This window comes from Prosopis cineraria, unplaced genomic scaffold, assembly GCF_029017545.1.
Source record: "Prosopis cineraria cultivar Desert tree isolate PC_DT_omini unplaced genomic scaffold, ASM2901754v1 PC12, whole genome shotgun sequence".
Lineage (NCBI taxonomy): Eukaryota > Viridiplantae > Streptophyta > Magnoliopsida > Fabales > Fabaceae > Prosopis > Prosopis cineraria.
Window position 1 is genome coordinate 29,462,085 of NW_026555343.1, and position 72,089 is coordinate 29,534,173.

Here is a 72,089-nt window from a genome sequence, read left to right on the forward strand (position 1 = left end):
ATATTTACATAAATATCTACATTAATAAATATAAGAAATACAATGAAATTTTTTACATATATTAAATTATTTATATTTTTAATTAAAATTAGTAAAAGAAATTTTTTTTTTTTTTTGGATATAGATGGCAAGCTAGGCTCGAAAAAGAAAAATAAGCATAAAGAACCTAAAGATGGTTCTTATCTTCAAGATGCATGAATAAACAATCAGTAGGTATATGAGGTTTCAAAGCCGTGGTAGAGGGGCCACTGTAACCTTAATTGTCTTGCCATAAAGTCCGCACGCCCTATGATGTCTCTATGAGAATGGTGTAGTTTCACATCATGCATGACAAACAAATGGTCCTTGATGCATGGTTGATCTAAGGTGTTGTCTCGTCTTAATGTGTTAGTGGCTTCAATGGAATTAGAATGAATGGAAATTTTGCCAAGATTGAGATGTTGACAGACTTCGGTCCCAACTTTGATGGCCAATATCTCCATATCAATAACTGAGCAAGCTTGAGTTCTTATGAAAGCTCATCAGCCAATTGCCCTTGGTGTCCCTAATGACTCCTCCACAAGCAACTAGCATGTCGCCAATTTCAAATTCAGTGCACCTGCTGCCTAATCACAAAAAAGTAAAGAGTATGAAAATCGTTCAATTATAATTAGAATTACTAATATCATTTTAATCGAATTTTAAAAAATTTTATTACAGGCTAAAGCATTAAAGTGAAGTAAATTCTTTTGCTTGAATGACCAAAATATCCTTCAATTATAATTAAAATTACTGATATGATAAATTAACTTACAATTTTATAAGTAATATTAGCAGAATAATAAATCAAGTTACAGGTTTTACAAGTGATCTTAATAGAATAAAAGTAACTTCTTATTATTCTTGTAATAGTATTTGTAAAAATCAAACTTGTCTTCTTATTTTAATAATATTACTTGTAAAAAAATCATAACTTGACTTATTTTTATAGAATGTTACTTATAAAATTATAACTTACTTTGTTATTTTGCTAATATTACTTGTAAAAATCATCACTTAATTTATTATTATAAAAATGTTACTTATAAAAACTATAATTTGAATTGTTATTCTAATAATATTATTTATAAATAATGACTATTATTTTAATAATTTTAATTATAATTGAATGGCATTTTGGTTATTTAAATAATATAATTTATTTTATTTCAATGCTCCAGGCCAACAGTGAAATTTTAAATTTTTTTCAGGATTCAACTGAAATCATGTCACATCTAAAAAACCTTAAAAAAATTCTTCCTTCATCTTTTTTTTAGATATCATTTAGTCAATATTTTACACAGAAAAAACATGCTACATGTGTGTCTTGATGTAAATTTTATGTTATTTTAAATATTTTCTTTTCTTTAAAAATAATAAGTCTAACTAAACTTTGACTAAATCTTAATTTAAGTTACATATGCTTTAACAGTGCTGAAAACAAAATACACTTTAGTACTACAGGTTAAATTTTAGCTGTGATTAGGATATACAATGAGTCAAAATCTACGTCAAATTATAACGTGCTGTGCGTGTATTGGGCTAGCATAAGTTTATAGATATTTGAATAAAAGGGCAAAAAATATTCAAAAAAATAGTCAGGCATTCAGTATTTTAAAGTAAAAAAATAATAAAAATATTCATAACGTTACATGAATGGGTGCAAAAGTAATCAAACTATTAATTTTAACCTAACGTCATTAACTTTAACTATTAAATGCTAACTGTACATGTCATGTGTCAGCCGTTACTAATGTTGATTAATAAAGAGGCACAAATACTCATAAAATGTCGGCTAGAAGCAAAAATACCTATGAAGTCGTAGGTCATAAGCAAAAATATTCATAACGTTGTCAGAGTTAGTGTAAAAGTGATCAATTCATTCAATCTTTCAAATGTTGACCGTTTAGTTAACACTTTAAGTAAAAATTAATTATTTTTTTCACTGATGTAAACAAAAAATATTCCTGGATGAATTTTTTTTTAAAAAAAAAGACAACTTATTTTGAAAGTGACAATCTACAAGAAAATAATAATATGAACAATTAATTGTTCAGATTACAAGCATGTAAATTATACAGTATTTTTTTAAGCTAACATGTAACTTTTTGTTACAAGGTCATTGGTTTAGTATACAAGATATAAGTTTTGTGTACAAGATAATATACTAAAGATGCAAGGTTATACAAGGTGATACACCTGAGGTGCAAAGTTATAGGTTTGAGATGTAAAGTAATAAATTTAGGGTTCATTTGGTTTTCTTCCGTTTTACATTCAGAAAGCAAAATTTCACTTTCAAAAAGTTAAAAGTTGTTTGGGTAGTAGAATTTTACAAAAAAGCACATCCTGAAAATACATTTAAATAGTAGTTGAAAGTGAATTTTTGAAATATAACTATTTGAAGCTTTTGAAAAGTGAATTTGAAAAGTAAGATGTTATTTGACCATACTATCTTAAGTTTAATCTCTTATTTTTTTTATTTAAAAAATAGTTAATTCATTAAAAATATAATTATTATTTTTAATAATAATAATTAGGTATCAATTTTTTAGTATTATAAATTGAGTAATTAATCATGTTAATTTTTAGCATTAATGTATAATAAAAATTACAAATCTTTATTACATCTTTTAAAATTACAAATTAAAAAATATAATAATTAGAGATCAAATTTTTAGCATTATAGATCAAAATTTATGTTATTTATAATCTTTATTACATTTTTTAAATATTTTGAATATATTACTGTATAATAAAAATTATAAATCATTATAAATTAATATTTTTTTGATAATTGTACATTTAAAAGCACATTTCACTATCACAAATCAAATAATTTTTAATATATCAAACTGACTTTTAAAAAAATATATCTAAACACAATTTCGTTACAACAACTGACTTTCATTAAACTGATTTTTATCAAATAAACTTTCACCAAATAAATTTTTAACAAACTGAAAATCAAACACACACTTAACGTGCAAAGTAATAAGTCTGGTATGCAAAATATTGAAGAGAGGTTTGTCTGCAAGTACTGAATTATTTTTTACACGAACGAACATATACAATCCGATCAATGACAATTTAGTAGAAAAAAAAAAAAAGGAAATGAAGAGAAGCAAAGCCTATGATTTGTAGAAGAAAAGGTGTGATTAGTTGATTGGGTGATTGTGTGCCGGAGATGGTGAGCCAGGAAAAAGGTGAGAGAGAAGGGAGATAGGAGCCTAGAGAAATCCTAGGGACTGAGTAATTATTAATTTATTATGAATAATTCCAAGAACCAGAAGCAGTCTCCCACACGTGCTGTCAAATCACATCAAATAAAAAGCAAAACAATTGTACAGGCGTGCGACTGTGGGTTCATCCCTCTTTATTGGTTCCTCGCTTTCAAAAGTCGGAAATAACTTATGTTTTGTCATTTTTCCAATAATTACAGCTGATAGGTTAGCTGTCGTCTGTCTCGCAGCAGTTTGCTTGACCTTTGGGAAAATTTTGAAGATGTTACTGATTATTTTATGAACGGCTATAATTTATAAATAATATTAATAAATTAATAAAAAAATTAATAATTAACGACTCTACATAATAAATATTTATTCAAATCAAACCTGGAACTTAGTACACAAAAGCACAACGTGATACCGCTAGACCCAGGGGATTTTGGTGCAGAAAAAAACATGCTGTATGTGTCTTGATAAAAATTTTTGTTACTTTAAATATTTTCTTTTCTTTAAAAATTAATAGGTCTAACTAAACTTTGATTAAATCACCATCTTATATTGTAAAGCGCATCATCTGTGATTGTAGATTTACAATTTGTTAAACAGTATATTTCCTGTGTTACCCTTGAATATCATTCCAAAAATAAAAACCAAAACTAAAACGAAATTCCCTCCTCTGCCAGAAACTAAGAGAAAATAAATGAAGAAGCAAAAAAACAAAGGAATTTAGGTTAAAAAAAACAGATAAGAAGATCAAATTTGAATTGAATTTAAAGAAAAAAAAAATATAGATAATGACTAAGTGCCTGTTTGGATTTGTACGAAAATCGATTATATAAACCAAAACCATGATTTTAGCAAAAAGCACCCAAACATTCCCATTTTGATATAATCAATTATTTGTACTATAACCACGTTTTGCTATAAGCTGAGAAGGATGACTTGTCAAAATCGATTTCAACATTAGCTCCCTTCATCAGTTGTCAGAAATTTTACCCCCCGGCATGCCCCTCCAGCAAATTTCAAATATACAATGAGCTTTACCTCCATTACAGCTGCATGGCCTTTGTTGTCTTTTATTTTTAAATTTTTGTTTTTTGCCAACAACAAAAATATACTCATTTTGATGAGTGTTGTGGGAGTGGGTGTTACTGTCGCATCTCTGGATGGTAAAGGTTTCGTGTCTCCCTCTTTAGCTTTAATATTATTATTGATTATTGATGGGGCCAAACTACTTTTGAATTTGCACATATTGTTTATTCAATACATTCACAAAATTTATTTTATTATTATTGAAATTAACATTAACATATTTTATTTTTTTAAATAGAATTCAACAAATTTAAAAATCTTATATACAATTTTATCAATATTTACATTTTAAAAAATAATATCTTTAATAGTAATTTGTACATTTAAAATTAATTTTCACTAAATCATCTAAACATCTTCAATTTCATCAAAATCAATTTTAAAAACACTATCCAAATATCATCACGTTCTAATATAATTAATTATAATTAAAATTTATTATATTAATTAATTTTTTTCATAATTAATTGTACCTAACTAAAATTCAAACAGACCCTAAATATAACTATTAATTCATCATTAGGAATCAAAACCAAAACAAAAAAATTAACATCAAATAATTAGGATTGAAAATAAAAAATAAAAATGGATTAACATATTCCAAATAAAATCAAAAACTAAATAATACCACAAAATATTCTTATAATTGTAAAAAGCATCGGTAAAGTAACAGAGAAAAGAAAGAAGATAAAAAAAAGTAAAAAGTAAAAAGAATGCTAAATACTAATCTCCAAACTCCAGTTCTAATTGGATGGAGTTCAATAAGTAGATCTAAAGCAATAATAGAAGTTTAACAGTAGATCTGATGCTATGGCAAGGTAATGTATAACATCTTAAGTTTTAAATCTTAAAATTTCAAGTGTTTAGAAGGATAAGTTAGTAAAATTAAGTGATTTATAAATTTATGATATTTTTGGATAACAAATGTGGTCATTAGACAGTCTTAGAAAAGAACTACATCAAAGTTCGAGTGGATCGGGGCCCAAAAAGGGGGGTCTAAAATTGTGTTGGGCCAATTTATACCATCCGCCATGGCGGACACATCATGCACTGTTGCAGATGGATAAAATCTGCATTTATTAGACTTGTGATTTGGGTAGAAAAATAGAAGAGAGAAAGAGAAAAAAGTGAGAGGGACAATGGTCAAACTTGGGATTGCTAGGGCTTGACCTTGAGAGCTATTTGAAAGCATATGGAACAAGATTCATCATTGAGTAAGCTTCTTATACTTCTCCCTCTCCCTTTATTTGAATTTTTGGTACTTTTGGGTGTGTTGTGGTTTAATTTTTTCTCTCCTTAAATTGTAACCGAACCCATTACCTTAATTAAGGTCTTAAGAAGTTAAGTCAAGTTTCAAAACCTAGGTTTATGGCTTGTGTAGTGATTTGCAGTTTTTGACTAAAGTTTAGGCGAACCCTAAGTGAAATTTTAAGAGTTTGAAAGCAATGTGTGTAGGAGATTGGTGTTATTAGTGTATTTGGGTGCTAAATGGGATTAATGAAGTGTGTTGGGAGAGTTGGTGGTGTTAATTTAAGGTTTTAGATATAGAGGGTATCCAAAATTAGACTAAAACGGGGTTAATTAGAGTGTGAATTAATAATTTAGTGTTTAATTTTGTAGATTAAATATTGATTAAGTATTAAAATGCTAGTAGACACTTGTGGAGTTAAGTTTTAACCATGGCAACTTTTTTAGTGACAAAAAGGTTAAAGTAATCGAATTACGTAAACTCTCTATTTGCATGTTTGGATAATAGCATGTTTGAATAGTTGTGTGTGTAATTGCGACAGCTAGTATTATAGACTTGGATTAGTATATTATCAATATGAATGATTATGATTTGGAAAGTTTATGTGAAGTAAAATGGATAAGTATGTTTTGTATAATTGTGGTTTTTGAAAGTTTATGTTAAATCTTATGTTCATATATAAGTACCTGCGACATGTGTAATTAGTAATGAAATGACTATTTACATGCAAATTACAAGTTTATGGCTATGTGTGAAAGGATTGAACAAATGTTTGGCATAATCATTGTAAAAAGGTGGGAGTTCACCCTATAATTGTGTTGAAGACATTGTTTGAAAATTCATATGATACATTGGCACTGTGAAAGCCCCAGTGCATAGTTCTATATTTGTTTAAAAGTTTTAGTACTATGTGAAATAAATTAGACATCAACACCTTGAGTATTTATGAAAAAGGAAAATTTGTGATCCATAGTAGGTGAAAGCATCCTTGGCCGGGGTTGCTTCTCATGATTGTAAATGTTTGTAGAGTCATCACTTTAGCACCATTCAAGCTTCTTAAGAAGCTTTAAGAATTAGTATTTAAGAGGTAAAATCTTTAACTTTTTAAAAATTTGAGATAATCACAGAAAAGAAATATTATGTAGATGGAGCTTCAAAATGTAAATGGAGTTTGAAAAAGTTATAGTTATTTGAATAAAATTTTTTAAAACCATAATTTTTGACCCAAAATTGATTCTGGACATGTATCCGAGTAGGATTGTCGGCTCACAAGGTCAAGTGACCTTAATTAACTCAATAAACATGAGCCACTTAGATTCTACTATAAAACAAGGTTGGCTTGAGTGGAAAAGAGATACAAGGCTCGTAATTTCCCTCACTTTTTAAAAGAAGATTAACACAAGCACATGTTTAACCGCAAAAAAATTAATACTATGTTAATCTGAGACTTGCATATGTGGTTGAATTAATGTAAACAATGAAGATGGGTTGCTTGTTTTACTTTTTCATGAATCTGCAAAAATGACAAGTATGGGGCCACATCTAGAGGGTGCAAGCCCGTAAAAGTCTTTATTTGCAATTCTGAATAATTGAACTGTTTTTACATCATGATTAAAGAAAAAAAACAAGAAGTTAATTACTTTATATACATTTATTTTCACTCTTTCAATGGTTAGTCTCAGATAAGCAATTGTTAAAAAACTACGATATAGTCTCATGTTTCATAAAAAATTATTAATTTTTTAAATAAATTGAAACAGGCTCCAAAAAAAAAAAACTCTAACAATTTAAGGTTCTTGGCCTGCCTGAATAAGCTAAAAAATAGAGATATCAAGACTTGACTATATAATTTGTTTTTTTATTTTCTCGGGTATTTTAAAACCTGGTTCACCCTGCATGGGCTCTATTGAAAATGATACCTCATCAATATCTCACTTGAAGGAACTGTGACTATTTTGCAGAAATTAAGGAAGTCAGCATTGTTAAAGACGATGGAGGGGCCAAAGTTAAACTATTGGTTTCGGAGCTCATTATAATAATGAGAACCATAATATGAATTATTACGGTGTTGGGACCTAAATCATTTAAATCAAATTTTAGTAGTTTAAATTTAAAGTTTTAAAATTGACGATGTTTAGATGAAAAATGAGAGATTATTTTGTTTTACATTCTATATCCATTAAAATTTTAAATTATTAAACATATAAAATTTATATAAAAATTAAATTTTATTAAATATGGATCATCAAATTTTAATCGAGATGATCCCAGTCCTAGCCAAGCAGCAGCAGTGTAGCAGGCTAGCAGCCCGCTCGTTGTCCCTCCTGTTATGTTCACCTTACATATCACTTCTGGTATATTTCATTAAAATTAAAAAAAAATAACTTTATTAATTATTTTTAATAATTTTTTAATAACATGTTTTATGCATATTTTACAAGCCTTGTCCTCATTAAACATGCATATTTTAATAACAATTTTATGCTACTAATATCCAATGAGATAAAAGAAAAGGTTGTGATAAAACTTCTATCACATAATTGGGGGGCGGGGCGGTTTCTCTCTCTGATTTATAAATAAGACCCAAGCGTAATTATAGATATAATGGATATTGATATTTACTTTTCCCGCCATCTTTCCTGTCTGTGAAATTTTTTTTTTTTGAACGAAAACCTGTCCGTGAAATTTTGAGGCACGGCATTTCATGGGTTTTATACACATTTTTCCCCCTTTAATAGAGTCTGAACGCTAACTAAAACACAGCTGCAAGCAAAATAAAGGCTTAAACTATTCTTCTTTCATCAAACCATATCTCTATTATAACAGATGGTTTTTGATCAAGGAAGCAAAAGCCTCTATGAGAATTAAGGGGCCACTTAACTAAAAATATATTATATTTTTTGAAGAATTGAATATTAAAAAATGCAAAGCATTTTTAGTGTTTCAAAATGAAATCATTGTGTTTCTTATTCAAAAATTGTCCTCAATAAATAAATCACTTTATATTTATTTTAAATAAAATACGTTATAAAATAAGGCTAAATATGAAAAGATGGTATTTTCAAAGACAATTAACTAATTTATTGACGGTGAGATTTAATTAAAAATACCTTATATTTTTCAATAGAGAGAGCATAAGATACTCCCTTGATCCTATTTATAAGATAAAAAAAGTATCTGTTGTGGTTCTATTTATAGAACATATCAATTATTTTTTAGTTCATTTTTACTCGTTTGCCCATATTAAATGACGAAAAAGTCTACTTATAAAAAGAGTTATAAATGCTAAAATATCTTATTTTTAAAATAAAAAATTCTAAACTTGTTGAATTTTTAAATAAAGTTTTCAATTATTGCATAGTTTCAACAAATGAGAGAGAGAGAGCACAAAATAGCATAGTTTTGGGTTATTGCATTTTTTTTTATAAAAGAAAAAAAGAAAAGAAAAACCAGTTTTGGTCGAATTTGACAAATTCTCCAGCAAGAACTGATTCACTTTCTAGCTGATTTTCTAGGATTTCAGGTTATGGTCAATTTTAAAATGTCTTGAGGGTTATCCCTAAGTTATAACAGGTTTGGATTAGGGGACTTGTCTTCTCTCCTTCCTGGAAAGGGTTCGCTGTGTCTCATCTATAGGAAGAAAAATTTAAATCATTCAGATTCAATATTTTTATTTTTATTTTATATTTATTAAAATAAAAATTATGTAAGTTATAAAAAAATTGATAAATTTGTTCATCTCTGAATAATTTAGATTTAATATATATAATTCAAATTTAATATTAAAAATTCAAAATTTTTAATAAATTGACTATCCGGGTATATTATAGACGATGCAAATTTAATATTAAAATTTTTTTAATATTAAATTTAGACCATATGTATTAAGTCTGAACTATCCAAATTGAATAAATGATTTATTCAAATTTTTATAATTTTTTATTTTAATAAATATAAAATAAAAATATTGAATCTGAGCCATTAGTAATTGAAGTTGTGAATATGAGGTTATTTTTTTTTTTGGTTAGGAATTCTTTTTGTTATGTAATAAAGTAATGGCATCTCAACTAATACCAATAAAAAATATAAAATGTGATATTCAATTACAATAAAATTGAATTAAACTACTAGTTAATTAGGGGTTAATTTTTGAGATGTCACAAGAATGGGTTTAACAAGGACAAATGCATTCTAAGGCATTTTAACTATATCACGCTTGAACTAGCTAGCTTTTGTGAGAATGGACAAGAAGCATAGTGAAATGTTTTCTAAGACATTTTCTAAATTGAAGTCATGATATATGAGCCTATGACTTGTTTCAATTGGCATTCTTCCATGTATATACAAACGCAAGCTATCATAAATGCTTGTTAACATTGAACTAAGAGAAAACATAAAGAATAAACCTATATGATCTTAGTCTTCTCTTATTCTCTTGATCCTTTGCTCTCTTTAAGGTTTTGTTGTTAATCTGATTTTATATTCTGCAAAATGACAAACATCTTTTTCTCGAGTTTTTTTAACATTAGAACAAAGTGCATTCAACATATATAAAGGTGATAAATTACTTTAACAGGGTTAATTAGGATCATTACTAAACAGATATTTTGATTGCCGGATTATCATAAAACTGAGTTTTTAAGACAATTAAAGTGGTAAAGAGAGGGTAATGAAGCAACTAGGGGATTAAAACTCTGGGATGCTCTTCAACTTGTTTTCTTAAGTTCTTTTGTTGTTTGAGTTCTTAATTGTTAGTTTACAAATTAAATTTTATTTTGAATTTGATGTTTCTACTTCAAAATTTTACTCACTCAACTAGAATGAATATGGTTTATTATTTGCTTAGAAATTCTTTGTGATAACTCCTTGTGGGATGACCTTAACTAGGCAAATATATTACTCTTAACCCATGCACTTGTGGTTGCTAATTTCCAGGCGCATCAGGCAACATTGCACCCTTCTTAATACTTGAGAGATGACAGTGTGTGAAATTTAACTTTACAATGATCAATGCACCTAAAAAAAAAATTAGGAGTAAAAATCCACCTTATTATCACTTGATTTAATTATGATTAGTTTTTCTATGTCTTTATTGATTAACCATGAACCAATTAATGACTTGTTTAATTCAAGAACTTGGCCGATATTTAATTTTCCTAACATTTGGTATAATTAATTAAAAATCTTAAAATAATGGTGGCAAAATATCACAACCCAACACAGACACAATTGCAATTTTCATAACAGGAATTAAGGATCCTGACATATATGCCGACATTCACTACCATGTAACTCTATAGAAATAATGCTAGACATTATTGTAAAGAAACATTACCACTCCCTCTGACCATCACTAAGGCTAGGTTTGGATGAAAAGAAAAGTGGAAAGAAAATAAGGGGGGAGAGAAAACTAGGAAAAGAAATTTTCAAAAATAGTACATTTCTTTAATATTTTTCAAAATTTTCTTTCCTAGTTTTTGTCCTTCCTATATTTTCTTTTCATCCAAACAAAGGGTGAAACACGAAATGAGATCTAAGCTTTGATGGGAATGGCCTTAAGAGGAATGGCCTTGTGTAAACTAATTCCATACATCTCACTCATATCCATGTCTTCGGCCTTAAACCCATTAGGATTCTTCCAATCATAATGATACAATAGAGAAGCCAGTACAATGTGTACAGTCCTATTAGCCAAAGGCAATCCAGGGCAAATTCTTCTACCAGCTCCAAAAGGAATGAGCTCAAAATCATGCCCTTTAAAATCAATTTCATTGTCCATAAACCTTTCAGGCTTGAATTGGTTTGGGTCATCATAAACATTTGGATCTCTTCCTATAGCCCATGCATTGATCAAGACGTGTGCATTTTTGGGAACCACAAAGCAGCCACATAACTCTGCTTCATCTTCTGTTTTATGGGGTACCAAAAGTGGCAGTGATGGATGCAAACGCATAGTTTCTTTCACAATTGCTCTCAAAAACGGAAGTCTTGAGATATGAAATTCTTCAAGTTGTTCATCTTCTCTAAGGATCTGTCTAAGTTCATCTTTAGCTATTTTCATTTTTTCTGGGTTGCGTAGTAGCTCTGCCATTGCCCATTCTATTGTGCTTGACGTTGTGTCTATTCCAGCAACAAATAAATCCTATAATACAATTTATCGTTAATTTGCCAAAGTGCTAACAAATAAAGCTGACAGACTGACATAAGATATCAATTATCATTTAGATTTAAATATGTACATATCGTTTGATCACGAAAATTTGATCAAATAATAGCTCAATCAACACAATATAATCTCATTCAATTACAAGCTTTAGCAAACATCTCTCTATCGTTTAAAATATGCATCGGGCAAAAGCTAGGCAAAAAATTCCAATGGCTCCACCTGCTCTCTAATACCAAATTAAAGCACAATTGTGAAGGGGTTTAATTTATCAATTTTAATATTACGAAAATCTTTTAATTTTTTTAATTTTCCAATAATTACAGCTGGTAGTTTTCTATCTGTCTCGCAATAATTTATATTAATCCCTTTTCAGATATCCTTCGTTCAATATTTTATGCAGAAAAAAGCCATACACGCTAAGTGTGTTTTTATGTAAATCTTATGTTATTTCAAACATTTTCTTTTCATTAAAAAAATAATAAGTCTAAATAATTAAACTTTGACTTAAACCATATCTAAGCTACACGTGCTTTAACTGTGCTTAAAACAAAATGTACTTAGATCAATTAGTACTAGACAGTTATACTTTAGGCGTGGTTAGGATATAAAATGAGTCAAAATCTATATCTAAGTATATAACAAGAGTTGCAAAAAATATAAATATTTTTTAACAACAATATCAGTGGAAAAAATTTATATTTATTCAAAACTCTCCAACACCGTGTAGCGTGACAAAAAATAATTTACTGAGAAAAGCCATTAGAACACTCACCAAAAACAAGTGCAACACTTGAGGTCGGCTAACTTGTGGGTTCTCATTCATCATGAGCTGCATCAAAGAATCTAACACATCATTGAATCTCTTGAATTCCATTTCTAGACCTACAAATCGCAACCTCTCTTCTATGAGACCATCAAAAAACGCAAATAACTTGCCAAAGTGACTCATCATCCTTGAACGTGCACGTTGTGGATCAAGCACTCGAAGAACTGGGAAAAAGTCCACAACATTAGGCCTTCCAGCTTCCTCCATGATACCCCATATAATATCCTTAAACTCTTGAGACTTATCAGAAGTATAACGAGCCAAATCCATTGAGAAAAAAGTGTTCGATATAGAATTCAACACTGTGGTAAAAACAGCATCGCTAATATCCAAAGCTTCTCCATTTCTGCAGAATTCATCCACATAGTTTAGCAGATCTTGCAGCTTTCTCTGACGACGAGTCTGTGTAGAGTCCAATCGATGAGCAGAGAACACTTCAGTGACACAAATTCTCTTGAGGACTCTCCATTGAGAAGATGGAGGCATCCATACAACTGAAATTTGATCATGGTCGTGTGCCCTAATGGTATCTGGGATTGTTCTGAAAGAGAAAGCATGGTCTTTTTTCTGCAGAACTTCTTTGGCCGCTTGTGGAGAAGAAATAACTACGGTGGTTGTTCTTCCTAACTTGAGAGTCATAACAGGTCCGTAAGTTCTTGAGAGATTAGTGAGTGATTGATGAGGTAGAGTGCCAAGTTCTAAGATGTTTCCAATGATAGGAAGAGGACGTGGGCCGGGTGGATTCTTAGCTGCAGACTGGGAGCTTCTGGTTTGAAAGATGAAGAAAAGGATAAAAAAGATGAAGGATATGAAAAGCAGAAGTGTAAGGTGATCCATTGCAATGTCTGGCTTATTCTCATTTATTTGTATGCGCCTCTGCGGATATATAGAAAGGGGGGGTGGGGATCGGGTGCATAAGGTGCATTTTTTCCGTCCAATACCCTCTCAAGCAGGATAACTTCGAATAATTGGCGTCTTATTTATGACGTCAGACAGTTCAAGTGGAAGAATGCGTGTGGAAGACTATTTCTGTTTCTTTTGTAAATTTTTAAATAGAGATAAAATAAATTGAATATACTTCCCTTATTAATTTTTTAATCGTTGAAAAAGAATTTTGCTTAGATATGTTGTTGACAAAATAAAACTCTAAGGTTCCTATAATTTAAGTATGTTTTGTTTTTAATTCTTGTAATTTATTTTTATACATTCGTTATCCTTCTATTTTAATCAATCTATAATGTGCTAGTCCTTTTGTTTTAAAAACTAAGCATAAGAATCATGAACCAGCTCAAATGGTGTTTATTTTATTAACATGGACTTAATATGATTTATAGTTCACAATCACAAGCATGCTTCTTTCAAAGTATCACACAATTTAACATTGTTAAGTCAATGCTAGTAAAATAAACATTGTTTGGGCCAGCTCATGGCCCGTTTGGTACAAGGCACGAAATAAATTAAATTATACATTATTTTTTAAACTTGAATGATAAATATAATTTTTTTAATTTTTGAAATTTTATAATAAATTTTCATCAATTCTTATATTTATGTAAATAATTTTATATGATTAATTTTATGTATTAATTATTTACATATAACTTAAATTTTAAAAAAGTTATTTATATATAAATTAAAATTTGAGAGTTTAAATGCATATAAAAATAAAGTCTAAGGAGTATATAATTAATAATTAAAAGTTATTTGTATAAACTTAAAAATTTAAAAAAATTTATTATTAAATTTTAAATGTTAAAAAAATTATTTGTATATGATTTAAAATTTAAAGAAATTGTGTGTAATGTAGCTTAAATTTTAAAGATTGGGAATGTAAAATTAAGAGTGAGAATAAATTTTATAAAAGATGTTTGGTATGCTATGGAATTAAAAAGAAAAGTAAAACTCTAATCTAACCCCAAAAAATAAGCCAAAAAGACACTATTGTCCCTCACCTTCATCGTCATTTCTCTCTTACCAAATGAATTGGAAACCAGATTTAGTTTTGCTACATCTCCACGAAGCTAATCATCATCATCTCTCTCTATCTCTTGCCTGAATGAAGAGAGACGAACAAGGAAACCATATTTGATTGCTATTTGCTAACCATATTTGAAGACAAACGAACATTGAAATGGATTAAGATGAAGGCGTCGGTTTCCAGATCTAAACCTGCGATGAGGGCATCGGCTTCCAGATCTGGAGATGATCTGCGATGCAGATGTCGACTTCCACTTCATTTTCGCTGCTCCTATCTCCACCGCCATCGAGCTCACAAGATCTCGACCAAGGAGGAAAAAAGGCCGCCGTTGACCTCACCAAGGAGGGAGAACGGCCATTGTGTTGAACTTAAAAAGGAGATGTAAGACAAGGTAGTGAAAGAAGACGACGATCTGAACAGACACGTACACGGTGAGGCAGGTGCGTAGCAGCGTTGGCGAGATTGATGATGGAAAGCTTCAACGCACAAGAGGTAGGGTGTTTTGAGCTTAACAAAAATCAATCCCAGATTGATTTTTGCAATACCATCAGCAGTGGTGGTATCGGGTAAATGAGAATGGGAGTAGATTCACCAACAACGCATTCCAAACATGATTAGTTGGAATTGCTCAATTCCAATTTCAATTTCCCAATACTAGATTCCAACCAAACGAGGCAAAAGGACTAACGTACAAACAGATCAAATAAAATGATGAAAAATAATAAAAAATAAATTACATAAACTAAAAACAAAGAGAGACCTGGGGTGATAGTTTTCTAATAATGGTCATCAAGAATAATATGCCTTATTAATTAAAGAGAATGACAGTTAAGCCTTAAAAGATTGAATTAATAACAGTTAGGTTCTCAATAATTTTTTAAAAAAAAATAAATTATAAATATCAATTCAAATTATTATAAACAAAATTTTTATTACAATTTAATAATTATATTTAATATTTAAATATTTATTTATAATTGAAATTTTTAGATTTATAATTATCTTAATCGATATTTTTAACTTATCTTTCCAAAAAACAAAATTGTGGTGAACTTGATTGTCATGAATTCAATGTTCTAAGATCTAACTAATATTCTCCTATATTAATTATCTTCCTATTAATATTTTATTTTTAAAATTTATACAAGCTTGTATTTCAAAATTTATGCAACTGTCCCTTAAAAAAGATAAATCTACAAAGACTACTTTAATTTTGTTAAAATTAAGAAGAATTTTTAATATTTAAAATATACACAACCCTATACAGAATCAGGGTTGACAGTATAGGATCGGATACTGTGGAGCTTGATAGGATAATGTCTGATAAATTCTTATCGGATGATTGGGTTGACATTGGGTAAGATTCTGCATTATTTAAGATAATACTATTCTATATTCGGTAATTTATTATATAATAATGAACAAGATGCACATGAATTCTTTTGACCAAAATATATCCTTAAAAAATATTTTTACTCAAAAATTAACATATTTGTTTAAATTTATCATAATATATTAATTTTCATAAAAAATAATTCATTATTATTAGGATAATTATTTTTTATTTATTTCTAATTTATAAAGAATTATGAAATTTTAAAAGAAAATAATAATATATTCTTCGTCAACTTTTACACCTATGGCTGTACTCTTTCATCTGTAGCCATATGCCAGGAAGTGCAATTGTGGAAGAAAAACGAAAAAAAGAAAAAAAATCAAAGAAGATTATCGTCAGCAGATCATGGGTGAGGCAAGCAAAACATATTAAAATGGTTCACTCTACTTCCTTCATTCAATGAATGAATCACTCCAAAATCAACTTCTAGACAAGTCTCTTTTTTTTTAAAAAAATAAACTTGTGCGCAAATTAAATATATAGAATTAAATGGTAAATTTATTAGTAAACTAGACTCTGAATTCATTTTTTTACATTGTTTCCTTTTACCAAAATTATAGTGTACTCCCTTCATTTAAAAATATAAAATATTTTTAATTAAATATCACCTTTTAATAAAATAATTACATATTTTTTAACTAACTTTATCTTTTTAAATTTATTTTTATTAAATATTCTATAATAAATAAAAAATCATTTATCAATAAAAATATTTAAAAAAAATAATTATATCAAAAAATTAAAAATATTTTATATTTTTAAATAATTAATTTTTAAAAAAATATTTTATATTTTTAAACGTAAAGAGTGTTTACTAACAAAAATTGTCAAAAGAAAAACAACAAAAGTTGCGGATGCGCGCGTAAGTTTGGACATACTTGAAGCTTGCCATATTTGGACGCGTAGAATTCACACTTAAGATCGGGATGGAGTTGGTCTTCTTCTATATGACCTAATCATATACTCTTTTTTGTCTCACTTGTAAATCATATTTTAAAAAATTTATTTAGCTTTATTTATAAATTGTAATTTAAATTTTTAAATAATATTTAAAATATATTTTAAAATTATTTTTATAAAAAAGGTAATATGATATCATTTTCTTAAATTTATTATATAAAAATAATTTTAAAATTTTATACATTTTTATTTTTTATTTTTTATTAATATTAACAAATTAATAAAAATGATTTATAAAAAAAAGAAAAAGAAAAAAGAAAAAGGTTTGCTAGCTCATATTAACTACAAATTGTTGATATTGTCACATATTATATACTCCCTCTGATTTTATTTATAAATTATTTCTATAATTTCATTAATATCAATATAATAAAAATATAAAGAATAAAATTTTATAAAATTACAAACACTACCCTCAAAAAGTAAATAAACTATACAATATTATTTTTTTTATTTTTCTTTTTTTACTTTTTAAGGGTAGTTTAGGCATTTTATTTAAAATAAAACATCATTATCAATTCAATAACTTATGAAGTGGACTATTTTACCTTTTTAAAAGGTGACTTATAAAGTGAATCATTTTACCCTCCTATCCTAGCTAGTTATGGGAGTGATCAACGATTTTATATGTTTATATATTGCCAACAAGTGAATGCATAGTTGGCAAGTCATATGTGTGTGACACCTTAAACATGAATGTGATATGTTTTACTAACCCAAAAAAAAAAATAGAGATGAAATTACTCCACATTTTTTAACTTTATGGTGTCAATCAGTTACTGCTCTATGAATACTTTATGGATAAAAATGTTTCTTCATCCAAAGTTAATGTAAAGTTAACAGTCAATATAAATTTTCATTAGTGAAGGAGTAAAATTGCAGCAATTTTAACATTAGAGAAGTGGTATTGCGTCAAACTAAGATACCTATTTTTTTTTTGCAAATATATAATTTAAGAGAAAAAATACCAGTTAATGTTTTTTTAATGTTTCCATATGCTTTTCAAATAAAAAAGAATTGTATAATTCAATAGAACCCAGGAGAGACCTATACAATTTTTTTAATGCTTTTGAAGGAGTTATATAATCAGGTATTTAAAAAAAAAAAGGAGTTGTATGCTCTCAAATCAGATAAGAAATGCAGATAATTTCAGTAAAACTAAAGAGATTAAAGAGAGGTTTGTGTAGTTTTCTCATAAAAATATGATTTAGGCCCCGTTTGGTATGATGGAATAGTTTTTGATGGAATTGAAATTGGAATTGGAATCAGAATTGGAATCAGAATTGGAATAGAATTGAATTATAAAAGTATGTTTGGTATGTCAGAAAAATTAGATGGAATCTTGCATTACTTTTGTTTGGTATGCAAGACATGGAAATGGAATTATACTTAAAAGACAAAAATATCCCTATATAAAAATTAAAATAAAACATAATAAAAACTTAATTGTGTACCAATTTTCTTATGTATTTTATATATTAATGAAATATTATATAAATCATAGATTATATCTGTAACTATTATTCACTAGCTTGGGCCAAACAAAAAAGTTTTATCATCAGTGGAAACATTTTCTTGAAAATAAAATTGGCAATGGTTCCCATCCCTTCTACTTTAAAATAAATACACTAACATGTAGATTTAGAAGAAAAATGTCAAACAAATCAATTCTACTTCTTATACCAAAAAAATATTATAAATATATAAATTATATACAAATATTATATATAATACTATCTTATATATATATTATAACGCTTTATATATAATGAGAAAAAATATCATTCACTCTTTTATACTCCCTTTTTCTTTTTTTTTTTGCTAGCATATGAGGGTTTTATTTTTTTTTGAGGGCAAATTTGTCTTTTTGGAATTTGTATGAAGGCAAAAGTGTCTTAAATATTACAATTCTATAGAATTCCTCCCAATTCCATAGATTTACATAAGGAATTTAAATTAGCTTTTTTTCATAAATTAGGATTCCCAAAATTGTAATTCATATCTACCAAACATCACTTTATTCAGATTCCTATCTCAATTCCATTTCCATCTTCACAATTTCAACCTACCAAACATGGCCTTAGGTTCCTTGGTTATTATTATTATTATTATTATTATTTTAAAATCTTGTGGGGAAAAACATTTTGAAAACTTCATTCAACTTTCTCTCATCTCATCCAAAGCTTTTTTGAAAGTTGTGAGAAGCATGCACCTAGATACAAATGTCCGCTGACAAAATTGACAAAGAAAAAATTTCATTTTCTCATAAAAACAATTACGGGACATCATATATACAGACACAAAATTAATTACAAACTTCAAAAAGATGATATTGTCTGAAGCATTTTACTCTATGGGTGTTAAATTATAAAATATTTTTGAAGATTCAGTATTTTAAAATATAAAATATTTTAATAAAAATAAATTTAATTAATAATATTTTATTTTTTAACATTTTTTATAAATAAAGTATTAAAAGAAAGGTATTTTTATATGTTTATATTTTTATTTAAAAAAATAAATTATAAAATATATTTAAAAATTTTATTAATATGTGTTATTTTATTTAAAAGTGTTTTAAATTTGGGATAGATGAAATATTTTATTTATTTATTCATTTATTTTGTATTAGTTTGTCTTTTAAAATGATTGTCTACATACATTTAACATAAAAGTACATGGAACAAAACCAATAAAGTGAGGAGGCAATGGACCCACCTTTGCAAAGTCACTTTCCATATATCAATTGAGGGTCCATCTTCGGGGGGATAAGCACCCACGCACTGTTTCTTAAATTGAAAAAATCTGGGTTATCCCAAATTTAATCTGAATAATTTAAATTTTTTTAATTTATATTTTACATCTAGTAAATTAAAAATTTATAAAATAAATACATTTGTAATTAAGTTGGACGGTACATATTTAATCTAGATATTCATTTTAATACTAAATTTTTTATAATTTTTATAAATTGATTATTTATATGTATATAAACAGTCTAAATCTAATATTAATTTTTTATATAAATTTTATTTTGATAATTAAAGTATTAAAAATAAAAATAATTTCCTGATGAGAACTTTTTTAAAAATCTTTTTTAAAGAAATTAAAAGTTAAAAATTTTAAATTTGGACTGGATAGTCAATTTATAAAAATTATCAAAAATTTTAATGTTATATTTGACATTCTAAATTAAATCTGTCTATATTTATGAGGAATATATTTATATAATTTTTTTATCATTTTTTAATTTTTATTTTAATAAATATAAAATAAAAATAAAAAACTTTAAATTTCATCAGCCTAATGAACACCATGGTTCTAATCAGGGTGATGAGCGCCCATGTTTTACTTGATTTGGATTTTTACTACTGCAATGACTAATAATAATATCATTGTATTGTACTATTAATTGCAATCGTAAATTTAGAACATTTAATTAAGTGAACGTCGGTTCACTCTTGGCAGCTGGAGCTTGCATTTGCAGCATGGCCTTAGCTTTATTCTGATCTACTTCAATTTCACATTGATGTACCAAGAATATCAGAAAGGTCCTGGCCTACACTCTAAATGCACACTTTAGAGGATTGAGTTTGAAGCGCTAAATATCAAACTTTTCTTGTAAATTACTCCTTTGATTTTACTTGTCAGGCTGAAAGAGAAGTATTTTTTATTCTATTTATAAGTCATCTCACTTAATTTTGAATATAAATTTTTTCTTTTATCCTTTATTAAATGTTGAAAAGAAAAAATATATTATTAAAGTATGTATATTTAATAGAGATAAAGTTAAGAATTTACTAAATTTTGAGACAAAATTAATAAGTTTAAGATTTTCTTTGACTCTAGTGAAATATATTAAAAGTGACTTACATGACCAAAAAAGTATGTGTTTTCAAACATATCCTTCACATCGAATACTGTTTATGACAAATTTTTTATTTTTGGTTGTTGCATGTTTATGATATTTTTTGTTGTTGCTTACTAAAGGGGTTGATTCTCAAACAGTGTATAAACATAACTTCTTAATTAAATCATGAGTCTCAAGGCCCTTTGCCACGATTTCCTCGGATATAATTGCTCAAAAATAAAAGATAAAAAGAAATAGGGATAAATATAAATGGAAGATCTGCAAGTTAGGAGTAGACATAATGTTACTAATGAATAAAAATATAAATAAGATGGAAAACAAAAGGAAAATGCAAGAACAATGGTGTTGTGGATCTACAAGGTTTTGAAAATAAATATTTTGTGGATATGTGTTGAGTGTTAAAGTTCTATTGGTTGTTGCAGGTTACGGAGCTCTGCTTGATGCATGCGGATTTTCGCTGATGTAGAAGAACTTGGACTAAAATTTTTCAGAGGAAGTGTGTGCACATGTTTTTGGTTGCTGTTGCTCAAGAGATAAGAGGGTTAGGCCCTTTTGGTGTGTTTTGTTTCCCCTTTTATAGGCAAAGTGATAATTTTCTCTTGGCTCCATATTCCTTAAACATTCATTTGTTTTTTTTGGGCCACTTGTTGTAGTTTCCCAAACTTCGTTCATAACCTACACCTTTCAGAAACATGGTTGGGCTACGTCCAAGTAAAATTAGAATTTAGCCCAAACAATTGCCCATTGCATGCAACTTGGGTCAAGTTCATAGAAGGTCATGTTTTCATAGACATTTGAATTAGTCCAACGCCCATGCTCATTGTGTATACGGTGTGAATCTTAATGAACCAGCTCTTTTCGATCATAGTTCCAAGCGATGGTTTTGATCACGGAGTTGGCTCTTGAATAGTGAAGTGCTTAGCATGTGGATCTGGCTCCTTTCTAGTTGAGAACCCTTGTTTGTTCCCCCTGAGCCTTTAACTAAGGTCAACTTTAAAGACCTAGAAACATGCTCTGGCTCATCATATGATTCCAAAATCGTGGAGCTTGCCTCTAGCAGTTTGTCTAATTAGAAAAACTATTACAAAATTAACTAAATATGATGCTTTATGCTTGTTGTTTATTTTAAAAAAAAAGACAAATAAATAGATGTGGAGAATATTTGACGATTATTTTAAATAAGCTTTAAAATATAAGTTATATATTTGAAGCTTATTTAAAATAATCTTCATATATATATATATATATATTTTAAATATATTTAAAGCTTATTTAAAATAATTGTCCAATAAATATATATTTTTATTTTTAAAAAATATTTATATTTATTTTACACTTGTTATTAAATAACCGTCAAATATTGAAAATATTTATTTGACACTTATCTATAAACAAGTGTCAAATATATATTACCTGATGCTTTTATATCTAATGCTCAAATATATCCTCTTTATTTGACACTTTTTTAAATAATTGTCAAATAAAATCACTTTATTTGACAATTATTTATGCTTTTTAACTATTAAATAGAGGTTGAGACTTTAAATGGTGTTTGAATATTTGACATTTATTAACCATCACATATTGTACAAAATAAACGTCAACTAGTCTTATTTTTGTAGTAGTGTACTTATTCTTGAAGGCTACTAGAGTGATGCTTTCTCAAGCTCTTCATCTACACCTTGTTTCATAGGCCTAGATTTGACTTTTGACTCTTTTCTTGCAACTTGTTTCAAAGGCCTAGGGTTGGCCTCATGCTATTTGCCCTTGTGGAGATGATCTTAAGAGCTATTAAAAGATAAATAGTTGTCTATAAAATAAAAAAATATAAATATATCTAATGAAATTTATATTTATTTTTAATTATTAATAATATTAGTATTTAAGATAAATTAATATAAAATATAAATCTAATAAACAATATAAATACTAAAAAATATATACAAATATATACAACAAACTTATACAATAGTACCCAATAGTATACCTTTCATTAGAAGTTCGAAAATTCTGCTATGAAAAAAGAAAGAAGGTTGAAATCTACATATTGATTCTTTTTTGCAATTTTTGGTGAATGGTATGCATCAAAAGATGCATGGATAGCTCCTAAGGGATAAAATCTTTTCCTAATCAACCGACTTTATCAAGAAAGACTATTTTTTTAGGCCAGGGGATTGATAGTGCGATATCGAATTAACTTATTGGCCTATATTTTTTTTTGGCCAACACTTATTGGCCTATATAAATGAGTTGAAAAGAGAGGAAAAGTGAATACTTTTTTAATATGACCTACTCCACTCAACCCAACATCTATGGTAAAATCAAAATGATTCCTATTTCAAGCATTGGATCTCATATCTCAATTAAGAGGAGTCATGGAAAGAACAAGTTTGAAATCCCTATCAATGCCATTTCAAATATTGCTGCAGCTGTATGAGCTCTTCCCACATGCCATAAATGACCTATGAAAAAGAAGAACCCTAGAACAAAATGAGAGGTGGCTAATCAATTTCTAGGAGATATATAATTAACAACGCCACCTATGGAATTTAAAGAACTTAAAGGAGCATTGTTAACCTCTAGAAGTTCATGTTATTTCATAACATTTTCCTTAGATTCTAGTCCATTTTGGTTTATTTGTATATGTTTTTATTGCCCAAATTAGGAAAATGTGCATTTTGTTTTCGGCTTGTGTTCTTGGCTTTAATTTGATATTTTTAGCCTAATTTCATGTTATTTTGATTGAAGTTTTGATTAGAAGCATTTTTGGAGCTTTGTGGATGTTTATGGAAGGCTTTTGGATGAAGAAATCAAGAGCAAAATGAATGATTTTCGTTAGCTATAAAAACAGTGCAAAACTGCCAAAGTCGTCCCAAAGTCGTGACTTTCATTCGCGACTTTCGCCGCTGTCAGAAAAACGCTACGTTTCATTTATCAGAAATTGGTTAGCTAGGACATATATATGTTGAGAGCTCGACCCAGAACGCATTCTTTAGTCTTTTAGACACTTTTGAAGCTTGGTTGTGCTAGGGTTTGGGCATTGGAAGAGTTGGGATCAAGAGATTGAAGCTTTGAAGACATTTGGAGCTCATTTTCTTTGGTTTTTCTATTCCTCTTCCCTTTCCTCTCTTATAATCTGAAATGGGTCTACTTATTTTGTATATTTGTAGTTTGTGGATGATTATGAGTAGCTAAACCCTTTGTTCTAGGATTATTTGGAACCCTTGTATGGAGTAACACTATATTTCTCCTCTCTTTTTATGATTAATGATATATATGTGTTTATTTTACTCTTTCCTTAATGCTTCTACTTGATTGGCCACCATCTAGATGTTGGGTTCACTTAATTGATGCTTGAGAGGGCTAGGTTGAGTGTAGAACTTGGGTAAAATTGTGTAAGAACTTGATATTTGCATGTTGAATGGATGGTTTTGCTAGTAAGATAGAGATATACTTGCTAGCCTTACATAGCCACATTAGGGTTAGTGTTTAAAATTGAGTTTTATTAATTGTAACAAGAGATTGTGCAATCAATTTAACTAAACACTTGTTCATGACTTGAGAGAGCTTGTCCAAGTATTTTTAGAACCCTAGGTTAGCACTTATTTTCATGAAAAGCATTTATGAGAGAAGATAATTTTGGTGTTATGAAATGCAAGGGGGATAAATAATCCTAGGTCCTAAATTGTGTTAGAAGTTTGTGAATCACTCACTTTTCTTTATTTTCTAGTGTTAGTTTCATTTGAAAAACCATTTCCACCTAACTTTGTGTAGCTTAACTTAATCAAATTTATCTAGTATTTTGCTTGATCATTGTTTTTGAACAAATCCTCGAGGGAATGATACTTTACTTTCATTATATTACTTGCTACGACTCGTGCACTTGCGGTGAGCAACAAGTTTTTGGCGCCGTTGCCGGGGATTTGCTTTTAAAAATATTTTGATCAACCTTGGACCAGTGATATTAGATTTCATTTGAGCTTTGTAGATATTAGTTTTAGAGTTTTTTATTTTGTCTTTGTTTAGTATTTTTGTTTTAGTTTGATACTTCTTTGGTTGTTTTCTTCTTCAGGTACCCATTTGGCATATGCAAGCCATAGGCCCAGAAAGATTGGAAGTGATACTTGAAGGCTTGACAATCTTTGAAGAAACCGAGTCTCCTAATTCTGAAAGAACTCCTGAAACTCAATCGGGAAACATGGCAGAAGACCAGTATGACACCGCCTCAGTCAATGACTTTGCTAACTGGACTCTGAGGGATACTCAATCTTGTATTTGAATGCCGGAGTTTCAAGCACATACTTTTGAGATCAAGCCCACCATGATCACAATGCTTCAAATGAATGGTGTGTTTCATGGTCTATTCAATGAAGATGCTAACAAGCACTTGATGTCTTTTGTGGAAATATGTGATTCTTTCAGACAAAACAGGGTGCCTAAAGATGTTTTGTGCTTGCGGTTATTTCTAATTTCTCTACAAGACAAGGCTAAAGAATGGTTCAACAGTCTTCCTAAAGGTTCTATTGTTCATAGGAGGATCTTGAGAACAAGTTTAGAGCCCGATTCTTCTCTGATGATAAAACGGTGGAAGCAAGATATGAATTTCTTAGCTTTAAGCAATATCTAGAGGAACATCTCTATGCAGCTTGGGAGAGATATAAGATGTTGATGAAGAAATGCCCTAATCATGGGGTGGACAAATGGGTAGTGATTCAGATCTTCTATAATCATCTGAATCCATCTTCGAAGGCCATGGTTGATTCTATCATAAATGGGGGATATCAGAATGTGCCTGTCAATGAAGTCTTTCGCCTCTTAGACGAATTGTCTGTGAACAACACTCAAAACACAGATAGAAGGAATACATCAATGGTGACTAGTGCTAAAGATGATTCCTCTTCCCAGATTGTATCCATCTTGAATGCAATGAACAAGCATTTTAATGTGTTGGAATCTCAAATGCAAAAGGAAAATTCTCATAATGTGTATGCTGTCCAAGCCATTCCAATTATGTGCAATTAATGTAATGATATGCACATGCCCGATCAATGTCCTCTTTATATGACCACTGAGTCTGTCAATTATATGGGCAAGTTTCAAAACCCTTATAACAACCCTTACTCTTAAACCTACAACTCAAGATGGAGGAATCATCCTAATTTTTATGGAGTCAAGGGAATTCTTCAAATCAACCTTTATCTTCCAATGTTAAGCCAATTCACCCTCCGAGTTTTCAAGCTCTACCAAAGCCAATGCCGGTTAAAGAAGAGGAGTCTAGAATGGAAAAGATGCTAGCACAAATCTTGAGTAATCAAGAGTTTGCAAGAGTTGAAACTAAGGTAACTCTTACTCTTCATGATACCGCAATCAAGAATCTCGAAGTACAAATGGGGCAATTGGCTTCACAAATGAATGCTATGTCAAGAAGTAATCTCCCTAGTAACACTATTCCAAATCCTAAAAGGGATGGTAAGGAGGAGTGTAAAGCAATCACTTTGAGAAGTGGGATGCAATTACCCGAAGTTCTCATGCCAAGTGCAAGTGGTGTGAGTAGTGGTGCTACTAAGGTGATTGTTGATAATGAAGTGATTAATGAAGAAATTGTGGTTGAAGAGTGTGACAACTTGAAAAATAATCAAGAAGAGAAAAAGAATGAAGATCAAGCCAAAAAGGTTGGTGATGAGAAAAAGCAACTAGAGGCCAAGTCAAAATATGTGCCTCCACCACCTTTTCCTCAAAGGCTTAGGAAGCAACAAGAAGATGGCCAATTCAAAAAGTTTCTTGATATGTTCAAGCAATTGCATATCAACATTCCTTTTGTGGAAGCTTTGGAGCAAATGCCCAAATATGCTAAGTTCATGAAAGATGTGCTCTCTAAAAAGAGAAGGTTCAATGAGTTTGAGATGGTTGCTTTAACCAAGAGTTGTACGGATATCATTAAGCAACTACCTCAAAAGTTGAAGGATCCCGATAGCTTCTCAATTCCGTGTCATATTGGGAATAAATTTTTGGGTAAGGCATGATGTGATCTTGGAGCTAGTATCAATCTTATGCTTCTCTCTATTTTCAATAAATTGGAGTTGGGTGAAGTTAAACCAACAACCGTGACTTTGCAATTAGCGGATAGAAGCTTGACTTATCCACGTGGTGTTATTGAAGATGTTCTTGTAAAAGTGGATAAATTCATTTTTCTGATTGATTTCATTGTCCTTGATTGTGAGGTGGATCGTGATATTCCTATTATCTTAGGAAGACCATTCTTGGCAACCGCTAGAACCTTGATTGATGTTGAAAAAGGTGAGCTTATTATGAGGGTGGATGATGAGCAAGTCACTTTTAACATGCACAAGTTGATGAAATCTCCCAATGATCTTGATCAATGCTTCTTTGTTGATATGCTTGATCAAGTTGCACAAGAAGAATTCAATGAGGTAATTCCTAATGATTTTTTAGAAGCCTTGTTGCTAGGAGCTCAATTAAAGACTCAAGATGGAGAAGAGTATATGGCTATCATGAATGCATCACCGGTTTATCTTAGAAACCGTGTCCAATTTGAATCTCTAGATTTATCTTCTCTTGGTAGACCATCTTTGAAATCCTCTATTGAAGAGCCACCATATCTTGAGTTGAAGACATTACCTTCTCATCTTCAGTATGTCTATTTAGAAGCCAACAACACTTTGCCAGTGATTATTGCTGCGGACTTGAATGAACAACAAGAAGAGCAACTTGTGGAAGTCTTGAAAGATCACAAGAGAGCTATTGGGTGGACTATTGCCGACATAAAGGGTATTAGCCCTTCAATTTGCATGCATAAGATTTTTCTTGAAGATAATCATAAAACTTCTGTGGAACATCAAAGAAGGTTGAATCCTATTATGAAGGAAGTTGTGAAAAAGGAGATCTTAAAATGGCTTGAGGCGGGCATTGTCTATCCTATTTCTGACAGCTCTTGGGTGAGCCTAGTTCAATGCGTTCCAAAAAAAAGAGGCATGACTGTAGTGGCTAACACCCATAATGAGCTAATTCCTACTCGCACTGTCACTGGGTGGAGAGTATGCATGGATTACCGGAAGCTAAATGCGGCTACTAGGAAAGATCACTTTCCTCTTCCCTTTATCGACTAAATGCTTGACAAATTAGCTGGAAGGGAATTCTTTTGCTTCCTTGATGGGTATTCAGGCTATAACTAAATTGCCATAGCTCCAGAGGATCAAGAAAAAATGACATTTACTTGTCCTTATGGAACTTTTGCTTTCAAGCGCATGCCTTTTGGGTTATGCAATGCACCGGCCACTTTTCAAAGGTGTATGATGGCAATTTTCTCTGATATGATTGAGCAAACTATAGAAGTCTTCATGGATGACTTCACGATTTTTGGGGATTCATATGAGGAATGTTTGATCAACTTGGCCAATGTGTTGAAAAGATGTGAAGAGACCAACTTGGTCTTGAATTGGGAAAAATGCCACTTCATGGTTAAGGAGGGCAAAGTGCTTGGCCATAGAGTCTCCAAAAATGGCTTGGAGGTAGATAGAGCCAAAATTTTGGTGATTGAGTAACTTCCTCCACCTACTAATGTTAAGGGTGTAAGGAGTTTTCTTGGTCATGCGAGATTTTATCGCCGCTTCATCAAAGACTTCTCCAAAATAGTCAAGCCTCTTTACACTCTTCTTGAGAAAGATGCTGAATTTAAATTTGATGATTCATGCTTGAAAGCATTTGAAGAGTTGAAGAAAAGACTTGTGTTTGCACCTATCATGATGGCTCCTGATTGGAGTTTGCCTTTCATTGTGATGTGTGATGCTAGTGACTTTGCTGTGGGTGCTATGCTTGGCCAAAAGAAAGAAAAAGTGCTTCACCCAATTTACTATGCTAGTAGAACACTTGATGATGCTCAAGAAAACTACACCACGATTGAGAAAGAGCTTCTTGCAGTGGTGTTTGCTTTTACCAAGTTTAAATCGTATCTTGTGGGTACTAAGGTGACAGTTTACATTGACCATTCAGCTTTGAAGTACCTATTCAGCAAAAAAGGAGTCTAAGGCAAGGTTAATTCGATGGGTACTACTTCTACAAGAATTTGACTTGGAGATTATTGATAGGAAGGGTACTGAGAATCAAGTGGCGGACCATCTTTCTAGGTTGAGTACTGATGCTCAACTTAAATGTAATGTTATTATTGATGAAGCTTTTCCTGATGAGCAACTCTTTAAGGTTGATAATATTCAAACACCGTGGTATGCGAACATTGTCAACTAGCTTTTTGTAGCATCTTGCCCTTTGATTTGAAGTTTCATCAAAAGAAGAAGTTTCTCCATGATGCTAAGTTGTATTTTTGGGAAGAACCCTATCTATTTCGCCAATGTGCTGATCAAATGATCAGAAAGTGTGTTCCTGAGTGTGAGCAACAAGAAATTTTAAGATGTTGCCATTCTTCTGACTATGGAGGCCACTTCGGGGGTGACAAGACAGCATCTAAAATCTTGCAAAGTGGTTTCTATTGGCCCTCTTTATTCAAGAATGCATATGACTTTGTTTTAAAGTGTGATAGGTGCTAAAGGATGGGTAATATCTCTAGAAGGAACATAATGCCACTCAACAACATGCTTGAAGTAGAATTGTTTGACGTGTGGGGCATAGACTTCATGGGACCATTTCCCATGTCTTTCAACAATCAATATATCCTTGTGGCTGTAGACTATGTCTCAAAATGGGTCGAAGCGGCGGCATTTCCCACTAATGATGCTAAAGTAGTGCTCAAGTTCTTGAAGAAGTATATTTTCACCCGCTTTGGAGCACCAAGAGCCATTGTGAGTGATGGCGGTACTCACTTTTGCAACAATCAATTTCAATCTCTCTTGAAGAAATATGGTGTCAAGAACAAGGTTGCACTTGCCTACCATCCTCAAACTAATGGGCAAGCTGAGATTTCTAATCGGGAAATTAAGAAGATACTTGAAAAGACGGTAGGAGTGGCAAGAAAAGATTGGTCCACCAAACTTGATGATGCATTGTGGGCCTATCGAACGGCTTACAAAACTCTTATCGGCATGTCTCCATACCGGTTAGTTTTTGGGAAAGCATGTCATCTACCGGTAGAGCTAGAACATGGTGCTTATTGGGCTATTCAAAAGCTCAACTTTGATTTTAAGGCCGTGGGTGAAAAAAGACTTCTCCAACTGAATGAACTTAATGAATTTCGGTTAAATGCCTATGAGAATGCTAGGCAATACAAGGAGAAGACAAAGAGATGGCATGACAAGAAAATTTTATGCAAAGCATTTAAGCCAGGCCAAAAAGTACTCTTGTACAACTCTAGATTGAGATTATTTCCTGACAAACTCAAGTCTAGATGGTCGGGACCATTCAATGTGGTCCAAGCATTCCCTCATGGTGCTATTGAGCTAGAGAGCAGTGAAGGAGAAAGATTTAAAGTTAATGGACAACGAGTGAAGCATTACTGGGGTAGTGAGTTAGATCGTGAAGCAATCACCTTGCCCTTATCTGATGCCTCTTGAAGAAGAGAAGAGTCAGGCTGAACGACTATAAAACAAGCACTACTTGGGAGGCAACCCAAGCTCTAAACCTTATCTTTTGATTTTTCTTTTGTAGTTTAGTTGTTTTGTTGAAGTTATATGTGATCTTGTCTCTTTTGTAGGTTAACAAGAAGATATGAGGAAGTATAAGCCTTTGGAAAAGCAAGAAATGTGGCCAAAAGAGCACAAAAGGAAGGAAAATTTCAGGGAAGTCAAGCTATTTAAGTTCTTTTTATGCTTATAAACTTGTCTTGACAATTATTTTGAGCTTATTGAAGTAAATGCAATTTTTTATGGTTTGATTCCCATGAAAAATGGTTCTTTTCAGGGGTTGATTGCATTTAAATTGAAGGAAATTGTGTATGGTTGATGAATGATGGTTAAAGAATGATTTTGGAGTGAATTGAGTGTTTGGAAGAGGTTTTAAGGGGTGAACAAATCAGATTTTTGAAAACAGAGTATTGCAGAATTTTGCTGTCAAGAAAGTTCTGACACAAGTCATGACTTTGAATTCACGACTTTGAGATTCTAGAGAAGGTCAAAGTCGTGACTTTCATTTCAGTCTTAAATCTAAAGTCACGACTTTTATCTCCTCTGGACTTGTTTTGAAAAAAAAAATTTGGATTTTTTTGTTTTATATATAATAATATATATAATATTATTTTCTTTCTTTCTTTCTTTCTTTTCTTTCCCGTATGTGTTATAAAAATAATATATATATATAGTTATTTATATAGATATAATAAAAAAAATTCCTTCTTCTTCTTATCCTTCCAATTCTGCAGCTCTCTCTTTAAAAAAAAAATTTTGGTTCAATTTTTTAAAAAAAAACCCTCATGTGTCCACTCTGTCTCTCTTCAGTCTCTTGTCTCACCGCCCTCTTTACTATGATTTGAATATTCCTCTCCCTCTACAGCCGTCCGTCAGTGTTTTTGCCTTCTTACGCGTCTTACTCATTAAAAAAAACAGAGAAAGCTTCAGTCCAGATCACATGTCCTCTTTCTTTATTTCCCTGTCCAGTTTGTCTCATTCACTTCGTCATTCTCTTCTAAAACTCACGCGCCCCTTTGCTTCTCATACACTGTGCAGCCACCACTTCTTTTCTCACTCCTTCATTTCCGGTCAAGCTCCTGTCACGGTTTTTTAGCTCTCGTCGGTCTGTCCTTACTTCCTCTTCACGAGCTTCAATCTTAGCTCAAAAGCATCTCATTTCACAACCATTTCCATTCGAGCTACACTGTTCATGCCCGTTTGCTATTGTAGCTCCCTCTCCGCCATAGTTATTGGTGGAAGCTTGAGGGTGTCTCTTTGCCATTTGTCCCTATTTCTCCTCCCCAAGCTTAAATCACTGCTCCAAATCTGAACGCTGATGACCCTGAGTAGCTTCAATCACTATTACACCATCGCCTTCCTCGTCTCTGGCCTATAGCTGTCACAGCTTTCACTCTGTATTCTCCTTGTTCGGTTATCAGCTCGAGCCAGTACAGCTGATTCTCTTCTCTCATTTCACAGCATTTCCTTTCCTTGATTCGAAAAATCTGACTGTGTAAGTTTTTCATTTTTTTTCTTCTCTTTCTGTGTCTTTCTCCTTATGATTACTTCAGATTGCATTTTCAGTTTTGAATGAAATTTTATACGGCAAATTGCTAGAATTGGTCTGGCTTGGGATTTTGTGGCTGTGCAAAATTTTAGTATTGAATGCCCATTTAAAGTGTCAGTGAAGACTATTTTCCCAAGCAATCATGAAACTCAAGAGTGATTCATCAATCTATGGCTAGCTAGATTCATGTTCTGATGCTAGGGTGTCAATTTTGGAATTTTTGTGGTCTTGACAAATTGCTTAAGTATATGAGCTGATGTTCATTGAAAATGCTCAAGGTGATACTATTGTTAGTTTTTGGGTCTGGACATGTAATTGTGGCTAGTTAAATTTTTGAATGGGATAAGATTGATATTACCTTGCTGGATATTTTTCCTAGTTGAATTAGACCTACTGTAAAATGGCTATTGGAAGATTCAACTTGATTGAGGCATCTTTTATAAGTGCTGTGATTCAAATTGACAAGAATTATGCAATCATGTTGCTATTTGGTTCTAAATTTGGATAGCAAACAAGTGTGCTGCATTAATTTTTAAGCTCTATTCCTGGCATTTTTTTTCTTCTCATAGTTTTGTGGGTGTCATTGGCTATTCATGTATTGATAATTCCATTTTTGGCTTACTTAGAAAAAAAAAGTGATATTGTTGGCATACTTGTACAAGTTGAATTTGATAAGCATGACTGAGCTATATTTCTTTGGTTGAATGCTCTCATTATGAAAGTTGAGCTTATGATTGTAACTTGTGCTCAACATTCATTGTCATGCTTCTTGACTCTGAACTTAGCTTTGCTCTTCATGTTTTGAATCCTTAGTTCAAATCTGTTATGTGGAAGCTAGACCTTGTTTAAACATGTTATGTAAAGTGCCATTTTGTGCTAGCTTTATTTAATTTGTTTGCTTTAAGTTTGAACCTTTATTCTTCCTTATACTGGCTATTACTCATTGGTATTGCATTAAGTACTTTCTTTTAGGCAATGGGTAAGAAAAGTGTTCCTCTTTCCAAAAAAGCTAAGGTCATTGAGGTTGGTGAAAGTTCTAAGGAATCGAGATGGGATAAAACCCGATTTGCCACTACTGCGATTCAAGATTATTTTGAGCAAAATTTGAAGGAGAGAAAAATAGTTCAAGAAAGACCCTTCCCTTTGAGATGGTCTAAGCAATTCTACAATGATTTGCGTGATGTGTATCATGCCACTAACCTCATCCATGAACAGAGCCATGCCTCTCAGCCGCTTGTGGAAGCTTATTATGCCTACGCTGCTTACAAGGATACCTTGCGATGTAAGGTACGGGGCAAATGGGTAGAGATCACTGAGGACACATTTCGAAAGGTGTATAACCTTTCTCCCATAGAAGAGTGTCAATATACTGCCTACAAGAATGATAGAACTCAATTGCCATTTGATGATATAGTCCGAGTGCTATGCCTTCCTGACAAAAATATTTGGCAACATGACACCTATGGCAATCCCAAGAGTATTTTATGCTGTAATCTGAACAGGACAACTCGTATTTGGTGGCACTTCTTGGCATCTAATGTGATCCCAGTGACCCATATGAGCGATGTGATTGTTGATCAAGCTGCCTGTTATATACCTTGATGATGAGGCAACCTGTTAACTTTCCAAAAATCATGTTTGAGTATATGCAAAAGTTGCCTAGAAGTAGATATCGCAAGCAGCCATTTGGGTTCCCATACTTGATTACTCAAATGTGCTTAGAGAAGAAGGTTCCCACTTATCCGAAGGATCTCATGCTCCCTCCTTTACCAAAGTTCAATTATAGAGAAATTCGATGTGCTGAGGGACTAAGAGGGGTACTAGATCAAGCTGCGGATGGCAGGAGGCATATTGATCTACCTTATGTTGAGCCTACATTGAGCAACCTCATAGTGTTCATCCAGAATATGCATGAGGGCCTCCAGAGCCAGCTGGATCGCATTGACTTCAGGCTCCACCACATTAAGCTATTCTTGTATCAGAGATTTCAAATGGACTTGCCTGAGGAAGAAGAGGCGGCCAATACTGATGTTGGCCAAGACTCGGACACTCACGCTGACTAGCTTCACCCCTCCTTACTTTATTGCCTTTTATTTCTGTTTTTAATTCTAATTAGCTATTGATTAGTTCTTTTTGGGTAAATATGGTTAGCCATGATCTTCTGATATCTTTTGTGCAGGGCTAACTTTGATCTTTTTATAGCTAATATGTGATACCTTGACTAATCTCTTGCAACTAATTACTCTATGATAACTTGTGTACATGTTGGTGTAGTTAGTTGTATTTTTGGATTGCCTGTGAATATATCTCAATTATACTGTTACAGGTTTCTAATTTTTTGTGCCTCTCATGCACCTTCTTTTTGGTTGTTAAGTTGCATGAGAGAAAACCCTCATTTTACCCTTTTTGACAGTGTGGACACTGTTCAATTTAAGTTTGGGGATGAGGGTATTATTTTGGTTGATTTGACATGAACTTTAATTTTGAAACTTAGCTATTTACTGTTCCTCTCTTCTGAAATTTAAGCTAGATTGAGAAATTATTTGTTGAACAGAATGCGTGATCCAATGATAGAATGTTGCTTAAATTGTATGTTTTATAAGAAGTTGTGATAAATATTTTGGCATGCTTGATTTGCAGGGTTAAGGCTTGCTTTCTAATAATTTGTGAAATTTTTTTTTGCACTTTTGAATCAGATAATGATTTGAATGCCTCTATTAGGAAATTTTGTGGCAAGTTTATGTGCATTTTCTTTCTCAATTGAAAAACTCTAGAACCTATCTTGGAATCTCTTGAGGCATTTTAATCACTTTGCATGATATTAAAATATAATTTGGGCATTCTTTCAAATACGTTTGAGCCTTTTAAGCCTACCTATTGCATCATTTCCACTTGAACCCCCTCTTGAGCCTAGAATTGAGAATCTTATGTATTTTTTTTTGAAACCTACATTAGACCCTAGCCTCTACAACTTGAAAAACCATGAACTACCTTACTCTTGAGATAAGTGATAAAAAAAATTGTTGTGCTAGTGGGGAAGATTGGTTTAGTTATTCAAGGAGGTGTTGTTGTTGTAAATTTGGGTGTGAGGAATGAAAATGAAGTTTGGAATTCTACTAATTGTGCTCCTAAAAAAAGTATAAAAAAATAAAAATATACATGAAAAAAAATTGCAAAAAAAAAAGAATTTCAATTTCAATAAATTTGGAGTACAAGGAATGGTATTTGAGATAAGTTTGGGGGAAAGTATTTGGCTAGTAAGGATGGAATGGTTGGCTTATCATTGTCATTTATCTCAAGTTCTTTGAATTCCATTTATCCTTTCATTTCAATAAGCCCAAGACCTTCGGCCATGCTATAAGCTTACAAAGTCCCATTGATTTTGAATTATGTGAAGTGATCTTTTAGTGGAGAGAGAAGAAGAGTTTAGGTATATGAAGTCTTGATATTGAGCTTGTTCCATGCATATTGACTTGTTACATTTTGACTTGATAGTTGCAGGAAAATCGTTCTCTGGTCTCACACACCTACATTTCTAAATTGTTAGAAAGCATGATCTTAATTTGTGAATTGGGCATTCCTTTATATCTCACTGCTATCCTCTTTAATATATATTTAGAGAAACTAGTGAGGATATTTTCATGCATGCTTAGTAGATGAATAACTGGTCAATCTAGTTGTTTTATTACTTGTTTTGCTCGAGGACGAGTAAAAATCTAAGTTTGGGGGTGTGTTAACCTCTAGAAGTTCATGTTATTTCATAACATTTTCCTTAAATTCTAGTCCATTTTGGTTTATTTGTATATGTTTTTATTGCCTAAATTAGGAAAATGTGCATTTTGTTTTCGGCTTGTGTTCTTAGCTTTAATTTGATATTTTTAGCCTAATTTTATGTTATTTTGATTGAAGTTTTGATTAGAAGCATTTTTGGAGCTTTGTGGATGTTTATGGAAGGCTTTTGGATGAAGAAATCAAGAGCAAAATGAATGATTTTCGTTAGCTGTAAAAACAGTGCAAAACTGCCAAAGTCGTGACTTTCGTTCACGACTTTCGCCACTATCAGAAAAATGCTGCGTTTCATTTATCAGAAATTGGTTGCTAGGACATATATATGCTGAGAGCTCGACCCAGAACGCATTCTTCAGGCTTTTAGACACTTTTGAAGCTTGGTTGTGCTAGGGTTTGGGCATTGGAAGAGTTGGGATCAAGAGATTGAAGCTTTGAAGACATTTGGAGCTCATTTTCTTTGGTTTTTCTATTCCTCTTCCCTTTCCTCTCTTATAATCTGAAATGGGTCCACTTATTTTGTATATTTGTAGTTTGTGGATGATTATGAGTAGCTAAACCCTTTGTTCTAGGATTATTTGAAACCCTTGTATGGAGTAACAATATATTTCTCCTCTCTTTTTGTGACTAATGATATATATGTGTTTATTTTACTCTTTCCTTAATGCTTCTACTTGATTGGCCACCATCTAGATGTTGGGTTCACTTAATTGATGCTTGAGAGGGCTAGGTTGAGTGTAGAACTTGGGTAAAATTGTGTAAGAACTTGATATTTGCATGTTGAATGGATGGTTTTGCTAGTAAGATAGAGATATACTTGCTAGCCTTACATAGCCACATTAGGGTTAGTGTTTAAAATTGAGTTTTATTAATTATAACAAGAGATTGTGCAATCAATTTAACTAAACACTTGTTCATGACTTGAGAGAGCTTGTCCAAGTATTTTTAGAACCCTAGATTAACACTTATTTTCATTAAAAGCATTTATAAGAGAAGATAATTTTGGTGTTATAAAATGCAAGGGGGATAAATAATCCTAGGTCCTAAATTGTGTTAGAAGTTTGTGAATCACTCATTTTTCTTTATTTTCTAGTGTTAGTTTCATTTGAAAAACCATTTTCACCTAACTTTGTGTAGCTTAACTTGATCAAATTTATTTAGTCTTTTGCTTGATCATTGTTTTTGAACAAATCCTCGAGGGAACGATACTTTACTTTCATTATATTACTTGCTATGACTCGTGCACTTGCGGTGAGCAACAAGCATGAGTCATAAATTCTGCAAAGCGACATTCTTGCCAAGGCTATATGTCTTTTTTTAGTCTACTAAAGCCCCCTTGCTCCACATGCATGCGAATCCTTGGGTTAAACTTTGATTCTACTAGTGACCAAATCACTAGCATATGTGTGTTGATTCGCACTAGATTTGCATATGTGCTGATGGTGGTGGATTTCTAGCATTATCAGTACCTAGTTCAAGAGACCATCCTTTAAATTGAAAGACTAGCATTATCATAGGTGCACCTAGAATCCTCAATTTTTTTTGACACAATATCACCCCAATATTTTTTTAATTTAGTTTAATGTTGCCCTACTTTTAGAAATTTAACTGTTTCAATCATTAAGTTAAAAAATTTGATCATTATCTCCCTTTCTAGCTTGCCATGTTAGTGTTCACGTGTAATTATCTCTTCCCTCCTCTACCCTTTTTACTTCTCTTCTCCAAACCTATCAGATCCCATTTGTCAAAATTCTCCATAAACAATACAACAAGTCAAAAGTGAATCTTCCTAATTTCATTGTTGCGATTAGTGAAAGTGAAGGAATATATTAAATAAATAACATACTGAATAAAAGAGTCGGGTAAAAGTTTTACTAGATCTAGGCATAGAAGAGTCTATCTAACTACCCGCACGAGTTTAGACTATTAGAGTCTAAACTATAGTGCATAGTAGATATACCGAAGAGAAAGAGAGGGAGAGAATGAGTGAACTAGAGAATTGTTTGCTTTATAATGGCTTCTACCTTTAACCTTTGATCACTATTTATAATGAAGGGATGTCTCCATATAAATGGAAGATTCAATTAATATTAATTCGATCGCCTCATAATAGAAGAAATATGCTGGTTGGAATAATCATTAATATGATAGAGGATCATTTCCTTTTCATGCTATTAATAAGACATTAATACTAGATTTTGGTCAATTCATTATGATCAGAGTTATGATTATCATGAGTGGAATTTAAATTTAAAAATTCTAACAGAAACCACTAATGTTTAAAACTTGGTAGAATTTGACTGAAAGATCTCCCAAAACCACAAAACCTACATTCTTTAACCCATGCGTTGCAATGGGTCTAGAAGATAACAATGACCATTATTGAAAGCAAAAGCATAAACAAAATGCGGGGTTGGTGCGAAAAGGGATGTGAGGAAAGCGGGAGGTCTCAAGACAATGGTAAAGGAAAGTAGAGAGGCCATCTTTTTCTTTGTATGAATCTAGAAAATGGATTATCATTCATTGTGATTCTAATGGAACAGGAAGAGAATGAGAGGAAATTGAAATTGATATATCATAATTTCTATACCAGAGATGGGGTACACGAATAGTGGATGTGAGCATCTCAAGCAACAACGAGGATGACGAGTAGGTTTGGGCTCACAGTAATTAGCGACAGGGAGAACGACGAGCACAACTTGTTTGCAATGAAGCAATTTCCTTCATAAAAAGCACAATTCAAAGAGATTTAGGTGAGGATCAATTGAGTAAGCTTCAAACTAATGTGACAAATTTTAGGTGAGTCTAATTGGATGATTCAAGTTTTCCTTTTCTTCCATCATTGATTTTGACTCTTTCAGAAAATTATAATTGTTGCTGGTAATAGAGGTGGAGCGTTTGGTGGGGGAAGAAAGGTTAGAACTTTTTTTAAAAGGAGAAAAAAGGTTGAGGTGGATGAAAGATGGCATGCCATGTAAGCACAATAAGGATAACTAACAATCAACATAGTCAAACCCTAATGGTAAAGCGACATTGCACCAAATTAAAAAATATTCCTTCTCTTCCATAGTTGATTTTGACTCTTCCAGAAAATTATAATTGTTGCTGGTAATGGAGGAGGAGCGTTTGGTGGGGGAAGAAAGGTCATAACTTTTTTCAAAATAGGGGGGAAGGTTGAGGTGGATGCTAGATGGCATGCCACGTAAACACCATAAGGGTAACTAACAATCAACATAGTCAAACCTTAACGGTACGACATCATTGTACCAAATTGAAAAATGTGAGGATAACATTGCACCAAAAAAAAAGGATACTAGGTGTGCCTAAATGAAAATTTTGAGAGTAAATTTGTACCTAAAACCTTAATATTATTTCCTTTTCCATCTTAGCAAAATTTTTCTTTACATAAAAAAGTGATGTGGATGCCACATAGGCATGCCATGTAAGCATGGTCAAACTAGTCAACTAACAGTCAACATGGTCAAATTGTCATATCAAGACGACATTAATTGTATCAAATTGAAAAATGTTCGGATGACAATGTGTCAAAAAATATTCAAGGATATCAGGTGGGCCTGTGTAGAAACTTTAAAGGTAAATTTATATCTTAATTCTAAAAAAAATTCCAAACATTCTTTCTGCACTAAGTCCCTAAAAAAAAGGGAATTGAACAAAAAAGAATAGATGTAGCGATTCCTTCTTTTGCCAACAAGTCTTTCACTATATTTTGGTCCCTTGCAAACTGCACCTGAAATCTCCAGTTGAATTGGAGTAAATTACAGATTTCTAAAGAAACCAAGCTTCACATATTTATAAATTAGTTATGGAAGTTTATTCATTGATGATAGATATTTTTCATCTTTGCATTAGTGATGGCTTTATTTTAGTCACTAAATTAGTGACACTATATTTATGATAGAAATTAGTAACAAATGGTCCATTACTAAATCTAAATTTGGTGATGGATTTATAATATCATGCTTCATAGAATAACACGCAATTTATGTCAAAATGATAATCATATATTATAGATTAAAATAAATTCTTGATAATAAATCATGAAATAAAAGGATAGTAAAAGCGTGAAAATATAATAATATTATAAAACAAAGATCACAAGAATATTCCCATACCTTTATATGATGAATAAGAATACTCAGTTACCCATGAATCAATATGGTACCTAAATAATTTGTTTGAAATTGCAATGTCAAGGTCATAGTTTTTTCTAAATAAAAATGGAAAAACTTTACCATGCCATTTCGACAAACTACGAGTACTATCTCCATGAGGCAAACAAAAAATCAACCAGTATAAATAAGAAATATTTTGGGTTTATGTCATCATGGAATAATTTGGTAGAGTTTTGTGCTGACAACATGCTATGAAAATAATAAAATATAGGAAAAATGAATGGGACAAAAGAATATTAGAAAAATAGAGATGAAGAAGACAAAGAGAGAATTGGAGATTAAAAGAGGAGTTATTTTTTATTCATTCAAGTTATTATAAATGTGTATGAATCACCTCTATTTATAGGACCATAATATTAAAGGTTAACTCTGAGAATTATAAATACATAAAGAAAAGAATTAAACAATACAATTGTATAATTAGAGGTTATATAAAATAAATGGTTGAAACCCTTCTATTTGGGAGTTATGGGATATAATGCCATTCAATATAGAATGTAATGTTAAAATAGAGGTATGAACATCCACACTAATTATATTATTTATATAACGGACGGAAGTTTCATTTGGCAAGATCCGAACGTGAATCACTTCCAATTGCTTAATTTTTTTAGTGAATCCATAATTGCTTAATTTAATCTAATAGATGCTAGACTTCCAAAACTTTTCCAGTAAATTTTTACATATTTTCAAGCATACCCTAAGAAAATTAAATACATTGTCTATTAACATTATGAATTAGGAATTTTTTATATATTAAAAAATTATATTCATTTGACAAAGTTATTTGAACTTAGGGATGAAAAACTAAGTGATTAGCGTTTTTAATTGTATAATATAATATGACAATTTTTTAACAAAAAGAAACAAAATACCAAATTTCTGAATAATAAATATTAGGGAGAATGTAATTGTTGGTCCCTATAATTTTATCATGTTTTGTTATTGGTTTCTATACTTTTTTTTTTTCATTATTCCACACCCCTATAGTACTAAGTGTTAAAGTATCTTATGTGTAACCAACATCATTTCACTAGAAGTCAAGCAAGGGTTAGGTTTTATTTCACTTGTTTTTACATATTTCGAAGTCGTCGTTTCGCTTTTGCTTTTATTTCACTCACCATACCAAGATACTTTGTTTAATTTTTTTTCTTCTAATTTTGAAGCCATTGGTTGTTATTCTTTGTTTAATGTTAATGTTTGAATTTATTTTGTCTTCACGTAGTTAGGCATATTTTCAGTTTCTTTCAATTGATCTTTGTTATTATGTATTTTGTGATTTCCCTATATTTCTATTTCTTATTTTAACATTCAAGTTAACACTCTTAGTTATACATTAGATAATTTAATATTATTAGTATAAAATAGAAAGATTAACGTTGCATATAAAAAAAACTATGCCTAGAGAAACAAAACAAAGTATATGGATTATTAATAATAAAATACAAAAAAATTATAAGAACCAATCATTTTTTTGGTAAATATTTTAACAGGGAAGTTGTGCCTTTGGATTATCAAATATTGTTCCTTCCTAATTCCTATGATTTTGTGTCCATGTATGTATAAATCTAGGGTCCGATTCCACTTTTGGCGAAAACTATTTCCGCCATGGACTCCTCAACCCCTTTTCTCGTACTTACCTTTCTACTCTCATGCCTTTGGATTCTCATCTTCTTCCATCAAAAGCAAAACCCAAAATCTTCCAAGCTCCCCCCAGGTCCTCCTCCTTTTCCGATCATCGGAAACATCTTGGAAATCGGTAAAAATCCTCATCAATCACTCTCTAAACTCTCAAAAACCTACGGCTCTCTTATGACTGTCAAACTAGGTTCTATAACCACCATAGTTATTTCCTCTCCAACCATGGCCAAAGAAGCACTTCATAAACACGACTCAACTTTCTCAGGTCGAACAGTCCTTCACACACTTCAAACATTTGACCACCACAAACTCTCTGTCGTGTTTTTGGATCCTTCAGTTCATTGGAAGACTCTTAAGAGAGTCTGCGTCACCAAAATATTCTCGTCTTCCCAGCTTGATTCCACCCAGAATTTGCGTTTAAGGAAGTTGCAGGAAATGTTAGAGTACGCGAATGAATGTTGCAGAAAAGGTGAAGGTTTGGACATCGGTGAACTAGCCTTTACGACGGTACTGAACTCTATATCTAGCACACTTTTCTCCATTGACCTCGCTGGTTACGCGTCTGGTTCGTCTCGAGAATTCAGAGATCATGTATGGGGTATAATGGAAGAAGCAGGGAAACCTAATATTGCTGATTTTTTCCCTGTTCTTCGAGTACTTGATCCACAAGGTGCACGCTCGAGAATGGACAATTATGCTGGAAAGTTGTTCAAGATGCTCGATGATATTGTTGGAGAAAGAATGGAACTGGTTAGAGCCTCGAAAATGGAATCTTTCACAGATGTATTAGGTTCATTGCTTAGTCACAAGGAAGAAGACAAACCTCAAGTGGGCCGTTTGGATATCGTGCATTTGTTTGGGGTAAGTGTCTCTAGATTTCTCTATTCTGTCATGTCCACATATTCTCAACCGTCCCAGATTTTCTTTGGCATATAAAATATATAGAAAACTAATTGTATGCACATAATTAATAGAATTAAATGGTAATTTGACCTCAAATTAAACTCATTTCTTTAATATCTTTCCCTCAAGCTTTTGAAAATGCTGATGGTTGCTTAACAAAAGTTACAGATATAATATCTTTTCCTCAAGTTTCTGGTTAATTTCACCAACAAACCAGAAAATGACAGAAACAAACCTAAAAAATTATAGAAAAGGACAAAAAAATTTCTCAATTATTTTCTACAATTTTTTGGATTCTTTTATGTAATTTTTTTGGTCATTTTCTATAATTTTTCTAATTAACTAATCTTTAAAGTTAACTTTTATCAAAAGTAGAGCTAGATTACACCATTTTTAAAAATTAAGAAGGAACATTGTACCACAAACGAATTTAAATCCCAAAAGCTCAAGGATCTATATATAGTTTAGGGATTAAATTGTTCTAAAATCTAATAAAATATGAAACTTGTAAATATCCTCACTTTTAGAAATTATTTAAAAGAGATAAAAATTAAAGAGAAATGGTTCACCGAAGAAATTGTGAAATAATTATTATTTTAAAGTGCTGAGATTTGTTATACCACGTGAAACGATTTGCGCATCTCATCAGTATCCACCGACGGAAAAAACTAATTATTATTATTATTTTTGAAGTGTGTGTATTACAATATTGATCATGTTGCTATCGCGTCTGTAGGATTTATTGGTTGCTGGGGCCGATACAACATCAAGTACAGTGGAATGGGCGATGGCTGAACTATTAAGTAACCCACAAAAATTGGAAAAACTCAAAAAAGAGCTTCAACAAGCCATTGGTGAAGAAGATATTAAAATGGAAGAATCAAATGTCTCAAAGTTGCCATTTTTAAGGGCAGTAATAAAGGAAACTCTTCGCTTGCACCCACCAGCTCCTTTGTTAGTACCTCACAAGGCATTAGAAGATGCAGACATTTGTGGCTTTACAGTGCCCAAAAATGCACAAATTCTCATAAACATATGGGCTATGGGAAGAGACTCGACCATATGGTGTAATCCAAATCAGTTCATGCCTGAGAGGTTCTTGGAGAGTGAAATTGATTTTAAAGGTCATGATTTTGAACTGATTCCTTTCGGAGCAGGAAGAAGAATCTGTCCTGGATTGCCATTAGCCTTCAGATTAGTTCACTTAATGTTAGCTTCGCTCATCCTCAAGTATAATTGGAAGCTTGCAGATGATCTCCATCCTCATGAAATAGACATGGAGGAGAAATTTGGGCTTACATTAAAAAGGGTTCAACCACTTAGAGCTATTCCAACTGAAGTTATTTCATAGAATTGAATATGAACTCTCTCACTCATCTTTCTCTTCCAGATTTTTCAACGCCAATATTCCAGATATTACTTTGGAGTGCAGATTTTTTCATCTAGATACTTCTATCCCTTGACAAAAACAATACAATGGCATCTTACCCCGAAAAAAAAAAAAAAAACAATGGCAGTTAAGGAATAAAAATTTCAAGAACCCGCTGGATAAATGTTATTGCCGACGTGTCAATGTGAGTGTGTATGTGTTAGTGTTTGCTGTCAGAGATTAATAAAAGTGAGCATGTGCAACGGTGAGAGAATGTAAGAGTGTGTTGAGTCAAATGAGTATGTGTAAAATATTGCTGAGTTCATAATAAACATTATATTTTGCTAAAGTCCCTTTTCCCTTGTCCAAGTTTTAACCATTCCAAGGCTCTTCCACTCAAATCTCAACAAGCGGTATTAAAGTTAGGCTTTCAACGAGCAGTTAAGTTGCTTGGAAATGGTTGTTATTGATCGAGTGTTTTGACGTTGAGCTGTTGAAATAAATTACCTCAAGGTTCTACTAATATGGGGTTTGGAAGTATGAAATCATTTGATCAGAAACTAGACTGTTTTTGTTTTTGTTTTTTTTTTGGGCCAAGATCGGAAACTAGACTTACTCGGTGAAGAGCTGAGCATTTCCAAGACGCATTGGTAGAGATTGCATTGATGGCCACATATATTGATAAATTAAATCATGATAATTACAAAACCTAATCTACTTGTATTCGGTTTATTTGCCTGGGCAAGATTTTTGGGATATTATTGTTGGTGCTAATACCACATAACTAAAATATCTTGAAGAACTTGGCAAATGGAAGGTGAAGGCTCGGAAAGCGACACACATCTTGTTAGTGACTATTGAAAAGGAGTCGGATTCCCTCAACTCGGGGGAACTAAGGATAGTGAAAATTTGGACCGTGTAGATTTAATCTGAATAATCTAGATTTAATGTTTAATTTTTTATATTTATTAAAATAAAAAATGATAAAAATTATTTAAAAATATTTTTTTATAAAAAGATCAATTAATTGAAAATAAAAATTTCAATTAATTTGATCACCAATCTAGATAGTTTAAATTAAATATTAAATATTTTTATAATTTTTTAAATTTTTGTAAATTGACTATCTAAATATCTTATGGACAATGAAGATTTAAAATCAAAATTTTTTATAACTTTTATAAATTCGGATCATCTATATTAAATATGAACTATTCTGACTAATGATTATATTTATTAAATTTTTTATAAATTTTATAAATTTTTATTTTAATAAATAAAAATTTTTATATTAAACCTTGATTTGGACAATCCAAATCCTTTTCAATTAGAGTGGAGTAACATTATCAAACTCATGAATTTAAGTAGAATTGTGATAAAGATACAAACTCAAATTCTAAACTTAGATCATAAATTTGTAAAGTTTGCCTTTTTTAATAAATAATCATTAAAAGTATATGATTAAATAATTAAAATATAAAATATAAGCATAATTTGATTTAAATATATTTTAAATATAAATTATTGAAAGTAAGTCCATCTATATGGATATATTATCATACTCAACATAGAAATTTTAAAATAGGGTAACTTATTTTTGTTAATTTCTTTTTAATTAATATTAATTAATTTTTAGCTTTTTAACTTTTATTTTTCTTTGAACTATGTCTTACCATTTCTATGAATCAAGTTTTACCCAATATATACTTAACTCGCTTAACTCAATAAAAAATTAATGAGTTTAGCAAATTTAATAAAGTTAACATCTAGTTTGAGTTTATGAGTAAATTGACACGATTTTACAAGTTAAAAATATAAAAATAATAAATTTAGAGAGTTAACTTGCAAATTTGATTGAGTTTACATTTAGTTTGAGTTTATAAATGAGTTGACATAATTTTATAATTAAATTAAAAATGTAAAAATAAAAAACTTAGAAAATCAAATCGAGAATTTGACAATCATAAAGTGAAGGGGTGGAGGAGTGGAGAAGGGAAGCCAAGTCCTCATGAAAGCAATCTTTTTCAATATATGCAAGATGTGAAGATGGAAAAAGAAGCTTGGGACACACTCACAACACTCTTTACATGAACAAACACTATGAAGCTTCAAAAGACTAGAAAATGAGTTGATGGCAGTCTCACAACAATTAGATATATGTTGTAATGCTAGTATTTTAGTAAAGTAAAAGTGTTATGTGACGAGTTTCAAAATTAGATCCAGAAAATAAAATTACTAAGAAGACAATGAGATGGATCACAGTTCCTGGCCGACATGCCTGAGTTTAGTAGTCTTGTCGTAACTATTAGTGGTTGGGCAACAAAACCAACTCTGGTCAAGGTGGAGAATGTTTTAGCCAATCAAGAAAGTTGACTAGACAAATTGTTGAGTTCCTGACATCTCGTCCTTCCAGCACCCTTCTTCGAAGACGAAGCTTGAAGCCACGACAATGAAGCAGCAAACACACACAATGGTGAAGAACACGAGCGAAGAGGATTCCGATGAGGTCCCACTCACAAGCCCAACTCGACGCCGCCAGTCTGCTAGAGAAGCTCCCTGCTTTGCCGCCACACTCCACGCCGCGCTGCCGCCCTCTCACACCATTCTCAGATCTCATCTTCTCAAATCTGAAATGAGAAAGGACGCTGATGGTAAGGACTGAAGGGGGGGGGAGCCGACGGTGATGATTGGAGAGGGGGAGGAAGATGATGGTAATGACTGGAGAGGGAGACGACGGTGAGGAGAGGGAGGAAGACGACAATGATATATATATATATATACACACACACATATATATAAAACTGTGTGGAGTGGGTTTTTGAGTCTTTTCATTAGAGTTGGTAATTAGGTTGGACCAAGCTTATTTAAACTGAGCTCAATTCGAATCAAGTTATGAGATCAAACTTAAAGTATTCTATCTTATATAAAAAAACCTATATGGTCAAGCTCAGTCTTAACATCTTTGGGCTTCGGGCTTATTCGGGTTGGCTTAAATACCTGAAACTTCTTAAAAATATTTTTCTCTATTTTTGAATAAATTTTAATTTTTAAATAATATTGTTAAACATAAGATATTATTTTGACTTCAAAAGAATAAAAGAAAAAATAATAATTTATCAACTTTGCACTTAAGTAAATCTATTACTGTTTTGTTGTATTATATGTAATTTATTCGTGAATGTTTCTTTTACTTATAAATTAATATCTTAATTGTTTAAATATTTCTCCTCTCATGCCATGTATAAATATTTTATATATTTTAATTAAATTATGATCAAGTTTCGCAATTTAATCACAGTTAGATCACTAATTAAAAATTATTACCCCGGTTAGTTCAAAATTTTCAATAACTTATGAGTAATATGTACATTTTGGTTGTAAGAATATAAAAAAATAGTCATCATTGTATTATATAAAACAAAAGAATTTAAATATGAATAAAATACTATTTTTTTAATTGTCTTTTCTTTAGCTTTTTATATTAAGAAGTATTTACTTTAATTTATTCTTAATGTTTAATCAAGTTTGGCATGGATGATTACCAAAACATTATCTAAAAATATTCTTCTATTTATTTTATTATCTAGTAGTAGAGCTAAGAATTCTTACATGCCCAAATTTTATTTTTAGAATTATTTTTAATTTATTTTTATTTTAAAATTAAATATCTTATTTTATGAAAATATAAAATATATTTTTTAGGATACTCAAGTCTCAAACGATGTATAGAAATCAAAACTTCTTTAAAAAAATAATTAAGCTTTAAAATATAAAAATCAATACTTTAAATACTATTTTGAGATGTTTATTGATTAAAATTAATAAAAATTAATTATAGTAATGTACTCAAATATAACGTATTTTAATATAAAATGATATAAAATTTAAAGAATTAATTAATATTTATTATATTTAATATATTTTTTAAAAAATATTATTTTTTGAAGATCACCAATTCTTGCTTGCAGTCTTCCTAAAGCGGCCCTTACTCTGTATGGAGCCATAACATGGTTCCAAGGGACAGAATTGGAGGTGGACACAAGGAAGGTCAGCGTATGGCTTAGCCCTGTAGGCCTAAGCGTGAAAGGAAGGCTTCAAAGCTAGGCATAAGCTGGTAAACTATATGAGACTTCTTTTTAAGCTCAAGCCCAAATCTAATATATATATATATATATATATATCATTTTGTCAAATAAACTAGAAAGATATGTTCATATTCATATTTAATACTTGACCTTGAAATGATTACTTTTAATAGAATAATACCTATGAATAATAAAAAAATTAGCCTAAAATTAATACTGATTAATTTTTTTAAATTACAAATAAATTTTAATAAACTAATATTATTTTTTACCTATATAAAATATAAAAATATTATTTTAACTAACCACTTTGACCGAATAACAGGTGATTATTGGATCATCAATGCTAAAAATGCTGATAAGTAATTAAAAATATTATATTTTTAATAAAATTTTGTAAAAATATTAAATATTTTAATATTAATAATTTTAATATTATTATTTATAAATATTTATCTATAATTTAAAAAAATCTCTTAAATATTAATAGATCAACTTTTTTAAAAAAAATTATAGGTGAATGTGTTTTTCACACTAGTTGCATGTCTAATAAACCCATAGCGAGTAAATTAATCATTCTTTTTATTTATTTATTTTTTGCCAACAAGTACATTATGTAACACTTGCCCCGAATGTTATCCAAAAATCACACAATTCAAATAAACTAAGTGTGGTTAAGGAATTAATCCTAAAACCAACTTAGGAAACAAACCATTTAAATCACTAAGCAAATACATAATTGAAAAGTAAACATTTAAAGCCTTTAAAAAAATTTATAGGTTCTACCTATAGCGCGCGGAACTAAGCTAGACGAAAGTAAAATAAAAAAAATGCTATCATGATAGCATTAAATTGCTGTCATGACAGTCCTCCTGGCCTAACTTCCGGGAGGCATTGTTTCATCATTCGACCTCCGATCAAAGTAATTTTAAAGCTCACACGTCACATTCAAAGGGTACTATAAGTATACCAAATTTCAAAAAGATCCAACGGTCGGATTAAAAATTAGACATGTTAAAAAATTGATTATTTTTGCTGTCATGACAGCTAAGCACTTCCGGACCAACTTTCGGAGTGCACCATTTCATCATCTGATCTCCGATCGGAGTGATTCTAAAGCCCACATGTCACTTTTAAAGAATACTATTAGCATACTAAATTTTGAAAAGATCCAACGAACGGATTGAATTTTATGCAGGTTACAACATCAACACTGTAGCTGTCATGACAGCAATTTAATGCTGTCATGACAACACCTCCAGACCAAATTTTGAAGTACGTCGTTTCTCCATCCGATATCCGATCGATGTGATTCAAAGCTCACACGAAACTTGTAAAAGGTTTTACTTGTGATCCAAATTTTAGAAAATCCAACGGTCGGATTAAGATTTGGACAGCCGAATGCAAAAGTGCAGCTTTTTGGTAAAAACCATTTTCAAAATTGTCCAAATCTCATCCTAATAGTCACAAACCTGTGGGAACACTTTGGACACGTCAAATAAGACTAAAAACACCTGAAAGAACATTCAAATGATGGAAAACCCTCATACATCAAAATTTGACCACCCGGGTGCCATTTCCCAAAATGGACCCTAAACCCCTAAAATGTACAAATCATACAAGAGTGGTCACAAATCAATCTAAATATCATGTATTTATATAAATACATATGCTAAACATTTTCACTTGGCTCAGAGCTCCTTGTGGGACCCACGTACCCACTCTCTCTATCCAAGCTGTATGTTTGCCCATAGCACACCATTTGCAATGCAACCACTTTGCATTTGCTTATAAAATCACATATATATCAAAATAAAGATCTGCTTGTAATAGAAACTTGGTCTACTAAGTAAGTCCATCAAAACCACACACCATAACCAAGTTTCCTAGCCACAAGTCTGCAAACAGACAAAAATTCATACACAAGCACACAATCCACACATATTCACACACACACACACACATAATCATATCCTACTGGCACCCTAATCTTAAATACATTACAATATATTTGCTCAAAAGAAAGGGGTTGCAGTTCTTTACAAATCACAAGCAAACCCCTAGCTTTGCTCCTTTCCCCGTCCACCACTGGATCCTTCGCCTGGACCTAGAATATTGAAAAGAAAGGGGTGAGACAACCACAGTCTCAGTAACAGTGAAATCTATATTGATTATTACAAAGTAAGCCATAATCAAATAAATGAATAATAAATTCAACATAGTATATAATTTAGCCATTTAAAATGCATGAATGCATGACTTAGGCCAGTATGGCCTTTCATGACCAACAGAATGCCCCCTGGTACTCTTTAACTCGCAGGTAAACCTTATACCTACTTGTACCTCCACAGGCACAAAACATAATCTAAGGCATGATCTAATCCACCGAACCTCCTATGCCCCTTCGACGTGAATCCTAAGCAGTTGAAGCTAACTCCCTCCCAGAGCCAGCCCAACTTACTTTTCATGTGAGGGCTACCTTGGCCTAGGCACTAACCCTCACACTTCATATGTCGGACTCCCTCCCCCACTGAGAGGTGTTGAACACTCAATACACTAACCACTTTAGTGCACTGAGCCCACAATACGTAAGACAACACTGAGTACTGACAGTGTGCCATAAAATATCAAAAATCCACACCTTCTCATTGGTGAACCCCACCAAGATCATGCCTTTTACTCTTGTCTATCTTTCCTGAGTATTGACCATTCAACACTCTAAAGTAGTATAACATTTATAAATCTCGTTTCCATAAAAACATTGTTATTAAACAATCTATAATCAAAGTAGTACCCCATAACCCCTTATAAAGCACATTTAATCTTTTAAAACATGTAATGCATGATAGCTAGTAATATTTATTTAAAAATAGCTAAAACAGAGTAATAGAAAATATAAATTTCCCTTATTACTTCAACCCTTTAGTACCAAAAGGGTTCCCCTTGTACAAAATAGGGCTCGGCTTGTTCCTTACTTCTCAATAAGTTCCACCAACAATTTTCTACAACATATAAGTGATCCACATCACTTATCATGACAAATAGCATTAATGAAGACTATAACTCATACCACACAACTTGGGTCTATGAGCCATAATCCATCCCAATAGTCCATATATTAAACCAACCATTCACATAGTATCACTTAACTACCAAAACCATTTATTAGCCATCATTAGGCTAATTTCCAATTTATATAATTTTTTATCAATTAAAAAACCTTCACTTAGTGTCACCAACTTTCACCATTAGCCCTTATAATGAAAACCAAACCTTAATTTAAATCTTATTGGGCTCAAATAGCAAAATTATAACTAAATCAATAAGCTTAAACCATTGAAGAGCAAAAACCCAATTTCTCAGGGTTTAATTTTTGCCCAAAACACCTCTTTTCATCCAATTATCCACTCAAAACATTAGATCACTATATAGAAACTCAAAACATGCTCCCTAGGATCCAAAGAAACAAAAGCTTACAAGAATAAAGCCTTTGGGATCAAAATCCAAAAATCTCCTCTTCCAAAAATTGAAGAAAATCAAGAGAAAGAGAAGAGGATTGAAGTAGGGAGTTTACCTATCGTGTAGCCGAGCTCGCAACGGTCGCAAAGACTCCTAGATCCGAGCCTAACTCCCTATCTTTCTCCTTTCTTCTTCCTCTCTCTCTCTCTCTCTCTCACGTGTTTCCTTTCTTTCCTTGTTTTCTTTTCTGCGTTTCTGGTCTGTTTTTCCTCTTATAAAAGCTGATCTAAAAGTTTGGAGAAAATTACAAGAAATGGCCCAACATTTTTTATTATTGCACAAAAGCCCGGGTCAACTTTGGTAATTTTTTTCATAGTTAAAAATAAATAAAACTAAAATTTTGCTCAGTAAAATTCAAACTCTGAACCTCTATCGAATTATTCTAAATTTTAATTTAATTATAGATATTTTATTTTATCTTTATAAATCCGAGTCTTAAAATTTCGGGATGTTACACATTATTCATTCATATATCATGAACAATACAAACTTGCTACTTAAGCCCCATACAATGCATAACTAAGACCCTTTTTCTTTTTGAAACTAAAGATAGCATACATTTAAGGATAAATGATGAAAACAAGATAAATAGATTAAGCTTTGGTTGGAATGGCTCTAAGAGGCTGAATCTTCCTCAAGGTCAACCCAAATTTCTCATCCATATCTAATTCATTTGGTTGGAGCCCATCTGGAAGCTTCCAATCATGATTTTGGAGAAGCATGGCTAACATCAAATGAACTGCTCTGAAAGCCAATGGCAACCCTGGGCACATTCTTCTGCCTGCTCCAAAAGGAATTAGCTCAAAGTCACGACCTTTGAAATCAATATTACTCTCCAAAAACCTTTCAGGAGTAAACAAGTTTGAATCACACAAACACTTGAATCTCTTCCTATAGCCCAAGTGTTAACTATTACTGTGTGTTTTTGGGCACTGTGAAGCCACAAATCTGAGCATTATCGAGGGTCATTCGAGGTACTAAAAATGGAGCTGGTGGGTGCAAGCGAAGAGTCTCCTTCACTACTGCTCTTTGGAAGGGTAACTTTGATATGTGTGATTCTTCAAGTTTCACGTTTTTGCCTATCACTTCTTGAAGCTCTTGTTTAACTTTTCTTAGCTTTTCTGGGTTTTTCAATAACTCTGTCATTGCCCATTCCACTGTACTCGATGTTGTGTCTGCTCGAGCAACAAACAAATCCTATAACAAAATTATTAAAAGATATTTATATATTTACTTCTGGAGGTGATAAAAAATCATAAAAATTAATTAATAAGGGAAAATGGGAGAAAAATATCCTTGAAATAAGCAAATGGTAATTAATAAGTACCACAAAATATGATAACTATTTTCTGGTCTCTAGGGACTTGCCAGATATTTTTATCCTTTTTGTGCAATGACATATTTGTCCTTATTTGAAAATTTAAAATAAATAATAACTAAAAATAAGTTACTACTTTCTTAAAAAAAAAAAGACTATTTTTCTGAGAAAAATAACTAGAATGGAATAGCAAATTACAAGTGGCTATGTGCAATTTTTTCAGAAGGGTAAAAAAGTCTTTTTACATTAAAAATAACAGACATACAAGTCTCAAAGAATTAAAAATAATTATCACATATTTCGTTGTATCTAATTATCATTTTTGCATTTTCAGAGGTATTTTTTTTATCATTTTCCTATTAATATATTAGCCCTTGCAGAAAACAAGGAAAATATAAATATCAACCATCGATTAAATGATTCGTCAATTATTGTTTTCCTGAGTTGAGCCTTCCAAGTGGAGAAAATCGATATTGACTTGACCTGAACTAATCAAAGACCAACCTTAATTATATATATATATAGTTAAGGCAACTTAACATGAGTATCTTTTTCTCCCCATGCCCAATTGAAGAGCCAATAAAATCACGTGGTGGTTATTATCATCTTTCCCACAAAACGTACGGTCCATAATAGTGGTGGATTCCATTTGAAAAGGAAGGAACTACTCCTTGTAATATAAAATATAAGCAACTTTTAATAGTAATTTACATACTAATAAAATTTTTATTCTCATAAAAATATATATTATTTTCTTTTTTTATCCTTAATTTCAATTTATGATGAGTGAGAAGAAGGTCATAAATTCACATATAAAAATTTATGTAAATAAATATAAGAGATAAAATAATTTTTTCATAAATACTAAGTTATTTATTTTTTTGGATTAAGAGTAACTGAAAGGAAAATAGTTATATTTTGAACAAGAGGGAATATACCATTATATGTGTTTCATTTTTTTTTAATAACCTATATCGTCGTTCTTATTTTAGTTGCGAGAATAGAAAAGATACTGACCACCAATAAATGCAAGACATCGCAACGCCTCAGCTGAGAATTCTCTTCCTCCATGAGATCAAGAAATGAGTCCAGAACATCACCATAAACCTTGGAAGCTCTTTGTTGTATTCGTTCTTCAATAATGCCATCAATAAACTTACAAATCTTCTTGAAATAACCGTCCATTCTCGAGCGCTTACGTTGCAGGTCAAGTAGACGAACAAAAGGGAAGAAGTCTGAAACATTAGAGCTTCCAGTTTCGTCTAAAATACCAAATATAAGGTCTTTAAACTCGCGAGATAATGGACCCGAAGAAAAACCAACCAGGTCAATGGAAAAAAGAGTGTTTGAAAGAGAATTAAGTGTTGCTGCAAAGGTGGCTTCGCCAATATCCAAAGCTTCACCTTTGCTGCAACATTCATTCACATGCTCCAACAGATCTTGCAGCTTTTTGGATCGCAAATTCTGGGTAGAATCAAGTTGCAGAGGGGAAAATATCTTTGTGATACAGACTCTCCTAAGAATCTTCCATTAAAGTGAAGATGGGTTGATGAAGACCACAGAAAGCTTGTCATGGTCGAGTGCTTGAATAGTGTGAGGGATTTTACGGCCTGAAAAGATTAAGTCATTTTTCTGTAATGCTTCTTTTGCAACATCTGGGGAAGAAATGACTATGGTGGTTATGCTTCCAAGCCTTAGAGTCATGAGAGGTCCATAAATTTTGGAGAGATTTGCAAGTGACTGATGAGGTTTGGTGCCAAGCTCCAAGATGTTTCCAATGATAGGATAAGGTGAAGGCCCAGGTGGGAGCTTGCCAGAATGTTTATTGCTTCGGTTGTGTAGGAAGAAGAAGAAGAAGAAGAAGAAGATGATGATGATGATACAAAGGAATGGCAATGGAGAGGAATATAGTGAGAGGATTGTTGGGAGGTCCATGGCTTAATTGCGCTTGTAGCTTACCCATGTCTAAGCTCACTTATATATAACGTAACAATGGTGGAGTCACGGCTTTCAGGTTTTCAACGTGGGGTGACATTGAGCAAAGTGTGTGTGGTTGTCATTAATTAAGGGTTGGCCCTTACGCGATCTCGGCTAACTTCATGCCCACCACTCTCAATTGCTTAAATTCAATTTAATTTAAAAATTAAAATATTTATATTACTAATTTTTTATTTTATATATAATGCATGTGTATATTTCTTTTTTGATTCCATCATCCTGCATCCTTACATGTACCTTAACAATACCTTTTATACATTTATTTAATTTAATATGATTACATATTTTAGGATTTAAACTCGAGATTTCAGGACAGGAGTAGACCTACGTTAGTTCTTGGCTCCCCAAACCCCTCAAGCCTCATAATATGGTGTCCAAAGTAATCCCCCTCCAAAACAAAGAGTCCCCCTGCATCCTCCGCGCACGCTCTGAATTTGCATATTTCAATAAAAACAATAATATATAGTGTTAGTATTAACTTTTCACTGATAGCGCGCATATATATATATATATATATATATATATATATTAGTCTTTTTAATTAAATTATAAAAATTGCTGGTTCGCGGTTCTCCTTCTGCTTAACGAGATTCATCAGAGCGTATAGTGATGTGGACCTGTCAAGGAGCCCCTTTCTATTTTTATCTTGGGGGAATGGCATTAAGGGCCCTAAAAACAAAATTTATTATACTTAGGGCCTAAATCAATCTAAAATTACTCTATAGGCCTTGAGACCTCAATTGTAATATTTTTTCAAAGCAAAAATACTATTCTACTTTTTGTTTGATTTGAATTTAGAACTTGCGCGAACCCTCGAAGCAATGGAATAAATCATATATGACATTACATCTACTATGTACAAGACGATGCCCACGCATGTTCAACAAAAAGTCTATGCATTTTGAGTATTTCACTAATATAGGCTCTAACAAAAATGATTAGGCAGACCATGCACAACACAATATCCACTATGCACCAGACTACGTTCACACATGCTCAACAAAAAGTCCATGTATTATGAATATTTCATTAGCCTAGGGTCAACAAAATGACTAGTTAGATAGATCATGCACAACACAATATCCATTATGCACAAGACAATGTTTAAGCATGCTCAACAGAAAGTCCATGCATTTTGAGTATTTCACTAGCCTAGGCTCTAACAAAAATGACTAGGCAGACCATGCACAGTACAACATCCACTATGCACCAGACTATGTTCACGCATGCTCAACAAAATGTCCATGTAATTTGAATATTTCACTAGCCTAGGCTCAACAAAACAACTAGTTAGATAGATCATGCACAACACAACATCCATTATGTACAAGACGATGTCTAGGCATGCTCAACAGAAAGTCCATGCATTTTGAGTATTTCACTAGCTTAGGCTCTAACTAAAATAACTAAGCAGACTATGCACAACACAACATCCATTATGCACCAGACTATATTCACACATGCTCAATAGAAAGTCCATGCATTTCAAATATTTTACTAGCCTAGGCTCAACAAAATGACTAGTTAGGTAGATCATGCACAACACAACATCCATTATGCATAAGATGATGTCCATACATGCTTAATAGAAAGTTCATGTATTTTGAATATTTCACTAACTTAGGCTCTAACAAAAATGATTAGGCAGACCATGCCTAACACAGCATTCATTATGCACTAGACTATGTTCACGCATGCTTCATAGAAAGTTCATGCATTTTAAATATTTCATTAACCTAGGCTCAACAAAATAACTAGTTAAGTAGACCATATACAATACAACATCCACTATGCACAAGACGATGTCCATGCTTGCTCAACAGAAAGTCCATGTATTTCTAGTATTTAACAAGCCAAGGCTCAACAGAAATGACAAATTAGGTAGACCATGCATGACACAATATCCATTATATACAAAATGATGTCCACGCATACTCAACAAAAATTTCATGCATTTTCAATATTAAAAAGGATAATTACATCAAATATGTAGAATTTCATGTTAGTGCTTGCTTAGGTACTAAAACAAGTACCCACATGAAATCTGACATGATATTTCAAATCTGATATGTACAAAAAGCTAGCCACTATACACTACTACAAAAAAAGAAATAAATGATGGTTATTTTAGTTCATAAATGATGGTTAATATGTGTTATTTATTTGACTGACATTTAAAGTCCACCAATAATAATGGTTATAAAACTATCTTTTAAAATAAAATTTTTACAGAAGCACAAGTGAAATGAGAATATAAATGATGAGTAACTAAGTTACTCGTCATTAAAAGTAAGGATAAATGATAGATAATTATTTTACCCATATTTATACTAACTTTAAATGACGGGTAACTTATTTACCCATCATTTAAAGTATAGTAACAAATTTTACCATACTTTAAATGACGGGTAAATAAGATACCCATCATTTAAAATCCAGATAATAATGAGTATCTTAGTTACTTGTCATTTATATTAGTATAAATGATGGTTATTTATATAACCATCATTTATTATATAGTTTTTTTAATACGTGAGCTGTTTTTATACTAGCCCCCTTACTAAAAGAAATCAAAATAACAATAGCCAGCCATTCCAAATTTGAATATCAACAAAATTTATTGTATTTAATTTCAAAATTAATCAATAAACAAATATAATTACATAAAGTAAACTATTTTCAAAAATAAACTACCTATTAAAAATATAAACTTCCCAGCTACTTCTTTAAGGTAGTTCTTTTGATCGTCCTTGTATGAGGTCCACACTTAAAAAATATATTGACGCTTTACATCCTCAAATTCTTTAACATAAAAATCATTATAATACTGCAATATATAAATGATCCACCATATATTAATTTTAATACATTAAATATTTTTGTAATTTAAAAGTTAATATTGTTGACATACCATCTTAAGAATTATGCTCTTGTTATGGATAATGATGTCCTTCATGAACCTTATGATGTGATAGCCACAATCCAAGCTATTTTTCTTTTGTCTTGGACACTAAAAATTAAAGAATCGATGAATATGTATTAATGCATTAAATTTTAATTTAATAAATAATTTCAATTACCTTAATTATATTCCAAGTGTAGGCTGCATCAAAATTTATAAAGGACATTGGACTTGATTGTTTTATGTTAGTGCAGTATAACACAATCGCCCTAATGAAATAGTAAAAAATATGTGAGTATAAAATTTAAATAATTAAATTAATATGTGAAATACTTTATGCACTTATGTATTAATCAACTTTAATAAAATTTGTCTCCTCTCTGGTTCCCTTTTAAGAGAATCGAGATAATATATCTTTGGAGTGTTGCCGAATGGTTTGGCGGCGATCAACATCCAATGGTCCTTAATAGTATTAACAAGTGTTGCAAAATTATAATTAATCTATTAAATTAAAAAGAAAAAAATTATTAAGATAAGTGAGAATTTCGTTACCCTTGATAGTATGATATTATGAATAATGCTCCCTTTCGAGCCCTTGCTTTGAAATGTTTGCTTAATGCCTTTGCTTGTTCTAAAATTTTGTCACTTTTAATTAAGGCATGTGTACCCACTTCATGAGGACTAACGAAGACGAACTTCATTTGTAAATCGAAAGGGACAACAAATTTGTCATACAAGTACCTATTATAAATACAAGAAATAGATTAGTTTATATTTAAAATATTAGCTATTCATATATGGAAAAAAATTACCGTATGTAGAAGCCAAGAACAGTGAGACTGGTGATATCATGTTGAAGCACTTCATCAACAACATCAAGCGAAAGCATATCATATCAATCTTCGCCATATATACCAGCCTTGAACGGGATTTGCAGGACTGAAGGATTAGACCTATGAACCATTGCATATGCCTGGAGTAAATTTCTGTGTTGGTGCAAGGGCTGAGATTGCCACCCTGAAAGAGGAGCTATCTAGGCAATGGGACATGATTGAAGCTTTGCTAAAGGACAAGGAGAGGAGGGAGGTAAAGTTTTATATTATTCCTAGCAAGAAAGATAGTTACAGTGTCATGCAGCCTATTAAAAATCTCCCTGAGGTAAAACATTATTAATTTATTTCACTATTTCTATTTCTCATAACTTTAATATAGTATATTACTTATTAATATAAGATGAGAGCCTATGTGACTTATTGGAAAATAGCCTGAATCATTATGTGGTTGCTATCGGTTGGGTATTTAATTTGCTGAGAGACATGCTACATAATATGCCACTCCTTGTGTCTTATGTACGTGTTACTATTAATGTGTCAAAGGATTTGAACTATCTGCTACCTATTGCCACCGACGATGCAGGGATTGTTGGAGAGGCGATAGGTAGTTTTGTTAGATGGCAAGCTAGTCAAGTTAGGATGCGAAGTCCAAAAAAGACTAGCAAAGATGCACAGTCAAAAAAAGATGATGATACCCTAATCTAGGCTCTCCTCTAAAAAGGCAATCTTTCATAAAGCTGTGCCTGAACAAGAGCCTCAATTGCCATATATTATTCATACTTTAAATGACGGGTGTTGTAAATACCTGTCATTTAAATTTTTAAATTTTTTTATTTTTTTATTATAAGAAATTGAAATGGTGGGCCACAATATATGATGGTTTTTTGTATAACTATGATATATTGTTTAAACTTTAAATGATGGGTATTTGAAATACCTGTCATTTAAAGTTCAATTTTATTTTTTATTTTTTTCCCTCCAGTAAATGAAACGTTGGGCTGAAATAAATGACGGGGTTTTTTAAATACTCGTCATTTAAAGTTTGACAATAAATGAAGGGTGTCTAAACACCTGTCAATTTTTTTTACTGTCACCCGCCTCTCTCATATATGATGTGTTTTTATTTGACCGTCATTTTTCACGGCATCTTATATTTATGTTTTTGTAGTAGTGATATCCAAAACATCTAACAGTTACTTTTCTATATACAAATAAGAAATATCTATGATTCCTAATTATATAAAAAATAGTTGCTTATGTACATCAAAAAGGAACAATGTGACTACTTCTCATACTGGGTTAGGATTCTTGCATGTCTTGCCATTATGTTTAGCCTTCTCACATCTTGAACAATGATAAATTTATTTTATTTTAATCTGCAATGAACAATAAATGTCCACATATAGAAGTCCAACTTTTATTTTACACAGCTCAAATTTTATTTTTGCATAGCAAATATTCCAACATCTTTGAAAGTAGATTTTTTTCATAATGGGAGTCATATTTTATTCAATTCACATAACAAAGTGTAATATGAACAAGTCAAACATCACAATTGTACAACAATTGATCCACTCTAAAACTTTTACAACCAACTTAATAGTTTAGTAACCTTTAGCTTATATCAGTAGGTTAGGCTTAATAAAATCTACAAGTAGGCAAATAATGTATAACAATACCTACTATGCACAACATAAGGTTCATATATTCTCAACTGAAAATCCATACAATTCTACTTTATGAGTAAGCTAAACTTAACAAAATGCTCAAGTTAGGCAAATAGTGCACAACACAACATCCATTATGTATAACAAAAGGTTCGTATATTCTCACATGAAAGTCATGTGATTTCAATTTATAATTAGGCTATGCTTAATAAAATGCACAATAGCTTAAAGTTCATTTTTACACAAAAACTACTCCAATATTTTTGATAGCAGATTTTCTTCATATTGATCATATTTTATTTAGTTTACATGTAAAAGTTCAATATGAGCAAGTCAATTATCATTATTGTACAACAACTAATCCACTCTAAAACTTTTATGGCCAAAATGGTTTAGCAACTTTTTACTCAGATCAGTAGTAGAATCACAAATAAACAAGTAAACTTGCAGGCTTAAATATCTGTGCTTCACACTAGAGACCTATTACAACTTCAATTACTAAAATACACACATGCACTGAATCAATGAGGGAGAAAAAAATTGAAGATCCTTACCTCTAAACAATAATGATAGAAGTTTCAAGAAATAGATGATGTCGCTCGAATAAGGAAGATGAAGAAGAGTAGTAATGGCTAGTGATGTACAAGGAAAGAGAGGAAAAATCATGAACTATGCTTCGTCTATCAACACCCATGACTTCTACACTCATCTATGCCGACAACGATCAACAACAATAGAGCGACGACTAATGAAATAAGAAAGAAGATAAGAAAAATAATGAATCATGCTTCATTCGTTTTGTTTTTTGGAGGGTTCATGCATCATTTTTAGTTCAAATTAAACAAGGAAAAAATAGTATTTTTGCTTTGAAAAAAATATTGCAATTGAGGCTTCAAGGCTTGCAGAGTAATTTCAGATTGATTTAGGCCCTAAGCATAATAAACTCTATTTTTAGACCCCTCAATGCCATTCCCCCTTTTGTCTTTCGATTATCGCTCTGTCCTTCCCTTGTTTTGTTTCTGTGTTGGGTCTAGTTTGTTTCAGATTGGGCTTATATTTGTAAGGTACTAATGTTCCATTTTAATAAATTGTCCTTTTATAAAAAAAAAGCTTAATTAATCAACAAAATTGTCTATTTGTATGAGTATATTTAACATTTCTGTTATTCAATTTGAACACAGATCAATTGACGGTAATCTAAATTGTCAAATATTTAATTTTTTAATGTATATATTGGTTTTTTTCCTATAAAATTTTGTTATTATCTATCCTATTTTTTTTTAAAACATCAATATGTAATGACAAGTGAGATCGTAATTTTAATATAAGCATTTTTTATATATTATATGAACCTTTTTTCTTAAAATTAATAACTTAATTATATGGTATCTTGTATTTTTTTCAGTTTTCTTAAAATATTTCTTAACCATACTTATAAATAATTATCAACTAATAATACATTTTAACAAATAAAATTATTTACAAAAAATTAAATACACAGTTATTTTTTTAAAAAATTCCCCCCCATTCTTAAGGATGGTTCCACCCTTATTTTTTGGATAAGTTAATTCAATTCACTCAACTAATTTAACCAAGCATCACTTGGTATAATGCATGTATATATTTCAATTACATTGGATGAGTTAATGAAATTCATAAAGGGAAAATATATTTATAATTAGGAAAATCACTATGAGGTCCCATAGAAGCATTTAAAATACCGTAAAGTCCCATGAAATTGCCAAATAGCTATCAGGTCTCTAGAGATTTAAGGGTGAACAAGTTTATAGATGCAATTATGAATTTACCCTCTGGAATTAAAGAATTTTTTTCTCACACGCACATCTCAAATAATTCATGTTTGATTAGGGTAGGGTAATTTTTACTTCCTCATATCCATGAATATTGCCTTTGTCTTCATTTGAGTGACTTGGGTATCCGCCATCTGCAACTGCAAGACTTCATTGGGAGAAAAAGTGCAGTGATTGCTAAACAGTTAAATGACTCTTTTGCATTAATGAATTACTCTTATACATTAATGATTTCACTACTGTTTGAGGGTAGAAGAATGACTTCATGGGTGTTTAATTGTTTTGCATTGCTAATAGGAATAGAAGAATTTGGTGTAACATTGATCTATTAGAAAATCTTTGATATGAAATTATATTATGTTGTCAATAGTGTATGCTTGTGTTATCATTATGCTATAGGTAGTTGTCAATACATTGTGTTGTACAAGTTAACCTATAAGATGGCAAGTTCTTCTGAAAAACATACATTATGTTATGTCTTTTCACATAGGGAGACATTTTATAGATGATGCCCAAGCATTTGGTGTAAGATTGATTTGTTAAAAAATATTTGTTATGAAATAATACTGCAAGTTATCAATAATGCATGCCTGTGTTGTTATTATACTATATGTAGTTGTCAATACATTGTGTGTGGTGCGGGTTGACCCATAAGATGGAAAGTAGTTCTTTTGGAAAACATATATGATGTTTTTTGATATAGGAGGACATTAATTTTATAGTTTATTCCAAAGTATCTGGTGCAAGTTTGATCGGTTGAAAAATCTTTGTTATGTAACAACACTATGTTGTCAATAGTTTACCTATGTGTTGTCATTATGTTATGAGTAGTTGTTAATACACTATGTACAACGTTGGTTGACCTGTAAGATGGCAAGTTTTTTAAAAAAACATATATTATGTTTTTTTTCCATAGAATGGGACGTTTTCAAAATGATGACCAAGAAAGTATGCAATAAGTTAGGGAAAGTGTAAGAACAAGAACAATAAAAGAAGGGACACTATATGAAGAGTTGACAGGAATGATATTGTCAATTATAAGGGATGGAAGAAATGTAATCCAATTAAAATTCTATCAACCACTTTTAGATCTAGTTGATGATGATGGAGTAGAACATCTAATCAAATACAATGAAAAAAGTGCACATGAGTATGTAGTTGTAAATGGGAATGACACAATACAAACATCTACAGATTGCTTAACGAAGGACTAACATGTGTAAGTTGTCTAATTTTTTTCCTAATGTAGATAATATAATGTTGAAAAGTACTATTACTAATGTAGTCATTAAATACAGGATTGATAATTTGTTAGGAGGTTTAGATGGGTGCTCTTTGTTTCCACCAACTGTCTATTTTGAGATTGAAAACTCAATAATTGGGCATGTGTAGTACAAATGGTACCAAAACCAAATCTTCTAAGACAAAAAGGTTTATCATTGTGGAAGATGCCATGAGACTAATCACACCTCCAAGACTTGCAAAAATCCTAATCCATGTTAGAAAATGTTAAAGACAAGTGTATTTTTGAATGAAATTCATATACTGATAACTTTTGTTGCTTGTCAATGGACAATGCCTAACTTGTCAACATTTGTTACCTTGTAATCAATGGCTTTTGGCAAGTTGGCAACAAATTATTGTAACTTGTTCATTTTTAAAAGAAATTATTGCACCTAATATATTTACATTTGTCAATGACCAATGCCTAGCTTGTCAATAACCATTTCCCTATAGTCAACAGTTTTTGGCAAGTTGTCAACATATTCTTTTAACTTGTTCAATTTTAAAGGAAATTATTTCACCTAATATATTTGTAGTTGTCAATGGACAATGCCTAACTTGTCAATAAATTGATACCTTGTAGTCAATGGCCATCAACAAGTTATCAATAGAACCTTGTAACCTATAACATTACTGTAATCTAATAAATTATTACATGTAACTTGTCAATCACTGTTGGCCCACATGTCAACATCTAACTAATAAAACAAATTGTTTGCTATATTTACATACTTATAATTAGCATTCATAATAACATATACTAAGCTTACTGCACAAAATGGACTAATTATACAAAAGAACATAATTATCAATAAAGTTCCATCCTAAAATCAGTCTATGACTCAACTTGTATATTTTCTATTTCTTCTTCTTACTTTCTTGGGATCTTTCTAACAAGAATATGGCTTTGCTCTCTTTCTCTCTTTACAAGGACTCAATAGCCATTATAAGCATTCTACCTTCTTCTTATGAAAATTATCCTGCACAACAAATCAATCTTATAATGTACAACAACAATATAGATTTTTTTCAACAGATCAAGCTTACACCAGATACTTTGGAATCATCTATAAAATTAATGTCCCCTTATATTAAAAAACATAATATATGTTTTTCAAAAGAACTTTCCATCTGACGAGTCAACCCGCACCACACACAGTGTATTGACAATTACAAATAGCATAATAACAACACAGGCATGCACTATTGACAACTTGTAGCATTATTTCATAACAAAGATTTTTTTAATAGATCAATCTTGCACCAAATGCTTGGACATCATCTATAAAATGTCTCCCTATATGAAAAACATGACATAATGTATGTTTTTCATAAGAACTTGCCATCTAACGGGTTATCCTATACAACACAGAGTATTGACAACTACCTATAGCATAATGACAATACAAGCATACACTATTGATAACATGTAGTGTAATTTCATATCAGAGATTTTTCAATAAATCAATGTTACACCAGATTCTTCTGTTCCTATTAGCTATGCAAAATGAATGAACACCCATGAAGTCATTCTTTCACCCTCAAAAAGTAATGAAATCGTTAACGCACAAGAGTAATTCATTCATGCAAAAGAGTCATTTAACTGTTTAGCAATCATTGCACTTTTTCTCCTAATGAAGTCTTGCAGTCATAGATGGTGGATACCCAAGTCGCTCAGATGAAGACAAAGACAATAGTCATGGATTTGAGGAAGTAAAAATTACCCTACCTTAATCAATAATAATGGATATTTGACAATCATGGATATGCGACAATCTTCAATATCATCAATACATGAATTATTTGAGACGTGCGCGCGAGAAAAAATTCCTTTTAATTCCAGAGGACAAATTCATAATTGCATTTGTAAACTTATTCACCCTTAAGTCCCTAGGGACCTGCAGCTATTTGGCAATTTCATGGGACTTTAAGGTATTTTAAATGCTTCTATAGGACCTCATAGTGATTTTTCCTTTATAATTTGCATTGACGTATAGGTGGGGCCTTGAATAATAGGATCTTAGTTATATTTATATATTCTATATACTCCCTCTAGTTTTTATCATAGAACATTTTTTTAGAATTATTATTTTCTTATCATATAAGGAACTTAATGAGATATAAATTATATTTTTCTAATGTTATTCCTATTTAAATTTGTTAATTATGAGAGAGAATGTAATGCAAATTTTAGGAATAAAATTAAAAATTTATTATAATTTCTAGCAAACTCAATAATTTAACTACATCTCCTTGATTTCGGTAAGGTAGTTAGAAGTACATTGTATGTCATAGGACTAGAGAGAGTATATCATTAAGCAATGATAAAATTTAAACATAAATTTTAAGATAGATTATGTTTGATTTCAATCTCAAGTATTGACTTCATAACATGGGAGAATCACATTGCAGGCCTTAAAACAACAAAAAATGTCACTTTGGGCCCAATATATTTTGATATTGCACTGTAGACCCAAGGGCCCTTGCAATTTTTCTTGAGAGTGAAAGTACAATTTTGCCCTTACGTGATTGTACAACACGATGTCCATGGATGCAAAACATAATATTGACTATATTTATTTGCATGTATAACATGATGTCCATAGATGCACAATACAATGTTCATGAATTCTCAAGACAATGTTCATATGTGTCCATGCATGGACATTTAATTAAGAATGCATGAATATTGTGTTGTATATTCATGGATACTGTGTTGTATATTATGTGTGTCACTTATACATTTTATTAAATCTACTGATAAATTAGACATGCATGGATATTATGTTATGTATTGATGGACATTATGTTATCCATAATCTAAGTTTTCAAATCACATGAGGGAAAAATTTTTACTTTCACTCCAAAAAAGAATTGCAACAAGGGCCCATGGGCTTGTAGTATAATAACATAATCTATTGGGCTTGTGGTGCAATTGTTGCCTCTTTTGAAACCTGCGGTGCGCTTCTCCCTAATAACATTGTGTTTGTATATTATTGGGAGAATTACTATAGAGTGTAAAATCCCATAAAATGATTAAATAGTTCTTTAGTCTGCCCTGAGTCCCTCCATGTAAATAACCTTTGATATTCAATTATTCACATATCAACCCCCAATAGCCCCTAGGTATTTTTCCCAGTATTAAGTGGCTTTAATTTTGTCATGACATGCGAGTGCACTCCCTCCAATGTGAAGCCTGGGAGCCACAATTAATGGTGAAGAAGAAGAAAAAAAGAAGATGGGCTTTGTCGAAGGAATTTCGAGCTTTATTTTTAAGGTTATGGGTAATATGATAATTAAAATATTAAAAGTTATTTATATTGAGGGATTTTGGGGATTAAAGAGCTATAATTCGATTATTTTATGGCACTTCAAAGGAGTTAAAAATAGGAGGATGAAGGGGAAAAAAAGTAGTTAAGGTTTTTCAAAGGACTCAATAATAAATCTACATATATTATTCATGCATGGTCACAAGCACGTTATTATTTTTTCAGTGTATTTTAGGAATAAAAGTTCGGCAGTTAAATACCTGCGATGCCTAGATATTTAGGTATGGAGCAAGGGGAAGGGATTTATAAAAAGATTCCAAAAAATGTAAGGCATGTATCAAACTTCAAATATGTTGTTAAAAATCCCAAAAAATGTAAGGCACGTATCAAACTTCAAACATGAGGCTAAAAATCTAAAAAAAATGTAAGGCACGTATCAAACTTCAACCATGAGGCTAAAAATCTAAAAAAATTAAGGCATGTATCAAACTTCAAACAAGTGGTTAAAAATCCCAAAAAATTTAAGGCATGTATCAAACTTCAAACGTGTGATTTTTGTTAGATATATAATAAAATTAATAATTGAGATGTGACCACACTCCCAGTCCACTGAGGCACTGACCACTCTCCCTCAAACCCAGTCCCCACCCAAAATAAAATAAATTGTGCGATGAAGGAATATCCCTGAAGCACGTGATCTTTAACCAAATTACTAAATTAGGCCAAAAAATTCATTAATAACAAGGAAAGGATTAATTCCACCATACCAGCTGGATCCAAGGTACAACCAACAATAAAACAACAAAAAAAACCAAGCAATGGTACCACCATATTATAAAAATATTAAAAACACCTGAATTATTGTAGGCTAATGTGTTTTGTGTGGTTTGTGTGTGCTAAACTCATTAATTTTTTATTGAGTTGAGCGAATTAAGTATATATTGGGTAGAACTCGATTCATAGAAGTGGTAGGATAGTTTAAAGAAAAATATAAAATTAATAAATTTAGAGAGTTATTTTTCAAGTTTGATCGAGTTTATATTTAGTTTGAGTTTATGAGTGAATTGATATGATTTTATAATTAAGTTAGAAATGTTAAAATAATAAATTAAAAAATGAAATTGAGAATTTGACAATCAAAAAGTGGAGGTGGAGGAGGGAAGCCAAGTCCTCTTGAAAGCAATCTTTTTCAATATATACAAGATGTGAAGATGGCAAAAGAAGCTTGGGACACACTTACAACACTCTTTACATGAACAAACACTATGAAGCTTCAAAAGACTAGAAAATGAGTTGATGGCAGTCTCACAACAATTAGATATATGTTGCAATGCTAGTATTTTAGTAAAGTAAAAGTGTTATGTGACGAGTTTCAAAATTAGATCCAGAAAATAAAATTACTAAGAAGACAATGAGATGGATCACAGTTCATGGCCTGCATGCCTGAGTTTAGTAGTCTTATCGTAACTATTAGTGGTTGGGCAACAAAACCAACTCTGGTCAAGTTGGAGAATGTTTTAGCCGATCAAGAAAGTTGACTAAACGAATTGTTGAGTTCCTGACATCTCGTCCTTCCAGCACCCTTCTTCAAAGATGAAGCTTGAAGCCACGACAATGAAGCAGCAAACACACACAATGGTGAAGAACACAAGAGAAGAGGATTCCGATGAGGTCCCACTCACGAGCCCACCTCGACACCGCGAGTCTGCTAGAGAAGCTCCCTGCTTCGCCGCCACACTCCACGCCGCGCTGCCGCCCTCTCACACCATTCTCAGATCTCATCTTCTCAAATCTGAAATGAGAAAGGACGCTGATGGTAAGGACTGAAGAGGGTGGGGAGCCGACGGTGATGATTGGAGAGGGGGAGGAAGATGATGGTAATGACTGGAGAGGGAGACGACGGTGAGGAGAGGGAGGAAGACGACAATGATATATATATATGTATACACATATTTGTGGAGACGGTAATTAGGTTGGGACCAGCTGATTTGAGCTGAGTCAATTTTATATATAAAAAATCTATACGGTCAAAGTCCAGCGTTAATATTTTGGGTTTCGTACTTATTCGAACTAGTTTAAATATTTAAAATTTTTTAAAAATATTTTTCTCTATTTTTAAATCAATTTAATTTTTGAATAATCTTGTAAAACATAAGATATTATTTTGACTTTAAAAGAATAAAAAAAATAACTTATCAACTTTGTACTTAAATAACTCTATTACTATTTTATTGTATTATATGTAATTTATTTATGAACGTTTCCTTTACTTATAAATTAATATTTAGTTGTTTAAATATTACTCCTCTCATGATCATGTATAAATATTTGTACATTTTAATTAAATTATGATCAAGCTAGTGGCAATTTAATCATGGTTAGATCACTAATTTAATATCAATGCCCCGATTAGTTCAAAGTTTTCAATAACTTATGGGTAATATGTACATTTTGTTTTTAAGAATATAAAAAATAATCACCATTATATTATATAAAACAAAAAAATTTAAATATGAATAAAATACTATTTTTAATTGTCTTTTCTTTAAATTTTTATATTATTTAACACCTACGTACAAGGAGTATTTACTGTAATTTATTCTTAATATTTAATCAAGTCTAGCGTGGATGATTACCAAAACATTATCTGAAAATATTGTTCTATTTATTATATTTATTTAGCAATAGAGCTAAGAATTCTTACATATCCAAATTTTATTTTTAAAAATAAATATCTTATTTTATAAAAATATAAAATATATTTTTTTGGATAGTCAAGTCTCAAATGATGTATAGAAATCAAAAATTTTTTTAAAAAAATAAGTGGGTCTTAAAATATAAAAATCAATATTTTAAATACTATTTTGAGATGTTTTATTGATTAAAAATAAAAAAATTAATTGTAATAATGTACTCAAATATAAGATATTTTAATATAAAATGATAGAAAACTTAAAAAATTAATTAATATTTATTATATTTTATATGTTTTTTTTTAAACTTTTTTTTTTTTTGAAGATCACCAATTCCCTTTTGCAGTTTTGCTAAAGGGGCCCTTACTCTGTATAGAGCCATAGCATGGATCCAAGGGACAAAACTGGAGGCGGACGTGAGGGAGGTCAATGTATGGCTTGGCGTGAAAAAAAAGGCTTTAAAGCTAGGCATAAGCTGGTTAACTATATGAGGCTTCTTTTATGCCAAGCCCAAATCTAAAATATATATATATATATATATATATCATTTTGTCAAATAAACTAGAAAGATATGTTCATATTTAATACTTGACCTTGAAATAATTACTTTTAATAGAAGAATACTTGTAAATAATAAAAAAATTAGCCTAAAATTAATATTGATTAAGTTTTTTAAATTACAAATAAATTTTAATAGACTAATATTATTTCTTACCTATATAAAATATAAAAATATTATTTTAACTAACCACTTTGATCGAATAACAGGTGATTATTGGATCATCAATGCTAAAAATGAGATAAGTAATTAAAAATATTATATTTTTAATAAATTTTGTAAAAATATTAAATATTTTAATATTAATAATTTAAATATTATTATTTATAAATATTTATCTAATTTGAGCAAGAGTTCAAGGTTTATTTTGCTCATTATCCCTTAATCCAACAACCAAACAACTCCTAAAAGTGTAAGCAATAATTTTTTTATTGTATAATTTATTATTTTTTACATGTTAAAAATGCAACCAACTAATTATTTTATTTAGAATTTAATATTTTATATAAATTAAAATTTTAAAGTTACAAAATTTCTCATTAGGTCGCATAGCTGTTTTTTTTTTTTTTACAATTTATAATCTTATTGTAGGTCACAACATACTTTGTTTTACTATAAGTTTTATATTTACAATTTATTTTTTAATTGTAAGTATATTTATATTGTGAGACCCATATTATCATTTAATTGTATTTAATATATCATATTTTTTTAAAAGAATTTATTATTTAATTTTTTTGTAAAAAGAAAAAAGAAAAGTCAAATAGTACCGCATATCTACAGAGTGACCATCCGACTACAAATACATATATATATATATATATATATTTTACCAACCCAATATATATATATATATATATATATTAGATGGCATGTTTTATAATTTGTTACATGCATGTTTATTTTATTCTAAAATGTGTAACTTTGTGCATGTTTAAATTTAGATATGCTCTTAAACACATTTTTTAACATGTAAAAAATAATAAATTGAACAAAGTTTAACCTCTCTTTTTTGTTCTCATACAAAATTATTTTATAATGAAACATATTTATCTGCTTAATCTTAAATATTTTATAATGAAAAAATATCTTATATTTATTAAGAAAAGGAGATTTAGCATATAATGTTAAGTATTTGAACCTTCCTCTTTTAGAATTTGTCAACCATGAAATTAAAGATAAAAAAATGATTTGTTATTGTGTGATGCATTATTCACATATCAATTAAATTAAAGAACTTATTTTTTTAAATTAATTTTCCCCATGCAACTTTTTAAAATAAGTAAAATATTTTAATTAATTTAAAAGTATATTTCGCACCCATGTAATTAAAAAAAATAGGAGATGTTTGTAATGATCATAAGGCTAAGATAAAAAAGAAAACTTTTTAGCACCATAAACATGAACAATAAAAATCTTACATTTTTGGAATAGAAATCCATCCTCACACAGAACATATTATATGCATATTTTATAAGTTGTTGCAAACATGTTTATTTTATTTCAAAAAAGTATAACTTTTATGCATATTTAAATAAAAATATTATTTTAAAATATTTTTAATATTCTATATTTTATTAGTAAGGGATCTTGATATTATAAAATTTTGATAACAATATTTTATAATTTTCTGGCCCTAAATTTAAATAGAATATTATTTTAAAATTTATTATATATGTATATATTAAAATTAAAAAGTATAGTTAGCTTAAAAATTTATTATCTTATACTTATTTTTTTCCAAACATAATATCTTATTATATTTTTATTAAAATATGATTTTAAATATTCAACTTATTGATTTAAAAAATATGTCAATAATTTTTTTAAAAAAAAACTATTGTGCCAGAATGACCACGACTGGCAATGTTTAGCTGTAGTCAACATGATTTAGAATTTTTTTAAAATATTTTTACAATTTTAGAATTTTAAATTTACTGTAATATACAGTAAATTCCAACAGTAAATAAATATGACTAAGTTTAAGATTTTTATATAACTAGTGTCCCATCCTATGCAGTGCATGGAGAGATATCATTTAATTATATTAGTTTACAAGTGTCTTCAAACTTATTTTCTTGTGAAATAAACCATACCATAGACTTATGTATTTGAAATCAACAGCATTAATGTATTATTTAGTTTTGTTTTATTGAGCCTGATTTTTAGCTAGATTGCATTAATTTACAACCAATTGAATAAATGACAAGCATGGATAACATAATCATAATTAATTTTGATATAAAAGTATCAACGGTAAGCAAAAGTTTATGCAAATAATCAATGCAAGTCATAACAAAAAAAAATATAGTTTTTTTTTAATGTTCTCAATTATCTCCT

At 30.9% G+C, this 72,089-nt stretch overlaps 2 protein-coding genes and 1 pseudogene across 3 annotated transcripts; 1 reads left to right on the forward strand and 2 right to left on the reverse strand.

Annotated features, from left to right (window-relative positions):
• Positions 1 to 10,802: 10,802 nt before the first annotated feature.
• LOC129289495 (geraniol 8-hydroxylase-like) lies at positions 10,803 to 15,221 on the reverse strand. 2 transcript variants are annotated; one of them, XM_054926266.1, is made up of 4 exons: positions 14,745 to 15,221; positions 14,528 to 14,627; positions 12,522 to 13,341; positions 10,803 to 11,725 (listed from the first exon to the last, which is right to left on the reverse strand). In XM_054926266.1, exons 3-4 carry the CDS (start codon positions 13,212 to 13,214, stop codon positions 11,117 to 11,119), a joined length of 1,302 nt encoding a protein of 433 aa, XP_054782241.1. In that variant the 5' UTR covers positions 13,215 to 13,341; positions 14,528 to 14,627; positions 14,745 to 15,221; the 3' UTR covers positions 10,803 to 11,116. The 2 variants fall into 2 exon arrangements, with proteins under 2 accessions (XP_054782241.1, XP_054782240.1); XM_054926265.1 differs by lacking the exons at positions 14,528 to 14,627; positions 14,745 to 15,221 and having other exon boundaries at positions 12,522 to 14,020.
• Positions 15,222 to 41,446: 26,225 nt separating this feature from the next.
• LOC129287847 (cytochrome P450 76T24-like) lies at positions 41,447 to 44,160 on the forward strand. Its single transcript, XM_054924095.1, has 2 exons — positions 41,447 to 42,400; positions 43,179 to 44,160. The coding sequence occupies exons 1-2, from the start codon at positions 41,507 to 41,509 to the stop codon at positions 43,791 to 43,793; spliced, it is 1,509 nt and encodes a 502-aa protein (XP_054780070.1). The 5' UTR covers positions 41,447 to 41,506; the 3' UTR covers positions 43,794 to 44,160.
• Positions 44,161 to 52,005: 7,845 nt separating this feature from the next.
• Positions 52,006 to 54,668, reverse strand: LOC129289226 (geraniol 8-hydroxylase-like; annotated as a pseudogene).
• Positions 54,669 to 72,089: the final 17,421 nt, after the last annotated feature.

What these genes read in the sequence shown, in the direction of transcription:
- LOC129287847 (XM_054924095.1), top strand. Translation starts at nt 41,507, where the DNA reads ATGGACTCCTCAACCCCTTTTCTCGTACTTACCTTTCTACTCTCATGC. An exon ending in ATATCGTGCATTTGTTTGGG is followed by an intron (nt 42,401 to 43,178) that starts GTAAGTGTCTCT and finishes TCGCGTCTGTAG; the next exon opens with GATTTATTGGTTGCTGGGGC.
- LOC129289495 (XM_054926265.1), bottom strand. Translation starts at nt 13,412, where the DNA reads ATGGATCACCTTACACTTCTGCTTTTCATATCCTTCATCTTTTTTATC. An exon ending in AAGTGTTGCACTTGTTTTTG is followed by an intron (nt 11,726 to 12,521) that starts GTGAGTGTTCTA and finishes ATTGTATTATAG; the next exon opens with GATTTATTTGTTGCTGGAAT.